The sequence below is a fragment of the Bufo bufo genome, chromosome 3 (genome assembly GCF_905171765.1).
Source record: "Bufo bufo chromosome 3, aBufBuf1.1, whole genome shotgun sequence".
In the NCBI taxonomy this organism is placed as follows: domain Eukaryota; kingdom Metazoa; phylum Chordata; class Amphibia; order Anura; family Bufonidae; genus Bufo; species Bufo bufo.
This window is the reverse complement of record NC_053391.1, coordinates 371,493,181-371,565,269: the sequence shown is the minus strand read 5'-3', so window position 1 is coordinate 371,565,269 and position 72,089 is coordinate 371,493,181. Positions and strand designations below refer to the sequence as shown.

At 45.3% G+C, this 72,089-nt stretch overlaps 1 protein-coding gene across 1 annotated transcript; it reads left to right on the top strand.

Moving 5' to 3' along the window:
• Positions 1-39,371: 39,371 nt before the first annotated feature.
• On the top strand, positions 39,372-71,472 carry MFSD2A (major facilitator superfamily domain containing 2A). Its single transcript, XM_040424644.1, has 14 exons — positions 39,372-39,596; positions 42,427-42,555; positions 42,640-42,764; positions 52,648-52,771; positions 53,097-53,175; positions 53,257-53,411; positions 56,240-56,330; positions 56,426-56,547; positions 59,386-59,469; positions 59,801-59,884; positions 60,085-60,197; positions 61,677-61,820; positions 66,353-66,529; positions 68,753-71,472. Exons 1-14 carry the CDS (start codon positions 39,525-39,527, stop codon positions 68,805-68,807), a joined length of 1,554 nt encoding a protein of 517 aa, XP_040280578.1. The 5' UTR covers positions 39,372-39,524; the 3' UTR covers positions 68,808-71,472.
• Positions 71,473-72,089: the final 617 nt, after the last annotated feature.

The window sequence follows — 72,089 nt, the reverse complement described above, 5'->3', positions numbered from 1 at the left end:
GAAAGCGCATCAATGCCTTCTGATTCTCAGGAAGCTCCCACTCAAGTACAGCACGGACCTTCTCCGGATCCATGCGAAAACCATAAGCAGAGAGGAGAAAACCCAGAAATTGAATCTCCGATACCATAAAAAGACATTTCTCCAGCTTGGCGTACAATTTATTTTCCCGCAGAATCTGCAGAACCTGAAAAAGATGATCCTGATGGGTCTGAACATCAGGGGAAAAAATCAAAATATCATCAAGATACACCAATACAAATTTCCCCATTAAATGGTAGAAAATACTATTAACAAAATGCCGAAAGACGGCCGGAGCATTCATCAGGCCGAAAGGCATAACGAGATTCTCGAAATGCCCGTTAGGGGTATTAAAGTTAAAGGCCGTTTTCCATTCATCCCCCTCTCTGACCCTGACCAGGTTGTACGCGCCTCTCAAATCCAATTTGGAAAAAACCTTGGCCCCAACAATTTGGTTGAAGAGGTCCGGGATAAGAGGAAGGGGATAGGGATCGCGAATCGTGATACGGTTCAGCTCCCTAAAATCTAGGCAAGGTCTCAGAGCCATCTTTTTTTTTAACAAAAAAAAAACCTGCGGCAACAGGTGATTTTGAGGGACGAATATGCCCCTTATCGAGACTCTCGGAGATATAGGTTCGCATTGCGATTCTTTCCGGTTGTGAGAGATTGTAGAGGCGTGCTTTTGGCAGCTTGGCGCCGGGAATGAGGTTAATGGGACAGTCAAACTCCCGGTGAGGAGGTAGCTCCTGAACACCGATCTCGGAAAACACGTCCGAGAAATCAGAGAGAAATGATGGCACAGTTTTAGTAGACACCTCTGCAAAAGTCACTGTGAGACAATTCTCTCTACAAAAGTCACTCCACTCATTTATTTGCCTTCCTTGCCAATCAATAGTGGGGTTATGTCTAGTGAGCCAGGGTAACCCCAAAACTAGAGGAGAAGGCAATCCGTTAAGGACAAAACAAGATATATCCTCCACATGAGTGTCACCTACAGCTAGCCGGATATTGTGAACAATGCCCTTCAGGGATCTCTGTGAGAGTGGAGCAGAGTCAATAGCAAAAACAGGTATATCCTTTTCTAATGTGCAAACCTGAAAACCATGCATGGCTACAAATTGAGTGTCAATAAGATTGACGGCCGCTCCACTATCGACAAAAATCTCACAAAAAATGACTTTGCTCTCTAGCGCCACCCTGGCAGACAGGAGAAAACGGGAACTGCAGGTCAGAGGAAAAGCATCAATTCCTACATCAACTTTGCCCAAAGTAGCAGATGAAGCAGAATTTGATGATTTACCTTTTGAGGTATTTCTCTTATTATTGCTCTTAGTACAGTTCAAGAATCTCCTAGACGGACAAACATTTGCCAAATGAGCTATGCCCCCACAACAAAAACACACCATACTCTGAGGACTAAATCCTCTTTTATCAGGGGCAAGTCAACCTAGCTGCATGGGCTCCTCCTCAGAGGAGAGCGAGACAGGATGAGGCCCCTGCACACTGAATGAGTCCGCACCACTGCCCCTAGACTGACAATGGCTGGACAGAGAGGTCTCGTTTCTTTCTCTTAGACGCCTGTCAAGGCGTACCGCCAATGACATGGCAGACTCTAAGGACGTTGGTCTCTCATGGAAAGCAAACGCATCTTTCAATCTCTCTGAGAGACCATGACAGAACTGACTCCGGAGTGCAGCATCATTCCAACCTGAATCAGCTGCCCATCTCCGAAATTCAGAACAATAAAGCTCCGCAGACAGTTTGTTCTGGCATAAAATACGTAAGTTAGATTCGGCCAGAGCAACACGATCCGGGTCATCATATATCTGCCCCAGGGCCACAAAAAATCTTTCCACGGATCGAAGGGAGGGATCCCCTGATGGCAGCGAATAAGCCCAAGTCTGAGCATTACCCCTGAGCAGGGAGATGACAATCCTCACCCTCTGCTCCTCCTTAGTAGAGGAGTGGGGACACAAGCAAAAATGGAGTTTGCATGCCTCTCTGAAGCGAACAAAATTCTCACTGCCCCCGGAGAACGTTTCCGGAAGTGAGACCTTTGGCTCGCAACAGACTCCATGAGCCGGAGCAGAGCCCAATGCTTGAAGCTGAGACATAGATTGATGGAGATCCGCTACTTCCAAAGAAAGACCCTGCATGCGGTCAACCAGGCCAGAAAGCGGATCCATGTCAAAAAGGACGGTTTTGGTGGATTATAATGTCACGGCTGTATGTGAGCAACAAGAGCATACACAGTTAATAGAGCTACTGACCGGACCCAAACTAGGGAGGATAAAGGGTGACCCCTGTCAGACCCTCAAAGCTCTCCCTATGCTACTAAAGCACATGCCCGGATCCAAATGGTGGAACGGGGCATGCCCACGTACCTAAGACTGATGACCACTGTAACCCCTACAATAGTGGAAGGGGCACGGCCACCGGTGCCCTGCTCAGTATATGGAGGGAACCGTAGCCGCCTCAGATCCAGTCAGAAAATAAACAGGTACACAACAATGTCTGCACACTTAGCTGAAGGAGCTGCAGCAGCAGAGAAGACGGAGAAGACGGATCCAAAGACAGCTGGCAATATCCGGAGTACTTGCTGCAGCAGAACACAGGTCCAGTGAAATGATAGCTAACAAGTGAAGATACTCAAGCAAGAGCTACAACTCAAATGAGAAATATAATCCACACCCTAGAAAGGAGGAGGGGTGATTTAAAGGCAGGGAAATCAAACGCAGGAGGAACAGCTGGGAGGACTCCTCCAAGCTCTAGTAGTGACATCATCACAGGGGTGGAGAAACAGAGCTGTGAGAACGTCTCAAAGCTCTGGTAGTGACACCTCCCAAAAGAACCTCCCTGTAGAGTTCTGGTAGCCTCATAGCGCGCCACCAGGTCGACCATCTCAAGGGCATTACCAGGAGACACCTGGCCGATCCAGTGCTGGAGAGCGTACGGCAAAGCCCTCCAGAATACAATTGCCAACAGACGGTCCAGCATAGCAGTGGAATCAGCACCTCAGGCTGCAGCCATTTTTGCAACCGGTGTAGCAGATCATAATACTGAGGTCTTGCGGAACACCGACCTCAGCCCACTGATCTCAGGGTAGTTTCTCACTCACGGCCACCTTTTCGAACACCGCCAGATAGGTCTCGACGTCGTCCGAGGGGGTCATCTTAGGGATCACCGCACGGACCGCTTTTCGGGCATCGTGGACGCTCTGGGATGCTCCTGCCGCTTGTAAAGCCATCACATGTTGCAGTAGCAGCTGGTTGGTTTCCTGCTGCTTATTAGCCTCCCGCTGTTGCAAGTTAGCCTCCACGAGAGCTTTCACGACAGCTTCCATCTTGTCGAGAGACACGGGTTGTAATCTCCCTGGTTTGATGTAAGACATACAACCATGTCCAGAAAAACAAAAATATTTCGGCCTTCACGCTAGCCTCACTGCACTTGCACACATCCTCCACCAATTGTGGGGACTCGCTCTGGTAGGCAGGATTAGCAGATGCAGTATAGAGGCAACAACAAGTTCTTTGGATCAAACAGTTCAGTGTGTTATTCACACGTTAGGCAAGTGACAAAACAAACAGTCATATTCAAACAAAAAGTCACCTTGCGGGGTTGGTGGTAATTCACACCATGCGGCAATTCTGCCTCAAAGAGTCCTAGCTGATAGCAACACCAACCTGTTTTCACGCCAAACAGGTAGCAAGCCTTCATCCAGACACAAAGCTCCCAGATCCTAACACAGAGACTCAGCTGCTGAGCCCAGCTGCCTATTTAAGGACAGCCAGGTGCTGCCAAAATCCGGACCAGAATTTAAAATCCGATCCGGTATTTGACCTCACCTCGCGGTAAATCAGCCCAGCAGCACGTGTTTTTAGGGCTGGTGTCATACTGTCACCCCTGGATTAGACATGCCTCCATGTTAATGCAGCCCCCGTATGATTGTCTGTCATCTGACCTATTTCACCTGACACAAGAGGCAGTGAATAATTTCCATACATTGAAGCTGTGCAAAACCTCGGCCCCAGCCCTGGGTATCCCAAAATATGACGAGGAATTCCAGTTCTTTTCAGAAATGCAGGGTCACAGCACGGCTGTACTGACTCAAAAACATGGTGACTGCCAGCTGCCAGTGGCGTACTTTTCAGCCAGATTAGATCCTGTCGCCAGAGGCGGCAGTGCAGGCAATGATAGGAAAAGCCTCTGAAATTGTGTTAGACTACCCGGTGATTGTACAAACACCCCATGACATACAGGACATATTAACACAGGTTCAGAATTGTGTTGGATGGCACTCCTCTTTCTTTGGTACGGTGCTCAATGGTACTAGAAGTAATATGATAAAGATAGACCACGGCACTCGTTTTTATAAGTTTGAATCAATTGTATTTTTTATATATTTTCATCAGACCATCCAGGAGTAAATAATGTGCAAACTGGCCAACGTTTCGGTCCTAACACAGGACCTTGTTCACGGCCTTAGTTTATTGTGGCATGCTTCCTGTGGCATGCTTCCGTCCAACAGGAAGCATGCCACAAGAAACTAAGGCCGTGAACAAGGTCCTGTGTTAGGACCTAAACGTTGGCCAGTTTGCACATTATTTACTCCTGGATGGCATGATGAAAACATATAAAAAATACAATTGATTCAAACTTATAAAAACGAGTGCCGTGGTCTATCTTTATCATGTTAACACAGGTTCAACCTAAACATATTTCTATGGCCAGGCAACTTAGACTCCAGTGTGCACTCCTCATGACTGCTAACATTTCTTTCAAAAGATGTACTACTCTGAATCCTGCTACTTTGTTACCAATCACAGATTCAGAAATGGAGGAAGGGGGCATAGAAGGTTCACACAGCCTCCAAAATGACATGATGGAACATGACACTCATGACAGTGTACAATTAATGCAACAAGAAACGTCAGGATTAAATTATGTGCATGAAAACCCCCTTGATAACCCTGATTCTGTGTTTTATTAGATGGAAGCAGGTTCATGGGAGAGGACGGCATGTTCCACACTAGATATGCAGTGGTCACATAGCATGAGGTAAGGATAGCTGAACCACTCCCACCCCACATGTCAGCGCAAGAGGAGGAGCTGAAGGCACTCACTGAGGCGTGGAAATTGGCCAAGGGGAAGTAGGTGAACATCTACACGGACTCAAGGTATGCTTTTGGTATTGCACATGACTAAGGACTTATATGGAGGGCTAGAGACTTTCTAACATCAGCAGGCCAGCCAATAAAAATAAAGACTCTGTACTTGAACTTATAAACTCTCTGTTATTACCAGAGGAGGTTGCTATTATTAAGGTAAAGGCTCATACAAGATGTACCATGGTGGAAGCAAAAGGCAATGATCGAGCAGACAACTCCAGCCACTAAATGCTGAAGCCACACCGGTGAGAGCCTTGAGACCTGAGGACATTTCTGTAAGTACAGTCGTGGCCAAAAGTTTTGAGAATTACATAAATATTGGAAATTGGAAAAGTTGCTGCTTAAGTTTTTATAATAGCAATTTGCATATACTCCAGAATGTTATGAAGAGTGATCAGATGAATTGCATAGTCCTTCTTTGCCATGAAAATTAACTTAATCCCAAAAAAAACTTTCCAAGAATGTTTTCCCAGTCAGGGAGGAAGGGTGGTGGGAGGGTAGGGGAATTGTATTGTTTATGAATATCTTGCTTACACTTTGATTGAACGATTTGTATTTGTATTATACAATTGTCTTGACCGCCAAAGTATTGGTATTTATGTACAAACTGTATGCTATTGAAAATAATTTGGAAACTTGATAAAAATTATATTAAAAAAAAAACTAAAAACTTTCCACTGCATTTCATTGCTGTCATTAAAGGACCTGCTGAGATCATTTCAGTAATCGTCTTGTTAACTCAGGTGAGAATGTTGACGAGCACAAGGCTGGAGATCATTATGTCAGGCTGATTGGGTTAAAATGGCAGACTTGACATGTTAAAAGGAGGGTGATGCTTGAAATCATTGTTCTTCCATTGTTAACCATGGTGACCTGCAAAGAAACGCGTGCAGCCATCATTGCGTTGCATAAAAATGGCTTCACAGGCAAGGATATTGTGGCTACTAACATTGCACCTCAATCAACAATTTATAGGATCATCAAGAACTTCAAGGAAAGAGGTTCAATTCTTGTTAAGAAGGCTTCAGGGCGTCCAAGAAAGTCCAGCAAGCTCCAGGATTGTCTCCTAAAGAGGATTCAGCTGCGGGATTGGAGTGCCACCAGTGCAGAGCTTGCTCAGGAATGGCAGCAGGCAGGTGTGAGCGCATCTGCACGCACAGTGAGGCGAAGACTTTTGGAAGATGGCCTGGTGTCAAGAAGGGCAGCAAAGAAGCCACTTCTCTCCAAAAAAAACATCAGGGACAGATTGATCTTCTGCAGAAAGTATGGTGATTGGACTGCTGAGGACTGGGGCAAAGTCATATTCTCCGATGAAGCCTCTTTCCGATTGTTTGGGGCATCTGGAAAAAGGCTTGTCCGGAGAAGAAAAGGTGAGCGCTACCATCAGTCCTGTGTCATGCAAACAGTAAAGCATCCTGAGACCATTCATGTGTGGGGTTGCTTCTCATCCAAGGGAGTGGGCTCACTCACAATTTTGCCCAAAAACACAGCCATGAATAAAGAATGGTACCAAAACACCCTCCAACAGCAACTTCTTCCAACAATCCAACAACAGTTTGGTGAAGAACAATGCATTTTCCAGCACGATGGAGCACCATGCCATAAGCAAAAGTGATAACTAAGTGGCTCGGGGACCAAAACGTTGACATTTTGGGTCCATGGCCTGGAAACTCCCCAGATCTTTTTTGATCAAATAATTTTTATTTTGTTTTTACAAGTAAGTGCATTAAACAAATACACAACTATAACCCCTCCCCCCCTGCCCTCCTCCCCCCCTCCCCTCCTCCCCCCCTCCCTCCCACCCCCCTTTCCCAAAGCACAGTCACTTAGAAGAAGAATTCAGGTATGGTCCATAGTTGTAAGTTCGTGGTATTCTTTTTGAAGGCATCACCGTCCAATCTTCTAGGGCAGAGCATACAACTTCATGGATTTCCATATTCCTCACGTAACTCTATGGCGTAAGCATTCAGACATCAACCATCATCCAACATTTCACCATTCACCCACATCAATATCCTTCAAGTCCTTCATTCCAGTCAAAGTGTTCAGTCACATCTAAGACAGCTCATAATACGAGATCCATGAAGACCAAATTGCTTCAAATTTCTTCTTCGAATCCCTTTTCAGGTAAACATATTCCTCCAATTTAACCAATGCATGCACCCTACTCACTACTTCTTGGCTAGTGGGGGCCACCTCATCTATCCAATGAAATGCTATGCACTTTCTTGCCTGGTATAATACTCTCTTAATAGCTATTTTCCTTTTCCACATGGTCCTAGGCACTTCCACAAGGCCCAGTAAACAAACTAGCGGATTAACCTCCAAGCTCACCTTAAAGACTCTATTGATGCATTCCAACACCTCCACCCAATACCTCCTTAAACGTGGGCAGTTCCACACTAAATGAATCAAGTTTGCACCTGATACATTACAACGTGGACAATTATCATCCTTCCTATAGCCCATTCTTAACAGCAATGTAGGTGTTCTATAGACCCTATGTAAGAGATACAATTGAGAAATCCTAGAAGATTCACTCAACGACAGTGTTGGCAAATCAGTGAGAGTCTTCTCCCAATTCTCCTTCGTCAGGCCCTCAATGTCTACCTTCCATTTGTCATACAACTGTAATGGATTGGATTTATCAATTTCCTCCCTGAGCGTGTTGTAGTAAAGGGAAATCACCCCACCAGTGGTCCCTGCCCTTGCAGTATACTCAATGATAACGCATCTAGCTGCCTGCCGTATCTTCCCCCTCCTCTCCTGAGTCTGAATAGCATGTCGTATCTGTAGATACACATAAAAGTACCTATGAGGGATATTGAATTCCTGCCTTAACACTTCAAAAGTTTTCAGTGCCCCACTCAGAAACAATTGAGCCATCTTATCCAGCCCATATTGATTCCACTGCTGCACTCCACTAACCTTATCCAATTCAGGGTACAAATGGTTTGGCCATATAGGTGTGTGGGCAGTATACCCCATAATACTCAATTTCTCTTTAGCTTTCCACCAGATTTTGTGTATCATGGATAGCACAGGATATTGAGCGCCATGAGAACGAAAAGATCCATCCTCCAAAGCAGACAATAAGCAAGTGCGTAGTATTAAATGTTGAATAATACGACCTGAATTATTCAGTCTGGACTCATCTCCCCATCCCCTAAGATGTTGCAACTGGGCAGCAATATAGTAAGACCATGGATCTGGCACCGCCAAACCTCCCTGTGTTTTAGGTCTCTGCAGGGTTGAAAGTTTAATCCTCGGCACACCTCCCCTCCAAATCAAATCTCTGAAAATTGCATTTACAGTGTGAAAGAACCTTAGTGGGATCCAAACCGGCGCATTATGGAGGAGATATAGAAGTTTTGGCATTAGTATCATTTTCAAGAGATTGGCTCGACCAATGACTGACAAAAGCAATTTGCTCCAGGCCCGTATCTTCATTCGGAACTCACCTAGCATGGTGTCACGAGGGTGTCGAGGACCACGCCTGACTCCGTTATACCCGGGGTCAGGAAGTCGCAGCGGTTGGCTGCACGCTCTATTTAAGATAGGGCTGTTTTCCTTATGGTAGCTTTCTGGGTTTGCTTAGCAAACCCTTTTGGCTCACTCAGGGATCCGTAGCTCCTTCTCCTCAGCTGTTCCTTGTCCAGCACTCCCAGACCTCCTTATATTTCTCTCTCACACTTCTCTGGTTGCCAGAGATAGAGCTTCCTGCCTGGACATCTATTCTGACCTTCTGGAGCTGTGTTGCTGCGTTCGCTGGTAGTTGGTCCAGTACGCTACCCTCCAGATCCCTGTTGGACCTTTTTGGTTTATTGTGGTCGCCCACCTGGGTGTATGTGTTTGTATGTTTTGTCTGTCCTCTCCCTGGTGTTTCCCTCTTAGTGATAGTGGTGTGGACTAGCGATCCCACCGGCCTGTTCACTATCCAGGGCTCATATTAGGGAAAGCCAGGGTTTAGGCACGCGATCGCCGCACGGGTGAGGAACCCGTCTAGGGACGTCAGGGCAGTCAGGTGCCAGCCGCAAGGTGAGTTAGGGGTCACCACCTTTCCCTCTCCCTTGGGCAGGGCTTTCCCTGTTTTCCTCCCTGTGCGTGTCGTCGGTCATTACATTATCTCTGGCCATTATTTTGTGTAGGTAAAAAAAAAAAAAAAAAAAAATATTTTTTTTACCTACTTAGAATCCAGTATGGATCAAATTGCTGCTCTGTCCAAACAATTTCATGGCCTGTCTTTGGAGGTGGTAGGATTGAAGGCGTCGGTCCTCCAGCAACAGCAGCAATTACAACTGACTGCAAGCCCAGCGGTTGCTACTGGTAACCAGGTTGTTGCGGAACCCAAGGTCCCTCTCCCTGACAGATTTTCTGGGGGAAGGGACAAGTTTTTGACATTCCGTGAGGCCTGTAAGTTATATTTTAAACTGCGCCCTTACTCCTCTGGTAATGAAGATCAGCGGGTGGGGGTTGTTATTTCCCTGCTGCAGGGGGATCCGCAGTCCTGGGCGTTCTCTTTACCTACTGATTCCCAGGCTCTTCGGTCAGTGGATGAGTTTTTTGGGGCCTTGGGTCTCATATATGATGACCCTGACCGAGTCGCCCTGGCTGAATCAAGATTACGGAGACTCTTACAAGGAGAGCGGCCGGTAGAGGAGTATTGCTCTGAATTCCGTAGGTGGGCTACGGATACCCAATGGAACGACCCGGCTCTCAGGAGTCAGTTCTGCTCTGGGTTATCCGAAAGGGTTAAGGATGCGCTTGCATTATATGAGACCCCCTTTTCCCTTGATGCGGTTATGTCCCTTTCTATCCGAATAGATAGACGCCTTAGGGTCAGGTTGAAAAAACCGGAGCAATTGGTAACCCCTCCCAAGCAGCAGTTAGTCTGTACGGACTTAGACGAGCCTATGCAGCTAGGAGGAACTACTCGTCAGGTCCGTCCTCCTGAGGCTCGCCGTAGGCGTGGGGTTTGTTTTTTTTGTGGGGAGAGGGGTCATTTCATTAATGTCTGTCCTTCTTTCCTCAGAAACAAAAGACCGTTGGAAAAACTACTAACCCCAGGCTGTGTGGAGGATGTCAGCCGGGGGGTATACGTTTCCTCCATACGTACATCGCAATTTGTGTTGCCAGCGGTTATTATTTTTGGTGATAAGACGGAGACTATTTCTTTCTTTCTAGACAGTGGAGCAGGGGTAAATTTGATAGATGCCCATTTTGCCCGCACTTTGGGTTTGTCTCTCTGTACTTTACAGAGACCCATTCCCATATTCGCTATTGATTCTGCTCCCCTGTCTCAGAGAAACCTCACGCACATGGTTCATAATTTACACCTTCGGGTAGGGGACCACCATAACGAGATGCTTTCAGGTTATGTTCTGGAGGGGCTTCCCACTCCGGTAGTACTGGGTCTTCCCTGGTTGGTAGCGCACAATCCAGTGGTGGATTGGCAGGCCAGGGAGATATTGGAGTGGAGTGAGCAGTGCAGAGAAAATTGCTTAAATAGCAATTGCTTAGTCGCCTCCATAACTACCCTACCTACATTTATTTCGGACTTTGAGGATGTTTTTTCTGAAAAGGGTTGTCAGAAGTTACCACCTCATCGTCCTTATGATTGCCCGGTTAACCTTATTCCCGGCGCAAAATTACCCAAGACCAGGTTATATAATCTTTCGGGTCCAGAGAGACAAGCCATGAAAGATTATATCTCCGAGAGCTTGGCTAAGGGACACATCAGACCCTCTTCTTCACCCGTGGCTGCAGGGTTTTTCTTCGTTAAAAAGAAAGATGGGGGCCTGCGTCCTTGCTTAGATTTTCGCGAATTAAATCAGATAACCATCCGAGACCCATACCCTCTTCCTCTCATTCCTGACCTGTTTAATCAGATTGCGGGTGCTAGGTGGTTCTCCAAACTTGATCTTAGGGGTGCCTACAATCTGATTCGTATTAAGGAGGGGGATGAGTGGAAGACAGCGTTTAACACCCCTGAGGGGCATTATGAAAATCTAGTTATGCCTTTCGGTCTGACCAATGCTCCTGCCGTCTTTCAACATTTCGTTAATGACATTTTTAGTCATCTAATCGGCAGGTTTGTGGTAATATACCTAGATGCAGGGCTGGGACAAGGCCATTTGGTGCCCAGGGCGAAGATGGCAAACTGCGCCCCCCCCCCCCCCCCCCCCGTTTTTAAGAAAGAATCAATGTTATTTCAAAACAAGAATATACTTAAAGCAATAGAACAAAGGACTGTGGGACTTTGAAAGTCACAGACACTATAAAGTTCCCCCCCATCATCATGTGCCAGTATAAAGTCCCCCCCATCATCATGTGCCAGTTTTGTAATAAGCCCCCCCAATGTGCCAGTAACACTATTGTAAAAAAAAACAAAAAAAAAAACACTTATACTTACCTAAGTGTCAGCGATGCGATGCAGCCTCTTCCTGTGTCCCACGCTGTAATGTAAGGCTCAGGCGGCACGATGACGTCATTGCGCCGGCCTCTGATAGGCTGCCGGCCTAGTGCCTGCAGCCAGGGGCGTACATAAAAATCACTGGGCCCCATAGCAGGAATCTAAATTGGGCCCCCATTCCCCTTTTATAGCCCCTCCCTTTGTTCCATGAACTATTCTTGCTGCTGCGTTTTATAATTTATGCCATCAGGGCCGGAATGGGATTACAAAACAGCCCTGGCACACAAAAGAGGTATAATAGATGCAGATGTATATTATATACAGCAGTGTACAGTTATGTGAGGTACGCGGTATAATAGATGCAGTGTGTACAGGTATATAGTATATTCCCTAGTGTTCTGATATGTGAGGTACAGGGTATAATAGATGCAGTGTGTACAGGTATATAGTATATACAGCAGTGTACTGATATGTGAGGTACGGGGTATAATATATGCAGTGTATACAGTATATACAGTAGTGTAATATGTGAGGTACGAGGTATAATAGATGCAGTGTGTACAGGTATATAGTATATACAGCAGTGTACTGATATGTGAGGTACGGGGTATAATATATGCAGTGTATACAGTATATACAGTAGTGTAATATGTGAGGTACGAGGTATAATAGATGCAGTGTGTACAGGTATATAGTAAATACAGCAGTGTATTGACACCTCGTACCTCACATATCAGTACACTGCTGTATATACTATATATCTGTACACACTGCATCTATTATACCTCGTACCTCACATATATAGTATATACAGAAGTGTACTGATATCTGTACACACAGCATCTATTATACCTCATACCTCACATATCAGTGCACTGCGGTATATACTATATATCTGTACATATTGCATGTATAATACTGTGTAATATATGCAGTGTGTGTGCATGTATGTGTGTGTATATATATATATATATATATATACAGAGCAGTGTATTGATGTGACACATAGAAGGTATAATACTGTAGATGCAGTGTTTATAGAAATATGTGGTCAGTTATGCATTATAGTCACTGTGAGGTACATGAGGTAGTGGTAACTGTCTGAAGTAGTATACATGAGTGAGCAATGAGTAAAAACAGGGCATGGAGGGGGGGGGGGGTAAATGATGAAAAGTGGAGGACCTCCTCTTACCTCTCCATTCCAGTCTGTATGGATCAATACAGAGCTGCTTGTGAACTTTTAATACTTGCTGTTAGGGGTTGAAGGACCTGTGATGATGTCATCACAGGTCCTGGCAGATGTACCTTTGAAACCTAGGAACTACACCATTTTTGGTGCAGTTCCTTTGCTAGATTCTGCAGGACCTGTGATGTTGAAGATGATGTCATCACAGGTCCTGGCAGATGCACTGTTCTAACCTGGGAACTACACTTTACACTGTGCAGTTCCCTTACAGGACCTGTGATGACATCATCAAAGGTCCTTTAGCTTTAGAAAGGTAAACAGGAGTAATTAGGGGGCGGGGCCTCTCCTCCACTTCGGTGCCTGCCTGCAGCCTATCAGAGGAAAGGGAAGGGACACGCCTCTCCCTCCCCTGCACCTCCGCTGGCACAGACAGTTTACAATGGAGATGAGCGCAATGGAAGCGCTCATCTCCCTGTGCCCGGCGGCGGCTGCTCACTTGGGGGGGGGGGGTCATTTTAGTTGGGGGGGCACATGGGGGGGCACAGCATGATGTAGGGGGGGCCGTGGCTGGCACTTCACCTGCGCCCCCCTCCTGTCCGCAAATGGTAGCGCCCAGGGCACCCGCTCCTTCGGCCCCTGCCTTGTACCGGCCCTGCCTAGATGATATTTTAATTTATTCGTCCGATCTGAAAACACATGAGGTGCATGTCAGACAAGTACTGCAGGTCCTACGGACGAATTAATTATATGTTAAAATTGAAAAATGTGTCTTCGCCGTTCAGGAGATACAATTCCTGGGTTATTTTTTATCTGTGTCAGGTTTCCGTATGGATCCTAGGAAGGTCCAGGCAATTTTGGATTGGGATCTTCCTGAGAACCTCAAAGCACTACAACGGTTCTTGGGCTTCGCGAATTTCTATAGGAAATTCATTAAAAATTATTCACTTATTGTAAAACCGCTTACTGACATGACTAGGAAGGGGACTGATTTTTCTAAATGATCTGACGCCGCTAAAGTTGCTTTTTCCTCTCTAAAAGAGAGGTTTACCTCAGCACTTGTACTGGTCCAACCTGATGTCTCTCAGCCTTTTATTGTTGAAGTCGATGCGTCAGAGGTGGGAGTGGGGGCGGTGCTGTCTCAGGGTCCGTCTCCTGGCAAATGGCGTCCTTGTGCTTTCTTTTCTAAAAAACTATCTGCAGCAGAAAAGAACTACGATTTTGGCAATAGGGAACTATTAGCTATTAAACTTGCGTTTGAGGAGTGGCGTCATTTCTTAGAGGGGGCAGTCCACCCCGTCACTGTAATTACGGACCACAAAAATCTTCTGTACCTCGAATCAGCTAAGCGTCTCACCCCTAGACAGGCTAGGTGGTCGCTATTTTTTACCAGGTTTAACTTTGTGATTACCTATCGTCCTGGGGCAAAGAACACCAAGGCTGATGCACTATCTCGTTGTTTCCCTGGAGGGGGTAATGTGAGTGATCCAGTACCCATTCTTCAAAGAGGAGTGGTTGTTTCTGCGGTACACTCTGTTTTGGAGGGGAAGGTGTTAGAGGCCCAGGGGGACGCCCCGGTCTCTTGCCCCTCAGAGAAATTGTTTGTACCGTTGAACTTACGTTTCGAATTATTAAAGGAACATCATAATTCGGCACTTGCTGGGCACCCGGGTAGTAAAGCAACCTTGGAACTATTGTCTCGTCGTTTTTGGTGGCCAAGGTTGCGTCAGGATGTATTGGATTTTGTGTCTTCTTGTTCTACCTGTGCGCGCGCAAAAGTTTCACATACACGTCCTGCAGGGTCTCTATTACCACTCGTCATTCCCAATAGACCGTGGACACATCTGTCAATGGATTTTATCACTGACTTACCTTTGTCTGCGGGTAAAACAGTTATTTTGGTAGTAGTGGACAGGTTTTAGCAAAATGGTACACTTCATTGCGTTACCCGCACTACCTAATGCTAAGACTCTTGCTCAGGTATTCGTCAGTAAAATCGTGAAGCTTCACGGGGTCCCCTCCGATGTTGTTTCGGATCGGGGTACCCAGTTTATTTCTAAATTTTGGAAAGCTTTTTGTTCTCGTTTGGGGGTACACTTGTCCTTTTCCTCTGCTTTCCATCCTCAGTCGAATGGACAGACTGAGCGTACCAACCAAAACCTTGAGACATATCTAAGATGTTTTGTGTCTGAAAACCAAGAGTTGTGGTCATCATATTTACCGTTAGCTGAGTTTGCCATAAATAATCGTCGTCAGGAATCCACTGGCAAGTCACCATTTCTTGGTGCATATGGTTTTCATCCCCAATTCTGTACTTTCAAAGAGGGGGGGTCTTCTGGGGTTCCCGAAGAGGAACGGTTTTCGTCATCTCTTTCATCGGTATGGCAGAAGGTGCAAGCTAACTTGAAAAATATGGGAGGTAAATACAAATGCATGGCTGATAAGAGACGGTCGCCAGGTCCGGACCTACGAGTGAATGACTATGTGTGGTTGTCTACTAGGAATATTAAATTGAAGGTTCCCTCTTGGAAACTGGGTCCTAGGTTTATTGGCCCTTACAAAATTGTAGCCATCATCAACCCCGTGGCTTTTCGCCTGGAGTTACCTCAGACTTTTAAAATTCATAATGTTACTCAAAAAATATGTTCCACCTCTAGAACCATCACCGCTGCCACCCCCTCCTGTTGTCGTGGATGGTAACCTAGAATTTCAGATATCCAAAATTGTTAATTCTCGTCGGGTCCGCCGCTCTCTTCAATATCTGGTGCATTGGAGAGGTTACGGTCCCGAGGAAAGAATGTGGGTTCCTGCGTCTGAGGTAAACGCCGACAGGTTAGTTCGGGTTTTTCATGCCTCTCATCCTGGGAGACCTGGTCCTGAGTGTCCGGAGGCCCCTCGTAGAGAGGGGGGTACTGTCACGAGGGTGTCGAGGACCACGCCTGACTCCGTTATACCCGGGGTCAGGAAGTCGCAGCGGTTGGCTGCACGCTCTATTTAAGATAGGGCTGTTTTCCTTATGGTAGCTTTCTGGGTTTGCTTAGCAAACCCTTTTGGCTCACTCAGGGATCCGTAGCTCCTTCTCCTCAGCTGTTCCTTGTCCAGCACTCCCAGACCTCCTTATATTTCTCTCTCACACTTCTCTGGTTGCCAGAGATAGAGCTTCCTGCCTGGACATCTATTCTGACCTTCTGGAGCTGTGTTGCTGCGTTCGCTGGTAGTTGGTCCAGTACGCTACCCTCCAGATCCCTGTTGGACCTTTTTGGTTTATTGTGGTCGCCCACCTGGGTGTATGTGTTTGTATGTTTTGTCTGTCCTCTCCCTGGTGTTTCCCTCTTAGTGATAGTGGTGTGGACTAGCGATCCCACCGGCCTGTTCACTATCCAGGGCTCATATTAGGGAAAGCCAGGGTTTAGGCACGCGATCGCCGCACGGGTGAGGAACCCGTCTAGGGACGTCAGGGCAGTCAGGTGCCAGCCGCAAGGTGAGTTAGGGGTCACCACCTTTCCCTCTCCCTTGGGCAGGGCTTTCCCTGTTTTCCTCCCTGTGCGTGTCGTCGGTCATTACACATGGGTATTAAGTTCAAACGTTCTTAGTCACTTAGATTCGTAGTAACCCACACTCCTAAATACTTTAGGGATGACACTACTTGCAACCCTCCTGTATCAGGTAAGGGCCTAATACTCTCGCTATCTAAGGGTAATAGGGCGGATTTTGACCAATTGATGACTAATCCCGACATAGTCCCAAATCGATTAATGATTTCCATTGCGGCAGGAAGGGAACTTTCCCAATCATCCATGAATAGAAGCAAATCATCAGCGTATAGCGCCACTTTTTCTGTTCTATAAACTCCCCAGATCTTAATCCCATTGAGAACTTGTAGTCAATCCTCAAGAGGCGGGTGGACAAACAAAAACCCACTAATTCTGACAAACTCCAAGAAGTGATTATGAAAGAATGGGTTGCTATCAGTCAGGAATTGGCCCAGAAGTTGATTGAGAGCATGCCCAGTCGAATTGCAGAGGTCCTGAAAAAGAAGGGCCAACACTGCAAATACTGACTCTTTGCATAAATGTCATGTAATTGTCGATAAAAGCCTTTGAAACGTATGAAGTGCGTGTAATTATATTTCAATACATCACAGAAACAACTGAAACAAAGATCTAAAAGCAGTTTAGCAGCAAACTTTGTGAAAACTAATATTTGTGTCATTCTCAAAACTTTTGACCACGACTGTACATTTCAAAGAATGCTCGAACAAGCCCCTCCTGAGGAAGAAGATCTTTAGGCAAAACAAGGGGACAAACCTGCTAAACATGGAATTTGGAGAAACAAGGACAAAATTTGTCTACCACGCCCTCTATACCCAGCTATGGCTCAGGAGGCCCACGGGCCCACTCACCTATCAAAAGGGGCCATGGTAAGTGTGGTTAATGCAGGGTGGATTGCTCCAGTATTTTCTACAGTAGCTGCTCGGTTTGTACATGGATGTATGGTCTGTGCATTGAACAATCCCAGTCAAGTGGTGAAGACTCCAAGCAAGCACACCCCAGGCCACTTTACCCGTTCCAGAGACTGCAGATAGACTATATACAACTGCCTAAGGTAGGAGTATATGAATTTGTCCTTGTGTGTGTTGATTTCTTTTCAGGGTGGCTGGAAGCCTTCCCAGTAGCAAAGGCAAATGCAAAGAACACAGCAAAGAAGCTGGTCAGTGAACTGGTGTGAAATTATTGAATCAGACAGGATTATCCCCATTTAAGATTCTGTTTGGAAGTGCCCCCAGATTAGGATTGTATTTTCCACAACAGTTGCAAATGAACAATGATAGCCTAACAAGCTACATGCGGCCCTCACAAATAGGTTTGAGCACATCCATAAACAAGTGTCTGCTTCCCTTCCAGATTCAGTAGAAGGAACACACAGTCTGCAACCAGGAGACTGGGTGGTGATAAAAAGACATGTGCGGAAAGGCCTGGATCCTAGATTTGAAGGCCCCTTCCAAGTCCTGTTGACTACTCATACAGCAGTAAAGGTTGAAGGAAAGTCTAACTGGATACACACTTCACACTGCAAGAAAGTTCCGACACCCAATGATGAGGATCCTCCTGCTGATGGCCGCCGTAATCCTGGGAACAACAGTACTGTATCAACAACTGAAGGACGCTTGGACAATGCACTTATTCCGACACCACCAGGTGCTGTTTAGAGAACTCAATGACACTGACAGTAAAATTAAAAACTGCTGGATCTGTACTCACAGTCCCGTGAGTTCAAGAACTATGCCTTATCTGGCAATCCCTTTGACTTTTAAAGAACTTATTCATATGTCTTGTTGGCATTTTTTCTCACAAAGAAGACCAGGGCCTGATGCTCAAAAGTATACAGTAATTCCACTGCAGTCCCTCTCCCCATAGCAGTGTGGGTGGAGGCTCCCAGGTGGCAAGACAAACAATAATGCAAGTAATAGGGATCGACCGATTATCGGATTTACCAATATTATTGGCCAATATTCATGATTTTCAAAGTTATCGATATCTGCATCTAACCTTGCCGATAATGCATCCAGCGCTGCTCGCCTATAAGAAAACATGGAGCTTGGCGCGTGCCACCATGTTCATAGGCCAGAGTCAGTGTAGAAGGAGGTAGGGATGGACAGACGAAGGGAATACCTCCCTCCTATGACGCGGCCGCCGCAGAGCCCAATAAAATGAGCAGGCTCTGAAGCTGCCCGCACCACTGCCTCCAATGAATGTCTGGCTAATATTAAAGCAGGAGGAGGGACAGTGAAGGGTTTACCGCTGTGCCGTCTCAGCTAGTGTGTTTGGCGAATGGCAGAAGCGGCAGCAGCCTCCTCCTCCTGAGTGTCCTTCCCAGAGTCAAGCAGCCAGCATAGCAGGTGCCTGGCTACTGTTCCACCAATGATAATTTTAATACAATACAGGAGGTGGGTGCCGGCTGTACCCGCCTCCTGTATCTGTATTAATGGTAATTATCATTAGTGGTGCAGTGCACCCCCCCCCCCCCCCCCCCAGTACTGAAGCCCTGGCTGCCAAGGTGAGCTCCCTACTGCTGTGTGTACTATGCAGAGGGCAGCAGAGACAGTGTAAGATCCTATTCACCATAACAGAGCTCTATTAGGGTGAATAGGGAATATCATTATAAGCTATCGGCCTGAAAGTTCACAGGTTATCGGTATCGGCTCTAAAAAATCAATATCAGTCGATCCCTGGCAAGCAGTGCTGATTATAATAGTAGTATATGCTGTGATTAAGCAACAGGTTCTGTACCAAAAGGAGAAACTACCAAGATTACTGAGAGGTCTTGGGAACTGCATCAATACCTGAGAGGGAATCTGGCCTCCAGCTGGCAGTCGGACCTATCCCAACTTAAGTACCTCTGGGTTAAGATGTCAGTTCCAAGATATCTCAAAATAGGAGAATTGTGATGGATGAGAATCCATTTTGTATAAACATGTCCTCCATCTTGTGCATATGTGGAAAATTAATGAACCAGCTGGCAGGATGTAGGGAGCCTCTGTGTATATAGTTAAAATGTGTTCTAGCTACAAGGCCAAGGTAAGCAGCTCCCTCATTCCCCTTATGACATACAAGAGAGAGTTATGTTCCTTCTGAGTTTCGGGATGTACTGCTGAAGAATGTCAACTTTGAGATAAGATGCTGCAGAAACTTTTTAATTATTAGAATTCTATTAATATGGTGTGGAAGTATTGCCTTTTATGAATAACCAATCAAAATATTAGTTTCGCTTTCCACCCCTTTGGTGGTATGCCAGATTTGTCTATGCTTATCTGTAGTGTTATAAAAATGTATGCTTGTGTGGAATAAAGGAGGGAGAGAATTTGATTCAGCAAGTGTGTCTGTGTCAGATCTCTGAGTGCTCATAAAGAAGACTTCAATTAGGACCCCGACAATCATAGAGGTGGGGGGTTGTCCCCAACAGTTGCCAGGGGCAATGTCCTGTAATGCAACCTGTGTGTATGTTCTGTGGTTCTGGTACTCCTGTTCTGATGGGGTTACATTCCCTGGTTTGGTCCTGGGTGTGACTTATCAGGTGCCTGCGTTATTCAGCTATATCTTCCTATGAGCTGTGGGGCTTGGGATCAGTCTATCTTCTGTCCTGTGGCTTACTGGGTGTAGCCCCTTGCTGATGACCCAGTTTTTTTTTTTTCCTATCTGCCCTTGTTTGTGGTGTCACCTGGTAATGCATTGTTGCTGCATTGTCTGATGTTGTTACCTGTTCTATGTTGTTGTTATTGCCTTGTCTGATCTGCACCTGTCCTGTATGATGTTTATGTTATCCTTGTCTGTTCCTTGTTAGCCTAGCAGTGCTAAACTGCTTCTGATTGTATCCTGTCCTATGTCCTGCCTGGCAGTGCCTACTGCTTCTGATTGCCTGGCAGTGCTAAACTGCTTCTGATTGTATCCTGTCCTATGTCCTGCCTGGCAGTGCCTACTGCTTCTGATTGCCTGGCAGTGCTAAACTGCTTCTGATTGTATCCTGTCCTATGTCCTGCCTGGCAGTGCCTACTGCTTCTGATTGCCTGGCAGTGCTAAACTGCTTCTGATTGTATCCTGTCCTATGTCCTGCCTGGCAGTGCCTACTGCTTCTGATTGCCTGGCAGTGCTAAACTGCTTCTGATTGTATCCTGTCCTATGTCCTGCCTGGCAGTGCCTACTGCTTCTGATTGCCTGGCAGTGCTGAACTGCTTCTGATTGTATCCTGTCCTATGTCCTACCTGGCAGTGCCTACTGCTTCTGATCCTTTTCTGTTCCTGTCTGCCTGTAGTTCCTTTTAGTGTTGAGCGCAAATATTCGATAAGCAAATTTTTATTGCGAATATCGGCACTTTGAGAATTCACGAATATTTAGAATATAGTACTATATATTCGTAATGACGACTATTTTTTTTCCCTTCTTCTAGCTTGTGTGCCAATGAGAAGGCTTTGTCACAGCCTAGCAACATCCCTAGCAACCAATAAAAAAGTTGCCTGCCCCTTACTATATAAGAACCTCCCCCGCAGCTATTTTCTAAAGTTTATTGCAGTTATGAAAGATACAGCAGTGTCATTGCTGTGCTCTGTGCTTTGTGTTATTACATTAGACAGTTAACTTATATATATAACTCAGTTAGGGGGAGATAGTCAGTGTAGGTTAGATTGATCTATAGTGTAGCAGATATTGCCGAAAATTCGCAAGCACGAACATATTGGAGCACTCTATCTGCATATAAAGCTATTCTAAAGTTCTGCCGTGCCAACCATTTTCTCCAGTCTCAGAGAACTTATACCAGCTTGAAAAATGTAGCATAAGTGACCCACGCCTGTATTTTGCGCACATTACGCCAATATTACATTGCCGATTTTCGCAAACAAGAATATATTCTCGAATTCGCGAATATATGACGAATATACTACAGAATATTAGTGAAATCTCGAGAATTTGAATATTGCCCCTGCCGCTTATCACTAGTTCCTTTATGCTTCTGTTCCTATCCCGTGTTTGTCCTGCCTTCGTGAGAGGGTCCCTGGGTTCTCCAGAGGGAGGATCTCTAGTCTGCGTGGATCCCTAGTCTGTGTGAATCTCTAGTCTGCTCTGCCTAAGACCGCCATGCTTCCATTCCGCTTGGGGTTCAGGCATCTGCTTCTGTGCTGGTTCCCGCTCGTCCCATTCGTCTTGTTTGTTCCATGTCCTGTGTTTGCTTGGGTTCCAGTTTTGTTGTTTTTCCGCTTTTTACTGTAAGGGGGCACCAAAAAGGGCATTCTACTGTAAGGGTCTCTAAAGGGGGCATTCTACTGTAAAGGGACACTAAAAGGGACTTCAACTTAAGGGGGCATTCTATTGTGTGGGGGTACTAAAAGTGGCATTCTGTTGTGTGGTAGTACTAAAAGGGTCATTCTACAGTGTGGGGACACCAAGGGGTCATTCTACTGTGTGGGGGCTCTAAAAGAGGCATTCTACTGTAAGGGGGCACTAAAGGGGGAATTCTACTGTAAGGAACACTAAATGGGGCATTCTACTATAAGGAGGCAATAAAAGGGGCATTCTACTGTGTGGGAGAACTAAAGGAGGTATTCTACCATGATGAGGCACTAAGGGAGTATATCTACTATGTGGGGTACTAAAGTAGGCATTCTATTGTGGGGGGGCACTAAGGGGTGTCAAGATAGACATTGGGCGGGGTTATAAGCGTGTCTTAGCATTTAAAAGATTTGCTGTGGTGCGCTACACGTCCGCTGCCAATGTTGTCCCGCCTTTGAGTTGAGAGGTACGTTGTTGCGAGAGCTGCATTCTCTTTTGTGTTTACCTGCACGCCATCTACATTGTAGTGTTGGTGCATTGTAATTACAACTGTTCATCCTATACAAGTGAATGGGAGAGGAAGCTGTAATTACCCTGCACAGCCACTACAATGTAGATGGTGTGCAGGAAGACACTGAAGAGGACGCAGCTATTGCACTAGCACTGCAGCCCCTTCAAACATCTGATCAGCGGAGGTGCTGAGAGTTGGACCTCCACCACTTTGAAATTTATGACCTATCCTGAGTATAGGTCATCAATTTTATGAAACCACTCCTGGTTTTGGGTTTGAAAAGAGCATTAAAAAAGACTTGATCGTGTGGGCGTATCCTAAGGGGGCCTTCACATGGAGCAGATTTTGTTGCAGAAAATTTCCACTTAAAATCAGTTTTAGGCTACTTTCACACCTGCGTTTAGGTGCGGATCCGTCTGGTATCTGCACAGACGGATCCGCACCTATAATGCAAATGCTTGTATCCGTTCAGAACGGATCCGTTTGCATTACGATGAACAAAAAAAAAACGGATCCGTTTTGACTTACATTGAAAGTCAATGGGGGATGGATCCGTTTTCAATTGCACCATATTGTGTCAGTAAAAATGGATCTGTCCCCATTGACTTACATTGTAAGTCAGGACGGATCCATTTGGCTCAGTTTCGTCAGACGGACATCAAAACGCTGCAAGCAGCGTTTTGGTGTCCGCCTCCAGAGCAGAATGGAGGCTGAACAGATGCAAACTGATGCATTCTGAACGGATCCTTATCCATTCAGAATGCATTGGGGCTGAACTGATCCGTTTTGGGCCGCTTGTGAGAGCCCTGAAATGGATCTCACAGGCGGACCCAGAAACGCCAGTGTGAAAGTAGCCTTATTCATTTGAATGATTGTTTTGATGGCAAGCACATGGATTTCTGTACCATTGAATGAATGGAACAGATTTCCACTCAACAACAAAATCTACCGTATGTGAAGGCACCCTGGTGCACATTTATCAAACTCGCCTGTTTTTAACTATAAAATTAGACAGGCATCTTTCATTTATCTGTCTTTCCTTTGCTGAGTATTAAAAGTTGCACAGCCGTTGATGAATTAAGGGTGTATTAAGCCTCATGCACACGTCCGTGGAACACGGACCGATGATACCGGCCTGGATTTCTTCTGAGTGCAGGAGCGCACGGCGTCATTGGTTGCTATGACGCCGTGCGCTTCCTGCTGCCGCCGTTCAGTAGTACACTCGTATGATGTATACCAGTGTATTACTGTACTGTGGCGGCAGCAGGAAGCGCACGGCGTCATAGCAACCAATGACGCCGTGCGCTCCTGCACTCAAAAGAAATCCAGGCCGGTATCACACGGTCCATGTTTCACGGAGGTGTGCATGAGGTTTTAGACTGACCAATTCACAACCAGTTCATCGTTAACGAGCGTATGCAGGAATGCTTGTTAACGATGATCCGGCAGTCTAATCACTATCGGGGGAATTTATCATGAGAAGAAAATTTGAAGTCAGTTTTGCTTGAGTCTGTGTTGGAATACGGTTGTTTGATAAATTTGGCTTGTCCTTAAACCTAACACTTCTGTCTAGAGAAGCTCCTCCACTTTTCATACTCCACCCTCCTCCTGGAGTGAGATTGCGACTTTAAAAAAAGGTCGCAATGATCAGGCATCTTTCACACGGGCGAGCTTTCCGCGCGGGTGCAATGCGTGAGGTGAACGCATGACGGTGGTATTGGTTATCCGCCGTCAGACCCCTAACCAGAACCCCGCTCTATTCACTCCAACTCCATGTCCACACCTCCCCCATACCTCTTTCAACATGCCCCAAAAGACACACGGACACCAGGCTTGGAATAAATCGGCCACAGCAGCCGTCTTTTATTAACATATAAACATAACAGATAATAAATAACAATTCCCCCCCCCCCGAGGGGAAGTCCTTGAAGCCCCCAAACAACCGCAAATACTCCAGTGGATGAGCCATCTTGCTTCCAGCCGTTGTCCTCCAGCTCAGAAGCACCACTGAATGGCCCCTTATAAATCCGTCACCACTGGGAGTCCAGCCCCAACCATGGAGCCCTCCCAGCATCCTCCTCTGTGAATATGACCAACTTCAAGGACCTCCCCCCGCCACAGCCACCGTGACACCACAAACTACCATAACCTGCCCCACTCCCCTTTGAACAACCACCCCAACCCCATAAATAAAGGGCGGGTGGGCGGGAGCTCTTTTCTAGATCCTAACAAAATGGCCCCCGGTCTCCCCTCAGCTACTCTATTTAACCCCTTGGCCACACCCCCACACTTAAACCAACCAATCCCCCCACTTTCCACGATTCCTCCTCCCATCCCCTCTAACTCCACCTAACCTACACACTGGGGTCTCCCTAAACCAAACCCCCGTCATGATGCCCTCCCCTAAGGCTGCGCCCCCAGTCCGGCCATGACTTGACGGTGGTATTGGTTATCCGCCGTCCGACCCCTAACCAGAACCCCGCTCTATTCACTCCAACTCCATGTCCACACCTCCCCCATACCTCTTTCAACATGCCCCAAAAGACACACGGACACCAGGCTTGGAATAAATCGGCCACAGCAGCCGTCTTTTATTAACATATAAACATAACAGATAATAAATAACAATTCCCCCCCCCCCCCCCCGAGGGGAAGTCCTTGAAGCCCCCAAACAACCGCAAATACTCCAGTGGATGAGCCATCTTGCTTCCAGCCGTTGTCCTCCAGCTCAGAAGCACCACTGAATGGCCCCTTATAAATCCGTCACCACTGGGAGTCCAGCCCCAACCATGGAGCCCTCCCAGCATCCTCCTCTGTGAATATGACCAACTTCAAGGACCTCCCCCCGCCACCAACGCACAGACTTGACCACCTTAAGTCTGCGCGTTCCTCCACAAACGCAAGGCTATTTCAACCCCTTCCTGGATTGCAAGGCTCCACATGTCCAAGCCGACCGCATTCAAATGCATACCGTCTGCCCGCCAGAACCCCCCTACCCCCTTTTCAAGCTCCAAATGCCTCACCGCCACCGCACCATTCCTGGCCATGAACCTACCCATTGCCCGGTTCACCTTAACCCGTGCCCTATTGACACCTACCACTGAACGAGCGTCCCTCCACACCTTCCTAGGAACAATATCGGACCAAACCGTCACCATCTGCGGGAACAAGGCCCACAACCGCAGCAAGTCAAACTTCATCCCTTGCAACAACTCGCGGAACGGCCGCGCCACCAGGTCATTACCTCCCACGTGCAGAACTAAGACCTCGGGTGCCCTGTCTTGCCTTACAAACCTATGCACCTCCGGCAACACCCCAGCCCAAACCATACCTCTTCGCCCTAGCCATCTCACCACCGCCACGGACCTCGAGAACCCCAGTTGCTGACCGTCCGGCCGAACCGCTGCCCGGACGGCCCCCCAAAAGACATAAGAATGTCCGAGGATCCAAACCAGGGCCGGCACTGCATCTGTAACGAAAACAAACCCAAAGACAAACAATAATGACATTGCATAACACCAACCATCTATCCTACCCCATCCCCCGCCGGCCGTTCCTTTACAGACTATGCAACCGAATGTACGATCTAAACCGCACGGACTCCCAACGCCCAATCCTTTTTATAATCTCGTCGCTCAACCCCCACCTAGCCGCCTCCGTCGCCGCTCCAATTCTAAAAGAATGACTCGAGTACCCCTCAGGCACCAAGCCTAACCGAACCAGACATTTTGAAAAAACCGCAGCAAACTGAAAACGCGACAAAAAAGAATCATCCTCGTGCACCAGCAACGGCAACATCCCACTCCTCCTATCCCCCCAGTAATCCCTTAAACTCCCCACCGGGCACATGGCGCAATCCGGGACCTCAAACAATACTACTCTCCGCCCTCGACCTTCCGCATCCGTTTTGGACCGGCGAATAACGAACTCCAGCCTGTCTTGGAACAGCTCCACATCCGCCTTCTGCAACCCCCCAGCCTTACGCACTGACGGACTCACCAACTCCCCCACCCTTAACGCCCCAAAAAACGCCAAGGAAAACGCCAACCGGAACAACCGAACCTCTGAGGCGGAAAAACACACCACCCCCAGCTGCTCCCCCAATTTCAACAGCAATCCGAAGGACACCGGTCTCCTATTATCCCCCCCCGTACACTCCCTTCGCCACCCCTTCAATGCCCGCATTACCAAAAATGATTTAGTCACATCCGGCCGCTGCCTACACTTAAAACCGAATGCCAATCCGGCCATGCAACTATTCATTTTCGCCACCGACCACCCCTCTTCTCTACAGTGCCCCACAAACAACAACATCGGGACCTCTAGCTCCCCTTCCCCCACCCCCAACTTACTGCACCAATCCTCCCAGTACTGCCACGATCTCTGGTACAACTCCCACGTCCTAGGTGCCAGCGACGCCTGAATAAGACTTGCTACCGTTCTTCCAGTACCTCCCATAGACAACTCGGGCATTCCCTCCCAAACTCCTCCGCGTCTGGAGCCAACTGCCGGAAACGATCCCACTGTGATCGAGAAAGAGCGTCAGCTATGCCGTTATCCACTCCCGGCACATGCACCGCCACCACCCATGCATTGATCAACAGACACTCCAACACCAACCGTTGTAACAACCTCACCACCAACTCCGACGAAGCAGACAACCCATTTATCGCTTGCACAACCCCTAGGTTATCACAGTGGAACCGAACCTTCCTATCTCGGAACGTGTCACCCCACAACACTACGGCCACTACAATTGGGAACAGCTCCAACAAAGCCACGTTCTTCACCCAGCCTCGCTCCACCCAACTGTCAGGCCACCGACCCGCACACCACTGCCCCCGGCAATAGACCCCAAAGCCCATACTGCCCGCTGCATCCGAAAACAACTCGAAATCGAAAGAATGCACCACATCACCCATAAACAACGAGCGACCGTTATAACGTTCCAGAAAAGAACTCCACACCCTCAAGTCCGCTCTCAACTCCTTACCTAAACGCACATAATGATGTGGTGAAACCACCCCCCCCCGTCGCCATAGCCAATCTCCTACAGAACACCCTCCCCATAGGCATGATCCGGCAAGCAAAATTGAGCTTTCCGAGCAGCGACTGAAGCTCCCGCAACTGTAATTTTTTCAAACGAGACGCCCTCGCCACCTCCCCCTTCAAATCCTCTAACTTATCCAAGGGCAACCTACACTCCATCCTAACCGAGTCAATCACTATCCCTAAAAAACTCAATTCCGTAACCGGCCCTACCGTCTTGTCCTTAGCCAACGGGACCCCAAAAACCCCAAACAACGACTCCAAGGTATGCAACAATAAGGCGCACACCCTTGAACCCGACGGACCAATACACAGGAAATCGTCCAGGTAATGAATGATAGATTCACACCCAGACGAGTCCACCACCGCCCATTCTAAAAATGAGCTAAACGCCTCAAAATACGCACAGGACAGGGAGCAGCCCATAGGCAGGCACCTGTCCACAAAAAACTCCCCCCCCCCAATAACATCCCAACAAATGTAAACAGTCTGGGTGTACCGGCAGCAACCGAAACGCCGCCTCAATATCAGTTTTTGCTAACAGCGCCCCCCTCCCAAACTTCTTAACCCACTGCACTGCCGCATCAAATGAGGTATAAACCACCGAACACAAGGCGGGGTCTATACCGTCATTGACCGACGAACCTTTCGGAAAAGACAGATGATGAATAAGCCGAAACTTATTCATCTCCTTCTTCGGAACCACCCCTAATGGTGACACCCGTAAATTCGGCAATGGTGGAGCCGAAAAGGGGCCCGCCATTCTGCCTAAACTGACCTCCTTGCCCAGTTTCTCAGCCACCACCTCCGGATGCTCCAACGCTGACCTCAAATTTTTGACCAAAACCCCTTCACACTGAACAAACGGGATCCGAAAACCAACTGAAAACCCTTCCCACAACAAAGCCGCCGCCTCCCTATCCGGATACCTGTCTAGAAACGGGCCCATCCTTCCCAGACGAACCGGCGTCTCCCCCTTTGCTATTATAATCCCCCCCTCTCTGTCTGTTCCCCCTAAAGCACCTCGCTGCACCGTGAGCCCCCCCACACACTGAGCACTCGTGCTTGAATTTGCACTTTGCTCCGAATTTACATGTTCCATCATTGAATGCGAAACATAGCCCCTTTGCTGACGCTGATGCAACATTAGACTGCCCACTACCTCCTGCCTCCCCCCGAAAGGACTGACCCTGTCTCACCGGAGCAATAACCTTCAACCACAAAGCTATATCTTTGTGATCCCACCTAATCTCAGGCCGCACCGCCTTCCGCTGCCGGAACTGTTTATCGTACCGCAGCCACGCTATACCCCCATACACCCTATATGCCTCCCCAACTGCATCCAAATAACAGAACAACGCCGAACAGCACTCAGGCGCCTTCTCCCCAATTACGCTCGCTAATATCGCGAACGCCTGCAACCAGTTTGCAAACGTCCGCGGTATCAGGCGATACCTCCGCTTCTCTTCCTCCTCCTTCTTACCCTCATCCCGTCTCACCCTATCCAAGTTAAATTTGTCTAGGGGAAGCAAAGAAAAAATCTCTACATACTCCCCCCTCCAAATCTTCTCCCTCACCTCCTGCTTCAAATGAGCCCCCAATGGGCCCTCAAAGCACACATAAACCTCTCCCCTTGCCCTATCGTCTAACCGCACCGTCTCCGCCTCCACCGCACCCCCCGCCTGCGTCTGCACCGACGACATTGCAGACCCTCCACTCACACTAGCCCCCCCAACCGCGCTCGTGCCCCCAGAGGGCCCAGACACCCCCCACGCTGGTAACGGAGACGCCCCCCCCATACCCCATCCCGCAAGCAAACCTGCCAGCCCCCCCAACAACTGGCCTAAACCCCTGCTAACATCTACTGGGGACCCCCCAACAACCCCAGCCCCCCCAACAAACTGTGCTAACGTTCCCCAAGAGGCCTCACCTGGCTGCCTGGGTGCTGTGTCCCCACCAGCCGACAATCCGGACTCCAGCTGATCTCTCCTCTGCGTTGCCGCCTCATCTTCAAGTCCCCTAGCCAAGCTCAGGCTAGAGACGTTAGACCCTCCATCTTCTTGAGCTGCGATGGAGTGGGCGGGGCTTCCTCTTCCTTGCGCAGGCCTCACCGCTGACAGGGGCCTGCTGCCGGACACCGGAACAACTGCAGCAGCCCCGCTCCTCCCGCTGACCTGACCACGCCGAGGGGTCTCAACCTCCGCTCCAGGGGTGACAACCCCCGCTCCTGGTCCTGCACCCACGATGTCCACTGCCGCAGAACGAGGTGACCGGGCCCGGCCACCTCGCAGGCTCCGCCTACTATTCGGATTCCTCCCACGCCGGGGAGTGCTGGAGGAAGCGTTCCCCGCCGACCCCCGGCGTGAAGGGTCCCTGGAGGGGCTCCGCTTGCGGCGCTGAGCCTTGGGAGGGGGCTGGGCAGACTGAGAAGCCTGCGGGCTATAGCGCGCCGGCGGCCTGGCCCGCCGCGGCCGGATTAACACTGGCTGAGGCCCGGCTGGAGCCTCAGCCGCCCCCTGGAGCATCTGCTGTACCTGCGCCTGGATCCAGTCGGCGCCGCAGACCTCCGCTGCTGCCCTCAGACGAGCAATGGTTTCCTCTAGCTGTTCCATCTCGGTTACCAGCCACACTGTAAGGTACCAGCTCTTTTCTAGATCCTAACAAAATGGCCCCCGGTCTCCCCTCAGCTACTCTATTTAACCCCTTGGCCACACCCCCACACTTAAACCAACCAATCCCCCCACTTTCCACGATTCCTCCTCCCATCCCCTCTAACTCCACCTAACCTACACACTGGGGTCTCCCTAAACCAAACCCCCGTCATGATGCCCTCCCCTAAGGCTGCGCCCCCAGTCCGGCCATGACTTTGCACCCGCACTGAATCCGGACCTATTAATTTCTATTGGGCTGTGCACATGAGTGGTGATTTTCACGCATCACTTGTGCGTTGCGTGAAAATCGCAGCATGCTCTATATTGTGCGTTTTTCACGCAGGCCCCATAGAAGTGAAAATGAAAATCACATAGCATCCACAAGCAAGTGTGGATGTGGTGCGATTTTCACGCATGGTTGCTAAGAAGACAATCAGGATGGGGACCCAATCTTTATTATTTTCCCTTATAACATGGTTATAAGGGAAAATAATAGCATGCTTAATACAGAATGCATAGTAAATTAGGGATAGAGGGGTTAAAAAATAATAAACAAATTTAACTCACCCCATCCACTTGGTCGCGTAGCGGATCTCCTCTTCTTTCTTCAGGACCTGGGTAAAGGATCTTTGATGACGTCACTGCGCTCATCACACGGTCCATCACATGATCCATCACATGGTCCATCACCATGGTGATGGACCATGTGATGAATGCAGTGACATCATCAAAGGTCCTTTACCCAGGTCCTGAAGAAAGAAGAAAGAAATGGAGATCCGCTACGCGACCAAGTGGATGAGGTGAGTTAAATTAGTTTATTATTTTTAACCTCTTAATTAAGATTTTACTAAGCATTCTGTATTAAGAATGCTTTTATTTTCCCTTATAACCATGTTATAAGGGAAAATAATAAAATCTGCAGAACACCTAACCCAAACCCGAACTTCTGTGAAGAAGTCCGGGTTCGGGTCTGGGTACCAAAGATGCCGATTTTTCTCACGCGCGTGCAAAACGCATTAAAACGCTTTGCACTCGCAGGGAAAAATCACGCATTTTCCCGCAACACACCCGCATCTGTTCCCGCACGTCACCCGCAACGCCCGTGTGAACCCAGCCTAAATCTAGAGTGAAACTCCTTAACATAGCTAACCACACCCACTTTTCCACCCATATTACAAAACTGGAGTGAGTGGTGCAAAAATGTAAAAAGTCGCAAATTTTTGCGCAAGCGCCAAAATTTTACGCAAGAGAGTGCAGAAAAGTAGCAAAAGCCCTATTTTGCGACTTTTGACTCCAGAATTCTGAAGTGAAGGTATGATAAATCAGGGCCTATGTCTCTATGAGGCCTCTTGCACACGGCCGTTGTGCTCCCGTGGTCGTATTGCGGGCCACATAGGGCGGTTCCGCAATACACGGGGCACTGGCCGTGTGCATTCCGCATCACGGATTCGGACCCATTCACTTGAATGGGTCCGCAAATCCGGAGATGCGGTGCGGAACAGAACCCCACGGAAGCACTACAAAGTGCATCCGTGGGGTTCCGATCCGTGCTTCTGTTCGCAAAAAATAGAACTTGTTCTATCTTTTTGTGGAACGGACGGATCACAGACCCATTCAAGTTGAATGGGTCTGGATCTGTCCCGGCTGCCACACAGACGTTGCCCGTGCATTGGGGACAGCAAATTGCGGTCCCCAATGCACGGAACGGAACCACAATGGCCATGTGCAAGAGGCCTGATTCTGTAGAAGTTAGGTCATGCAAAGGCACACAGCATTATAAGTCAGTATAATGCCATGCGCTCCTGCAAGTCCAGAAGGGAGGATCACACACAGAGCGTGATTCTCTCAATGGACTCGCTCGTGTGAAACAGCCCTTAGTCTGACATTTGGTGGTTGTTTTTCAGTTAGACAGGTCCATATTCGTTTAGACTGGCCTAATGTATTTGCGCATGAAAAAAGTTGCATCTTTGCGGAGAAATTGCATGTCTACCAGAAAGTGCAACTTTTAATGCAAAAAAAGTCGCCATTCACAACTGAAAACAGACTAAGAAAAGTATGCCAGCCGTGTGGGGTGGAGTACAAATTATTCTGTTTTTGCAACAAAAAAAGGCGCACCTAGATAAATAAATCCGAAAAAAGTAGCAAAAGTTAGAAAACTTCGGAATAAGGCCTATTGCACACGACCGTATGGCTTTTTCAGTGTTTTGCGGTCCGTTTTTCACGGATCCGTTGTTCCGTTTTTTGTTTCCGTTGTGTTTCCGTTTCTGTTCCGTTTTTCCGTTCCGTTTTTCCGTATGGCATATACAGTATACAGTAATTACATAGATAAAATTGGGCTGGGCATAACATTTTCAATAGATGGTTCAGCAAAAAACGGAACGGAAACGGAAGACATACGGATGCATTTCCGTATGTGTTCCGTTTTTTTGGCGGACCCATTGACTTGAATGGAGCCACGGACCGTGATTTGCGGGCAATAATAGGACATGTTCTATGTTAAAACGGAACGGAAAAACGGAAATACGGAAACGGAATGCATACGGAGTACAATCCGTTTTTTTTTGCGGGACCATTGAAATGAATGGTTCCGTTTACGGACCGTATACGGAACGCAAAAAACTGCCAGTAAACGGGGAAAAAAAACGGCCGTGTGCAATAGGCCTAAGGCTACTTTCACACTTGCGGCAGTGTGATCCGGCGGGCAGTTCCGTCGTCGGAACTGCCCCCCGGATCCGCCGATCTGCCGCTGACTGAAAGCATTTGTGAGAAGGATCCGGGTGCGGATCCGTCTCACAAATGCATTGCAAGGACGGATCCGTCTCTCCGTCATGCGGACTGACGGATCCGTCTTGTACATTTTTTCACATTTTTACCGATCTGCGCATGCGCATGCCGGAACGACAGATCCGGCATTCCAGTATTCTGAATGCCAGATCCGGCGCTAATTTATTCCTATGGGAAAAAATGCCGCATCCGGCGTTCAGGCAAGTCTTCAGTTTTTTTCGCCGGAGAGAAAACCGTAGCATGCTGCGGTTTTCTCTTTTGCCTGATCAGTCAAAACGACTGAACTGAAGACATCCTGATGCATCCTGAACGGATTGCTCTCCATTCAGAATGCATGGGGATAAAACTGATCAGTTCTTTTCCGGTATAGAGCCCCTGTGACGGAACTCTATGCCGGAAAAGAACAACGCAAGTGTGAAAGTAGCCTATAGTCTAAAAAGTCAAAATAGGAGAACGAGGTGCAAAAACCTCCAAAACAGGTGCAACTTAAGTAGTAAATGCGATTAAAAAATAAGATTGTCTAAAGCAGCATTTTTTTGACTAAAAACACAACACTATAGTAAATGTGCCCCGTTAAGTCAGCAGAACGTTGGCAACTTTCATGCACTCAAGGACCCTGTAACTTTGTGGTCTTCCACTTCATGGCTGAGTTGCTGTGGTTCCTAAACACTTCCATTTTCCAATAATCCCACTCACAGTTGAAATTTCACAAACTGACTTGTTACAGCAGTGACATCCTATCACAGTACTGCGCTGGAATTCTGTGAACTCTTTAGGCTGAGTTCACATCATTGTTATTTTTCCATTCTTCGGATCCGTCAGAAGAACAGAAAAATAAAGAAAAAAACTATCCTGTAAAAAAGAGTTCACATCAGCATTCAGCCTTTCCGTTCTCCTGCTCCGTTATAGGTGCAGGAGAACGGAAAGGACAGATTCGGTACATAACTGAGCCGAACAGAGCCTACGGACCCCATAGACTATAAAGGAGTCTGTTAGATTTCCGCTCAGAAGATGATTTTGGAGCGGAGACAAAAGTTGTGCAAGCAGGACTTTTGTCTCCGCTCCAAAATCATCTTCTGAGCGGAAACCTAACAGACCCCATTATAGTGTATGGGGTCCGTAGGCTCCGTTCGGCTCAGTTATGTGCCAAATCCGTCCTTTCCGTTCTCCTGCTCCAATAACGGAGCAGGAGAACGGAAAGGCTGAACGCTGATGTGAACTCAGCCTTAGGGCTCGTTCACACGACCGTTGGTGTCCCATGCCCGTGTTGTGAACCGCAAATTGCGGTCCGCAATGCACGGGCACCTTCCGTGGGGCAGGCGCATGGGGATCGCAGACCCATTCACTTAATTAGGTCCGCGATCCCTCTGTTCCGCAAAAATATAGAGCATGTTCTATCTTTTTGCGGTGCGGAGGCACGGAACGGAACCCCAGGAAGCACTCCGTAGTGTTCCGTTCCGTGCTTCCATTCCGCACCGTTCTGCTTCTCCGGATTTGCGGATCCATTGAAATGAATGGGTCCGCATCTGTGATGTGGAATGACAACGGAACGATGCCCGTGTATTGTTGATCCGCAAATGCGGTCCGCAATACGGGAACGGGACGCCAACGGTCGTGTGAATGAGCCCTTATGCATATTTGGAATCTATTTCATGCATGCAGTACTGTTTTTTTCCGTCTCTCAGACAGAAATGTCTCAAACAGATGCCAAATGTGCATAAGGCCTCATGCACACGACCGTTTTCTTTTGCGGTCCGCAAAAACGGTTTCCGTTGTTTCGTGATCCGTGTCCGTTTTTTCTTCCGTGGGTCTTCCTTTATTTTTGGAGGATCCACGGACATTAAAAATGAAAAAAAAAAATCGAAGTCAAGTTTGCCATTGAAATCATAGGAAAAAACGGACACGGATCACGGACGCGGATGACAATCTTGTGTGTATCCGTGATTTTTCACGGACCCATTGACTTGAATGGGTCCGCAAACCGTTGACCGTGAATAAAATAGGACAGGTCATATTTTTTTCACGGCCAGGAAACACGGATCACGGATGAGGCAGCCAAACGGTGCATTTTCCGTTTTTTCCACGGACCCATTGAAAGTCAATGGGTCCGTGAAAAAAAACGGAAAACGGAACCATGGACGCGGATGCACACAACGGTCGTGTGCATGAGGCCTAACTGATGCACAGGATCCGTTTTTTTTTTCCACTTTATTTTTCTGTTCGTCTGACGGATCAGAAGAACGGAAAAATGACAGTGATGTGAACTCAGCCTTAGGGCTCATGCACACGACCGTATGGCTTTTTCAGTGTTTTGCAGTCCGTTTTTTTACGGATCCGTTGTTCAGTTTTTTGTTTCCGTTGTGTTTCCGTTTCCTTTCCGTTTTTCCGTTCCGTTTTTCCGTATGCCATATACAGTATACAGTAATTACATAGAAAAAATTGGGCTGGGCATAACATTTTCAATAGATGGTTCAGAAAAAACGGAACTGATACAGAAGACATACGGATGCATTTCTGTATGTGTTCCGTTTTTTTTGCGGACCCATTGACTTGAATGGAGCCAAGCACCGTGATTTGCGAACAAGAATAGGACATGTTCTATCTTTTCACGGTACGGAAATACTGAAACGGAATGCAGACGGAGACACTTCAGTTTTTTTTGCGGAACCATTGAAATGAATGGTTCAGTTTATGTACCGCATACTGAACTCAAAAAACGGCCAGTATACTGAACGCAAAATACTGTCGTGTGCATGAGCCCTTATAGCTCATTCAGACGGCCGTATGCTGTCTGCAAAAATGCGGATGTTTTTTTGCTGAATAGATGCGAACCAATTCACTTGTGGGGATCTTTTCTTCAGTTCTATGGCTCTGCAAAACAAATAAAACATGTCCTATACTTGTCAGTGAAAATCAGGACGTGGCCCTATTAAAGTCATAATAGGGCCAGATTTCTCATTCCTCTGACAGCTCACTCCACTTTCACATATGGCTAAAGTCAGATTTATGATCGGCCCTTTAAGACTGTAATAAATGTGGTCTGACGGTAGAAGTTTATCCATCAGTAAGCAGCTTTACAAAAGTCGCACATCTTTACCAAAAAGTCGCATGTTCTATTAAAAAGTCTCATAAGATAAGCATGGTCCTCAATGGAGTAAAATTGCGACTTTTTTGCGACTTTTTGCGACTCTTTTGCGACTCTCTGTCTAGAGATTCATTTACATAAGAAAACACGCCCACTTTCAGAAAACTGGCGAGCATAGTGCAGAGCAGAAAAAAGTCGCAAATTTGTGAGCAGTTTTAGCGTTTGCGCATTTTTTTGCGACTTTTTCACTTCATTATTCTGACTTGAGATAATGATAAATCTGGCCCCATGGGTCCACAAAAATGCAGAATGCAATCCATTTTTTGCAAACATGCTGAACTGTCTGCAAAAAAAGGGATCCGCATTTTTGCAGACAATATACGGCCATCTGAATGAGCTCTTAGAATTACCCATTCTTTCCAAATGTTTATGAAGGCAGACTACTTGGCTAGGTGCTGGATTTTATACACCTGTGGTAATAGGGCTGAGTGAAACATCTAGATTCAAGGATTAAAGGGGGTGTCTCACTTCAGCAAATGGTATTTATCATGTAGAGGAAGTTAATATGAGGCACTTAAAGCTTTACACGGTCCTTCCCGACAGTCGGCTGCTTGTTCACTGTAGGAGACCATTACAGAATCATGGTTTCTGAGCAGAAGATCGCTGTTTAGACCACACAATCTGCTGCCCAGAAGCCATGATCGGTGGTACCTGTATGATCAACAGGATCACCCAATGAATGAGCGGTCGCTTGTTCATGGGGCGATCGGCGGCACATTTACATGGCTAGATTGTCGGGAATAACTGTGCCCGTGCTGTGGACCGCAAATTGTGGTCCGCAATGCACGGGCACTGTCCGTGGGCCAGGTGCATGGGGATCGCAGACCCATTTGCTTGAATGGGTCAGCTGTACTTCCGTTCCACAAAAAGATAGAGTAAGTTCTATCTTTTTGCGGTGCGGAAGCACGGAACGGAACCCCAGAAAGCACTCTGTAGTGCTTCCATAGTGTTCAGTTCCGTTCCGCATCTCCGGATTTGCGGACCCATTGAAATGAATGGGTCCGCATTCGTGAATCGTAATGCGGAATGGCCACGGAACAGTGCCCGTGTATTGCGGATCCACAAATGCGCTCCGCAATACGGCAACGCACATCACACGTTCGTGTGAATTAGCCCTAAGCCTGTATTAGTCAGCCAGATCAGGCAAGCGATTGTCAGGAGGGAAGCGTTCCTTCTGGAAATCGCCTGCTCGCTAGAGGAGGAGATCGCAGCAATTACATGCAGCAATCTCCTCTACAACATTGGTAGGAGCGATCATTACTTGTCCCCATGCTGTCCAGTTGTTTGCCGTCAGCAGATTGTGATTACACAGCCGGCAAATGATGATTTTTATGCAAGCTTAAAGGGAACCTGTCATCACCTTTATGCTGCCCATACTAACGGCAGTATAAAGTACAGACAGGTGAGTTGATTTCAGCGGTCTGTCATTTATAAGTTAAAGAGGACCTTTCACTACAATAAAAAAAATCTAAACTAACTATACAGACATGGAGAGCGGCGCCCAGGGATCTGCCTGCACTTACTATTATCCCTGGGCGCCGCTCCGTTCTCCCGGTATAACCTACGGTATCTTCATATGTTCGGCTCAACTGGGTGAAGCCTGCCGGCGTCTCCTTCTCCCAGGCTGTAGCGCTGGCCAATCACAGCGCTCAGCTCATAGCCTGAGAGGTTTTTTTTTTCTCTCAGGCTATGAGCTGAGCGCTGCGATTGGCCAGCACTCCAGCCTGGGAGAAGGAGACGCCGGCAGGCTCCTCCCAGTTGAGCCGAACATATGAAGATACCGGAGCCTATACCGGGAGAACGGATCGGCGCCCAGGGATAATAGTAAGTGCAGGGAGATTCCTGGGCGCCGCTCTACATGTCTGTATGCTTAGTTTAGATTTTCTATTCTAGTGAAAGGTCCTCTTTAAATGTAAGTGGTTATAGAACCAACATCACAATTATTGCAGACTGGGCCTGGAAAAGAGTCCCGGAGACCTGATAAGAGTCACGGTTAGGCCTCTTTCCCACGACCGTATGGCTTTTTCAGTGTTTTGTGGTCCGTTTTTCATGGATCTGTTGTTCCATTTTTTGTTTCCGTTGTGTTTCCGTTTCTGTTCCATTTTTCCGTTCCGTTTTTCCGTATGGCATATACAGTATACAGTAATTACATGGAAAAAATTGGGCTGAGCATAAAATTTTCAATAGATGGTTCCGCAAAAACGGAACGGATACGGAAGACATGCGGACTCATTGACTTTAATGGAGCCACGTGATTTGCGGGCAATAATAGGTCATGTTCTATCTTTCAACGGAACGGAAAAACGGAAACTGAATGCATATGGAGTACATTCCGTTTTTTTTGCGGAACCAAAAGAATGGTTCCGTATATGGACCGTATACGGAACACAAAAAACGGCCCGTAAACAGGGAAAAAAAAAACGGTTGTGTGAAAGAGGTGTTAGGCTACGTCTACACGACGACATTTGTCGCGCGACAGATAGGGCACAACTACACTGCAACATTTGTAGCGCAACATTTTGTTGCACTAATGTTGCGTGACAATTTTTATAATGGCAGTCTATGGTGTCGCACTGCAACATGCTGCAACTGCGATGCAACAGTCGCAGAAAAATCCATCTCAAATGGATTTTCTGCAACTGTTGCGTCGCAGTCGCAGTATGTTGCAGTGCGACACCATAGACTGCCATTATAAAAATTGTCACGCAACAAATGTCGTCATGTAGACCTAGCCTTACACATGACTTCCTGCTCTCCCGCCCACCTTCTGATGACTGATCTTCTACCTAGTTTTCTCCCCTTCTATCTAGGATAGAACTGCCAATCATCAGCAGATCGGTGAGAGAGCAGGAGACTATGAATAACCAGGACTCTTCTCAGGTAGATTTGACTCTTTTCAAGGCCTGGGCTGCAATGATTATGATGCTGGTTCTCAGCAACCTCTTACTTTTAGCTCATGAGTGACACACCGCTGAAATCAGCATTTCTGTCACTAATTTATAGTTGATGACGGGTTCCCTTTAAAAATGTGGATTATCCTGCGAATGCTCGTTAACGATGAACCATTGGCCAGTGTAATACAGGCTTTACTAATGTATTGTGTTTGTCCATATTGCTTCCTGTGCTGTCTGGATTCATGTTTCCATCACATTACACACTGCTCGTTTCCATGGTTATGACCACCCTGCAATCCAGCAGCGGTGGTCGTGCTTGCACACTATAGGAAAAGGCACACTGCCGTGGTCCTGGCCACTAGAGACGTTGGTATTTTTTTCCTATAGTGTGCAAGCACAACCACCTCTGCTCGATTGCAGGGTGGTCTGTAACCATGGAAACGAGCAGTGTATAATGTGATGGAAAAATGAATTCAGCCAGCAAAGGAGGCAATATGGACAATCACAATACATTAGGAAGTGGCTTGTAGTAACTTTCTCTACATTACTGAAGTGAGACGACCCCTATGAGTGATATGGCCTATGTATACATCTCTGTTCCTTTCTCTTCTCTATAAATCAGTGTAATGTCTCGCGATAGAAGCATCGCCGGCTTGGCACTGTGCGCTGTGGCTGACATATACAGTAGGGGTGTGGTACCAGCGGAGGGCTGGTAGGGGGCGTGCCTCCTCAGCTGCCGGCTTGCAGTTCACTTCATTCATCTGCCAGAATCAGTTAGTGAGGACTGCGGGGCGGGAGCGTGCACCGAGCCGAGGAGCCGCAGACACCGTACATCTGCACCGGAGTATCATCCTCTGCCTACATCGCCGGTGCTCGCCTCTCTGGGGATGGACAAGCAGTCCGAAAATGCCTCATGTGCCGGATTATTGGGGCAGGAGGATTCCAAATCCCTGGACAAGGTGCTTTCTATGTGATTATTATTATTATTACTATTAATGGCTATGTGCATTGGGGGGAGGGGGGTCAGCCGTCATGCTGCATAGCCCGCACTACATGTGACCGGTCCCCTCTTGTCATTGAGGCAGGTCACGTTCTTTCCTATGACTCCCTGCCTGAGTCCTGGACACTGTGTACTTTCCAAGGATGCCCTAAGTTTCCTCAGTGTCTGACGTGGACAGCAGGGCATGGAATGGGCACAGCATTCCTGTCTATTGTCCACCATAACAGCCTGGCAGAACAATAATGCCCTATTATTCAGAGCGTAGCCTGGCGCTATTCCTGGGCAGTCCCTATAGGAACCCGCTCAGGAATTGTTCACAGGAGGCTATTCCACTACCCTGGAAAATCCTATATATAGATATAACGTGGACATATATCGCTAGCGTCTAGTAAAATGTGGTTGCTATGGGCAACTGCTGCACTCGTATATGAGACTGATGTATAAAGCTAGCCAGATATGTCCTAACCTCAGACCGCATTTTCGAAATACTCTGTAATTTCCATTATTGGACGCAACCCAGACACAGAATCCGGAATTAGTCCATATTCCCGTCCCCTCATTTTCTCCCATAGCCCAGCTACGCATCTAGATGAAATCCAGAAGCGGATGATGGACAGAATAGAGAACTAATGTAGATGTGAATGAGGCCTATTCCTATATACTGTATTACGGGTGAATTTCCTAGTAAATGATCCCTCCCTTAAAGGTTACTACAGTGCACGGCCATCCTTCTGTATACTGTACAGTGTGGTATAAGGATGACTCATGTGTAGTCTTGACACTGACTGGGAAATGCACCTCAAGGGCCGCCCCGCCAAATCTTTCAATGAAAACGCCTGAAATTGTGTTCTCAGATTGTAGGCCTCTTTCACGCGTCCATATGTGACAAGATGATCAGAGGTTCATCCGTGATGCGTCCGTTGGCCCATGTGTCCGTTTCTAACCCTGCTTGTCATCCGTATTCCACGTACACTGGTAGGCTGAAAACTAACTTCTACCAATTGTCCGTGAAAGCCACTGACCAAATACGGACACCATGGTTTTCACGGACCCATGGGCGTGTTTGGGCTGCATGTCTCTGTGGTTTTCCTCCTGATCCATGGTCAGTGGAAAATCACTGATGTGTGATTGAACACATTAAAATCAGTGGGTACATGGCAAACACAGACAGCATGCGTCCACGATTTACTGTCGTGTGAACGAGGCCTGAGAGTAACGATCATTCCTGGGGTGTCCGCTTTGACTGCTGCTGGGATGTCTGCATTTTTGTTTCCTTGTAGAGTTGCACTAAAGTGAAATGAATTGGTAAATGCCACACAATACTTACACTTATGTGCACCTGTGGAAAAGGTATCGCCCTTCGTCTTTACGTGACCTGGGGTAGTAACCGCATAGGGGTTTATACATCATGTGACTCCTACATGCATTGCGAGAACGGATCCATCTCTCCGCTTGTCATGCGGACAGACGGATCCGTCTTGTATCTTTTTTCACATTTTTGCTGGTCTGCGCATGCGCAGACCGGAAGGACGGATCCGGCATTCCGGTATTTTGAATGCCGGATCTGACCCTAATACATTCCTATGGGGAAAAAGGCTGGATCCAGCATTCAGGCAAGTGTTCATTTTTTTTCGCCAGAGATAAAACCGTAGCATGCTACGGTTTTCTCTTTTGCCTGATCCGTCAAAAAGACTGAACTGAAGACATCCTGATCCACCCTGAACGGATTACTCTCCATCCAGAATGCATGGGGATAAAACTGATCAGTTATTTTCCGGTATAGAGCCCCTAGGACAGAACTCCGTGCTAGAAAAGAAAAACGCTAGTGTGAAAGTACCCTAAATTGGGGGTCCTGAGCAGAAAAACGGTCTGTATTAGGCTATGTCCACACGTGACTGAAATGTCACCGATTTTTGGGGTCACATCTGCCGTGTTGTACAGTACCGGAAAAGTGGATGAGAATTTTAAGAAATCTCATCTACATGAAGTGTACAAAAAAAGCGCAGTGTATATTGACCTGCTTTGCGATTTGATTTCACCCTTTCCAATGGACTGTTAGTACGGCGGCAGGCAGCCTGGAATTCACAGCGCTATAAATCATGATGATGCCGTGAGTTCATGCTCAGCCTGGATAATACATCTCCCACACAGATCGTGTTTCCCAGACTGAATAAACTGCTCTCACAGATCCAATTCTGGTTCTCCCTGTAGAACCACGGAGGTCCGGATGTTGTGTCCGTAATTTGGATGCTCCATTGCGGCCTGCCCTTGTGAGGTATTTGAAATGCACCTAGGTGGTCGTTTCTGGAGGAAATATAACAAGAAATGATTTGGGTTGGACTTTCCGGATTTTGTTGTCCGCACAGCGGGGGACTTCTATAGTCTGCAGGTTCCTCTATGACTGTGACATCAGTAAGATGTGTAGACCTTCATTGTCTGCCGTGGTACATCTGCTACCTGCACCGTAAGGGAAGTTTTCACCACAGGCTATGTACATGTCTGCACGCCAGGCACTACCTATGCCAAGCCTGCCTTTACGAAAATGTAAATTTGTATCTAGTAATACAGTGGATCCATCGGTTTTCTCTGCATACAGTATATTCTGTCCCATGCAGGCTGGTATGTGACTTTTCTAATCTGTTCTTGGCATGTGCTGTTGGCGTCGCCGGAGAGGAGAGTATTAACATTCCTGCGAGCTGAGGGCTCATTCTTCCCTCTTTGATTTGTATGTTCTGTATTTTACAGTAGGTTGTGCGCAGAAAATCCATGACTCCCTTTCTGTATTACAGGGTCGAAAAGGGAAGCACAAGCTGTCCGTCTGCAATAAAATATGTTATGCCATTGGTGGGGCGCCATACCAAATCACTGGTTGTGCCCTGGGATTCTTCCTGCAAATCTACCTCTTGGATGTAGTACAGGTAACTATGATGTGGCATAAAAGTGAAGTCCTACATTTAGGACCCCTGCAGTCATTTCAAGCCCACTTTTTCCTTTAATTCTAGATGAGCCCTTTCCATGCCTCCATCATTCTTTTTACTGGAAGGATTTGGGATGCCATCACAGATCCTCTGGTTGGATTCTTTGTCAGTAAAAGCTCTTGGACACGGTTTGGCCGACTGATGCCTTGGTAAGTGAAATGACCTGTACGGACGGAGTTACAGTGGTATCTACAGCAGATGGAATTAGGTTGTGGACCTCAGCTCCTGCAATGTTCTCCGCATTCTGAATATAGCATGGGAGGTGACTACAGATTAACCTCACAATCAAGATGAGGGAAGAAAACTGTTTGCAATCTACTCCTATGTATGTAGATTTCAAGTGTCCACTGAAGTTTTTTCCACCGGGTAGGCTCACATATGCACTGAGAACTGTGGTAGTATGCTCCGGCAGAGGAAGAGACTACCAGAGTTCACCGTCTCCGGCATAACTGGACGGTACCGCGCACCACCACTGACTATCCGCCAGGGATGTGGCTGGTTTGATGTCTTTCAGACAGAGAAAAGATACAGAATTCAGCTTTTATTTGTCTGGCCGAAAACTGGCATTTATAGTAGAAGGCAGCTGGATCCCCATAGGATACCATTATAGTCCATGTGGATCTGGCGGTCTGGCTAAGCTGGATACAGCAAAATCTATTAGTCTGGTCTTCTGTCGGAGTTCACAACGCTAGCTCATCAAGGGTAAAACAATTAAGGGCCCTATTACGCTGCCCGATTTTCAGATAGGATGAGCGGCAATGGATGATAGACACGTGCCTTGGCGCCTGTTTGTACCCGCCTATAAAAAAAAAAAGTGAATGTGGGGGGAGTTAACGCTACCATGGTCGTTCCTCCCCCATTCAGTTGTAATGACTGCCAGCAGCACATCCCCGATTACATAGGGACAGCTGACTAACAAGCATTTGCTAATCCTTTACAACAGCTGGAGGGCCGCAGTTTGAGGATACCTGAGCTAAATGATTATATGAGCCAATTATTGGGAGCAAGGTACCTTCTGAGACCGTCTCTTATTATGGGGGTCTCCCGACTGTACTCTGGCAGCAGATCAAATAAAAAGCTTCTATCTACACTTTATTATGTATAGGATATTTTTGCGAGTGTGGCATGTGTCCTTCAAAATAACAGATTTGTACTGGAGACATTGATAGGTGACCTGCCAACTGCTCGACCTACAAATATCCATGTATTTATTTGAGCCATAGCTGCTAGTAGTGTACTGATAACAGGAAGGTATTCAGGAGGTGTAGTAGTAAAGGCACAGGAGCCGACTGCTCGTTATTGGTTAACTTAAGGCTCTTTATCTACAGAAGGATATTATGGAAGGGGGATCATTCACTATATTTACACCGCCACTATACCATTACACTACAGTTCATTCACCGCTTTGTAGTATAGGGGTTCTCTGAGTGCACACATCAGCAGTGACGCTCTGTGTTCTCCTCTCAAATACTAAATGAATGTATAGATTAAATTATGTATAAATGTGAAGAACCCCCCCCCCCCCCCCTTCCGCCTCATGAACTTGTATAACTTATTATACAGATACACAGGAGCGGAGCATTGAATGAGCTCCGTACGGGTTCTGGAATGTCAGGCACTCGCCAGCACACCACGCAGATGTCTATGGATCTCTATATACCCATCCAAACCAAATCTCCATTGACTTGTATGGGGAAAAAACTCTTGCTTGCTTACAGTATCCAACATTGCGATATATCTTTTATTTCACATGTACTGACCCATAAGAGTTAGCTGATCATTAGGCAGACATACAGATCTTTTCACTTTTTTGTTTTCTGGCACGGACCAATATGTGCCGTTCTTACATGTTTTCCATCTGAAAAGAACTCATTCAAATGAATGAATCTGGAGAAAGGAAAAATAAAAAAAGGACACACCCGGATGCTATTGCACACAACCGTTGTTTTGGTCCGCATCCGAGCCGCAGTTTTGGCGGCTTGGATGCGGACCCATTCACTTAGATGGGGCTGCAAAAGATGCAGACAGCATCCGTTGTTCCTTTTACTGTGGCCCTGCAAAAAAAATATAACCTGTCCTATTTGTGTCCGTTTTGCGGACAAGAATAGGCAGTTATATTAATGGCTGTCCATGCCGTTCCCGCAAATTGCAGAAACGCCCATGGACGCCATCCATGTTTTGCGGACCGCAAAACACACAGCGGTGGTGTGCATGAGGCCAAAGAGCAAACGCTAGTAGTAAGACACACTGGGGGTCACTTATCTTTGATGGAGTCTACACTGCCGGAAGATGCAACTAATTTATGCCAAGCTGCACGCCGGCGGTGCCTTGATTGAAAACCTCTCCAGTCGTCATTTACACCTGCTTACGGGCATAAATGTCAGTGAATTTGATGGGGCTGACGACTCGTCCCCTGTCACTCGGCAGTGGTGAGGATGGCGTAAAAACACAATGTTCATCAAAATTTGTCGCATGGACATTAAAGTCGCTAAATGGGGTCTTGTAACTTTTTTTATGCCAAAAACGGGCATAAAGACTTAGGCTAGTTTCACATCTCTGGCATTGTCGTCTGGCAGAGAATGCCGGGAATCGGCTGGACACAAACCGCAGTATGCAGCAGTTTCTGTCTGGCCGATTCTTGGCATATTTACCAGATTATTGCGTTATAGTTAACGGGGCCGGCGGCCATTCAATTTGCATTCAGCAGTTCCGGATCCAGAGAATTGCTGCCGGAGAGGTGAAACTAGCCTTAGTAAATGACCCCCACTGTGTGCCAAAAATGTGGCAATAGACACAGGTGGCCAAAAAAAAGCATGCATTTTATCTGGCGGTTTTTAGCAGTAGAAAAAAAGGACCCTAAAGGAAGTATTTTATATCCATTTCAAAATGCTAAAATCTACCGATTGTGTCTTTCTTGGTTTACGCAGTTAAAAAAATGCTAAAGTCAAAAGAATTTGCTCATTTCCCGGCTGAGGAGAAGGGAGAGCGGGCAGACAAAGGGTTAACCTTAGTACAGACGTGGTGCTGTGTGACACCTCCAGCAGAACAGGCGGTTTTTGCCTGTGACGTGGCCCTCGCCTGATCAGAGGATACAGAGGCATGGCTGAGGAATGAGTTAACGCATAAAAATGGAAGGGGCGGTAACTTTATTAAAAGCACAACACACCACCTGTTTTGGCCAATGGAAAACTTGGGTGTGTGCAGCCGGGGCTCAGGCCACCCAATCAGAGGCCGGGAAGTGTTTAGCCATTCACTGACAGCTGAGGTTACTACAGGACACAGGATATAGTAACTGCTCCATACAGCAGATGTACGCTGATCACATTTACTGCTGGAGCTCATGTGCTGTACCAGGGGTACATTCGTTTTACAGTATATAACCTTCAATAAGCTTGATTCATGCCTTCAGACATGGTAGATTTGTTGCAAATTTTCAGTTTGAACTTCACACCAAAAATCTGCACTTCATGTTACAATACAGCAGGGTGGATTTGCTTTAAATCAAACCGATTTAAATCACTAGTCAGTAAGGCTTGATTTAAATCATAGTTTTTTACATAAAGATTCATATTTGGACAATTTTTCTGTTGTACTTAGGAAGGAGAAAAATAATCATTACCTTAATAATAACAATTTAAATAGGATTTATTCAACTGAAACAATAACATTACAGCATGTTATTTGCTTAAACATCCATGTTTGTTAACTAATTTGGCTAAAGAAAATATATATATATTTTAAGAAACTTAGACTGTCAGCCCAGCCTACACAAGAAAAGTTTAGGCTACTTTCACACTAGCATCGGGGCTCCGCTTGTGAGCTCTGTTTGAAGGCTCTCACAAGCGGCCCCGAACGCATCCGTCCAGCTACCAATGCAATCTCAGTGGACGCGGATCCGCTCAGAATGCATCAGTCTGGCAGCGTTCAGCCTCCGCTGCGCTCAGCAAGTGGACACCCGAACGCAGCTTGCAGCGTTCGGGTGTCCGCCTGGCCGTGCGGAGGCAAACGGATCCGTCCAGACTTACAATGTAAGTCAATGGGGACGCATCCGTTTGAAGATGACACTATATGGCTCAATTTTTAAACGGATCCGTCCCCATTGACTTTCAATGTAAAGTCTGGACGGATCCGTCTGAACAACTTTCAGACTTAGAATTTTTTCTAAACTATAATGCAGACGGATCCGTTCTGAACGGATCCAAACGTCTGCATTATAGGAGAGGATCAGTCTGTGCAGACAGCAGACGGATCCTCTCTGAACGCTAGTCTGAAAGTAGCCTTAATAATGTCCTCTGTAGCTCACTCGTCATCTTCATCTTCTTCTTTGTTCATAATCTGGAAAAGAAAAACAAGCTTTCCTGCTTTATCGGGACCCAAACGATTTCTCAATTTAGAATGAACGAGTCCAAAGGAAGGGAATATTCTTTCAACGCCCGCAGAAGAAGCTACTGCTGTTAAAAGTGAAATCATTACTTGAACAGTCTCTAAATCCAAGTGCTTAAGTGACTTCCACCAGTTCACTGGTGTGACTTTCTTTAAAATATCTTCAGCAAACATATATTTCTTGAATGGTTCCCCCTTGGCTTTGAAGTTCATTATAGTTGGCATTACAGATGGATGATTGCTGGATACCCATGTCATAGCTAACTCCTCTTCCTCAGCACTTAAGTTTTGACCCTGATACTGGATATTGACAATATTATATATATATAATATTCTCAACTCTTTTCATGTTATAAATTCAGTTTTGAGAACTCCAAAAGTAAACCAAGCATCTGTGATAATATCTTGTAGGCAGAGAAACTACCCAGTAATCTTACAAAAACTTCTGGAAGAGCATGACATTGTGAATGGATTAATGGAATTTAACAAAAAATTAAACATCTACAGCCTTATTCTACATAATTAAAAAAGTAATCTTTATTTCATAATGAAATAACCTTTGGATGGTAATATATTTCCTCAAAAAGCATTTTATATTAAAAAATCTGATTTAAATAAAAAAAAAATCCGTGTTTTTTTTTTTTAAATCATTGATTTTTATCCTCCCTGCAATACAGGTTGGTGAGGTTTTCAAAACCTCATACATGAGGAGGCTAAAATATGTGCGGAATTGCACTGCAAAGGGTGAATGCCACACCAAATCTACACGCGTTAGAGAATATTTACACATAGCAGATGAGGCGGGGTTAAAACTGCATTCCAGAAAAAAAATCCATGTGTTCTCCTCAGTTTTCAATGCAGTTGCATTTTTACAGGGGTAAAATATATAAATATATATAATATAAATATATTTAAAAACTAAAGGTGTTTAGGGTACGTCCACGTGTGTCTGAAAACTCAGCGAAAAAGTTTGCTTTGATACCACGGCAACAACCGCACATATTAGTGATCATGCACACTAACGGATTTTCTTTCAGTGTCCGTTCTGTCTTTGTTTTTTTGCGGACTGTATGCAGAACCATTTATTTCACTGGGTCTGCAAAAAAAAAACGGAAGTTACTCTGTGTGCATTCTGTTTCCATATATCTGTATCTCCGTTCTCCTCCCCCCCCCCCCCCCAAAAAAAAAATAGAACATGTCCTATTATTGTCCGGACAATGATAGTGCTGTTCTATAAGGGGCCAGCTCTTCCATTCGGCAAAATACGGAATGCACATGGACGTCATCCGTATTATTTGCGGACCGCAAAATACATACGGTCGTGTGCATGAGCCCTAACTTGCAGTTTTTTTTTCGCGGAAACAGCAGAGGATTGGACAGACTCCATTCCAAAGGCTGAAATATGCAGCATAAATTTACATGCTGCAGATTTTGAATCCGCACCGCGTGGATGCGATTTTATTTTTATTTATTTTTATGTTATCCACTTTGCAGGTACTGTACAACGCTGTGGATTAGCCGCATCAAAATGACGCATGGCCTTAGGGTGCGTTCACACAACTGTAATTTGCAGTCAGCAAATCACGGAGCCGCAAAATATGGATGCGGTCTGTGTGCATCCTGCACTTTTGCTAGCCCTATTGAAAAAATACCTATTGTCCACACGGATGTAGATTGCGGGTGACATCCGTGTGCCGTCAACATTTTTAGTGGCCCATAGAAATGAATGGGTCCACGTGCGATCCACAATAATACATGTGAATGCCCCCTTAACCTGTAAAAACCTCAACCACATGCATCCACTCTGTATGATTATATTGTTACAGATATGTGGAGAATTAAAAATTTCCATTATGTGTGAACTCATCCTTATATCATGTTGTGTACATTGCTGGAAAACAAACTATATATAGCTGTAAATGTATATTGGGGAAGAAAATGAACCATGTGAGCCATTGAAAAGTGAAAAGCCATACATTAATATGACAAGGCGTGTGCGCAGAGCCTTACAGCAGAGCACAAGGCCGTGACGTTCTTAGGGCTTCCTTTCAATGTATACATTTGACTCTCTTTTTGTTCTATTTAAAAACAAAGTCTAGACTATTAGGGTATGTTCACACAGTGCAGCACAAAATATGATTTCTTCGCATCGTGTGAATGCTGTCTTGAAGCTACCCCTCCCAAGTAAAACTGTATTTATTAGGTGTGCTTGATAGTATAGGGATTTTCATGGCTTTGTACTGAAAGGCCTCCTGCACACGACCGTATGGCTTTTTCAGTGTTTTGCGGTCCGTTTTTCACGGATCCGTTGGGTGAGCACACAGCTTGCTTCATTGGTGTCAATCACTTGTTTCCGTTTCGTTTTTCCCTATGGCATATACAGTAATTACATAGATAAAATTGGGCTGGGCATAACATTTTCAATAGATGGTTCCGCAAAAAACGAAACAGAAGACATACAGATGCATTTCCGTATGTGTTCCGTTTTTTTGCGGACCCATTGACTTGAATGGAGCCACGGAACGTGATTTGCGGGCAATAATAGGACATGTTCTATCTTTGAACGGAAATACGGAATGCATACGGAGTACATTCCGTTTTTTTTTTTTTTGCGGAACCATTAAAATGAATGGTTCCGTATACGGAACGCAAAGAACGGCCAGCAAACGGGGGGGAAAAATTGGTCGTGTGCAGGAGGCCTAAGACAAACAATTATGTATTGGCCCTTCCTTACGTACTTGAGGCCAAATGAAAAAGTTTTATGAAAGCTGTTTGTGTTTTCTCAGGAACTGTCTTTGTTGGCCTGCTGCCATCATGGAAATCCTGTATGATCTCACTGTGTGACTGTGACATAACAGGATTTCCTGTCTATAACGGGAACAGCACAACAGCGGGTAATGCCAAGAGCCGGACGGTCCCAGCACACTGTCCAAAGCCTCAACTGTCACTCTGTTGGGTCTAATCATATCTGAACTTTAAGAGTACGAGAGTGTCTAGTGCGGAAGACGAGCTCGTTGTGGGAGCGTGATTTCCCGTTAAGGAAACGTTTCCTTTCATAGTATTGCATGGCGTTATAATGATTTATAATGCTGTCTCTCTGCATGACCTTGCATCTACTGAATTATAGTAACAGCATTATGTCAGTATGATTCTGTAGAAGCAAGGTCAGGCAGAGACACACTGCATTATAAATCATTATAATGCCATGCAGTCCTGTGAAAGGAGCAGTGTCCAAAACGGTAAGTCACCCTCCCACATGGAGCATGTATTCTGCACTGGATATGCTCATCTGAAATTACTCTATTGGGGTTTTCCAGGCTCCTGGTATTGTTGAATTATCCTCAGGATAGGTCATCAATATCCGGTCAGTGAGGGTCCAACACCCCACAGTCCCACCAATCAGCTGTTCCCTGCAGCCTCTGATGCTGGAACTAGCACTCTCAATGGAACAGAAAGCAGACGGCTCCATTCAAAGTGTAGTGGCCATGCAGAGTTGCTGCAGATTAGCGCTCATTCACTTCAATTGGAGCTGTGCGGCAGTAATCCAGCATCGCCACTACACTTTGAATGGAGATGTGCTTCCTGCTCCATTCACAATGCTAGATCCAGCACCAAAGGCTGCAAGGAACACCTGATTGGTGGAGGGTGCAGGGTATTGGGCCCTCATCAATGGGGTATTAAAGGGGTTGTCTCACTTCAGCAAATAGAATTTATCATGGTAGAGAAAGTTAATACAAGGCATTTACTAATGTATTGTGATTGTCCCTATTGCCTCCTTTGCTGACTTGATTCATTTTTTGCATTACATTATACATTGTTTGCAATCCAGCAGTGGTAGCCGTGCTTGAATACAGTAGTAAAAAGCCTATGTGCACTCCCAAGGTCCTGGCCACCAGAAAGCCGATGCTTTTTTTCTGTAGTGTGAGTGTGCAAGCACGACCACTGCTGCTGGATAGCAGACTGGAATAATGGGATGGAAAAATGAATCCAGCCAGCAAAGGAGGCAATATGGATAATAACAATACATTAGTAAGTGCCTTGTATTAACTTTCTCTACATGATAAATGCCATTTGCTGAAATGAGACAACCCCTTTTAATGACCTATCCTGAGCATAACATCAGGAGCCTGGAAAACCCCTTTTAAGGACATTTGCAACAATGTTTTAAGGCATTTCAGAAGTTATTAGGGTCAGTGCATTGTGTGTGTGTGTGTGTGTGTGTGTGTGTGTGGTCTTAAATGGGTACAGACACATTAAGGCTACTTCACACTGGCGTTTCTGGGTCCGCTTGTGAGATCCGTTTCAGGGCCAAAACGGATCAGTTCAGCCCCAATGCATTCTGAATGGATAAGGATCCGTTCAGAATGCATCAGTTTGGCTGCGTTTGGTCTCCGTTGCGCTTTTCAGGCGGACATAAAACGCAGTTTGCAGCGTTTTGGTGTCCGCCTGATGATGCGGAGCCAAACGGATCCGTCCTGACTTACAATGTAAGTCAATGGGGACGGATCTGTTTTCACTGACACAATATGGTGCAATTGAAAACGGATCCGTCCCCCAAACGGATCAGTTTTAACTTAGACTTTTTAATGAATAATGCAAACGGATCCGTTATGAACGGATACAAGTGTTTGCATTATCTGTGCGGATCCGTCTGTGCAGACACAAGACGGATCCGCACCAAACGCGAGTGTGAAAGTAGCCTAAGATTGATCAACTAAGCTTCTAACATATCCAGGGTCCTGTTTACACTTTGGATTTTATGTTCTGTCACAGTAAAAAAAAAAAAACACGTTCCACCTGTAGAAAACTCCTGTCACCACCCCTGACATGCCTGTTTTAATAGCTTCATGCATTCCCCATGTAATAACAATTCAGGAACATCTATTCTTATGGCTCCATGTTGTGCTATTCCTTTATTATTTGTACTACAAGTTATGAATGAATTGCTAGCAGTCTGCAGTAAGGGTACAGAGGGGTGGTAACCAGTTGGGGGGGTGTCCCTGCACAGACTCACTCTATCCAATCACTGCTGCCATTGTCAGTCTGTGCAGGTACATCCCCCCCAACTGGTTACCACCCCTCTGTACCATTACTGCAGACTGCTAGAAATTCATTCATAACTTCTAGTAGAAATAATAAAGGAATGACACAACATAGAGCCATAAGAATAGATGCTCCTGAATTGTTATTACATGGGGAATGCATGTAGCTATTGAAACAGGCATGTCTGGAGTGGTGACAGGTCCTCTTTAATTCGTGTTTGTTTGTTTTTTTTTGTTTTTTTTAGCGCATCAAAAATGCATTGTGTAAAACCAGCCTCAGGACTGTTGGGTGAGCACACAGCTTGCTTCATTGGTGTCAATCACTTGTATCTGGTGCTACAAGATTCTGTGGCTCCAATTCTGCTAGAGTGATTACTGCTTGTTCAGTATCTAGAAAAATAATACAAGTAAATATAATAGCCAGAGATTGTTATGTGCAGTGATTCCAGAGGCAGAAGGACATGCCAACCTCCTCCAGTTAGTGTATTGTAGTTTGTGGAGACACACATGGGTGGTGGTTCAGTCTACTACACTGTGTAATCATGTGAATATTATTGTAGGTATAAAATATCATCCCTTTCTCATGTTCCTCTTTCTCCACAAACAGGATTATATTGTCCACACCTTTTGCGGTGACCTTTTACTTCCTCATCTGGTTTGTGCCTGGATTCACCAATGGTCAGCTCCTGTGGTACCTAACCTTCTACTGCCTCTTCCAGACGCTTGTAACGGTGAGGATCATGGTGGAATTCAAAATGTCCGTTCTCTGAATATCTGTGCCAAAGAATATTGGAAAAGTGGCAGAGTGGTGCTTATGGCCCCAATGCATTCACGTGGTAGTATGCTTCTACTCTGGTACAAACACCCCAGAAACAAAACTAGACCCCAGTCCTCTAGCGGAAAGTGCGAAAAGGTTCCCTCTTACGGGATGCTATGCATTTAACAGAAAATCTGCCAATAGTACATGGTTTTTACTCTTCTACAAGGAACCTCAGCTGATTATCACTGTCACAGAGCATGGTTTTTGTCTCTTCACACATGATTTTTGTTTTTCAGTGTTTCCATGTGCCTTATTCAGCTCTTACAATGTTTATCAGTAAAGAACAGAGTGACCGGGACTCCGCTACCGGATACCGTACGTAAAACTGATGTTCTTACAAATCTGCTCCTGGAAAGGCCTGCATTCTCTTTAATATTACTATTCCGTTTCTTTCAGGTATGACAGTTGAGGTATTGGGTACTGTCCTTGGTACAGCAATTCAAGGACAGATTGTGGGTAAGGTGGAGGAATCATGTGTGCCGAACTCCTTCCAAAACCAGTCACTGGAAAGTGTTAATGGTTCTCAGGATCCAGAACCTCTTACCAACATGGTGAGTCTCATCAATCTCCATGAATCCAAAGCACTCATTGCTCCTCAAGCTTCTGCAAATATGTTTCTTGTGCTCCTTTATGTGTAAAGATTATTTTCTCGTGGCACTTTGCATTGTGTTTAGATTTTACTATTAGGTTCCTTGTAACTGGTTGTATGTATCAATATCACTTGCATTATTTATATGGTAAAAAAACATATTTGAAGAGAAGACATATGCCAGTAAGATGCACTTGTCACAACCCCCATTCATCAAGATGATATACTTGAAAAGACTACTAAGGCTACTTTCACACTAGCGTTCGGGTGTCCGCTCGTGCGCACCGTTTGAAGGGGCTCACGAGCGGCCCCGAACGCATCCGTCTGGCCCCGAAGCATTCTCAGTGGAGGCGGATCCACTGAGAATGCATCCGCCTGCCAGCGTTCAGCCTCCGCTCAGCGAGCGGACACCTGAACGCTGCTTGCAGCGTTCGGGTGTCCGCCTGGCCGTGCGGAGACGAGCGGATCCGTCCACACTTACAATGTAAGTCAATGGGGACGGATCCGCTTGAAGATGACACAATATGGCTCAATCTTCAAGCGGATCCGTTCCCCATTGACTTTCAATGTAAAGTCTGAACGGATCCGCTCAGACAACTTTCACACTTAGAAAATTTTCTAAGTTTTAATGCAGACGCATCCGTTCTGAACGGATGCGAACGTCTGCATTATCGGAGCGGATCCGTCTGATGAAACATCAGACGGATCCGCTCCGAACGCTAGTGTGAAAGTAGCCTAACCATTGCATATATACAGTGATCACAATCTTTTTAAAACTAGAAATCTAGGGGTAAATTTATCAATATTGTCATAAAATACACAATTCGGTAATGATTCCACTTGCTAGACATGCTGGACACCTCTTTACACTATTTCATGGCTGCTGTAATTTACACCAGCAATTAATGCATTTAGGACTCCTAATAGCTATTGTGCATCCCATATATATTAGAGAATGGAGTACCGCACACTGTTTTACTCTTCCCGGTGCCAGCAAAGACTCGACGATCATCCAACAGTAGTATAAATATGTGGCACACAGAATATTCTTTGCAATTTAAAGGTAATTTTATTTAGTTATTTTTACAATAAGAGGTTACAGAAAATTAAAGAGAACCTTTCATGGTCTTGTATTAATTGTGATAAATACCTTTTACTTGTGGGGTACCAGCCAGGGAGGGGAAAAAAAGCTCACCTTCTCCCTGGCTGTGACGCTCTCCACTGTGATTGGATCGCGGCACAGCTAGGGAGGAGACGACTCCCATTGAGAAACCATGGCGTCTCCTCCTCCCTGTACCGATCTATACTAAGCGGGAAAACTGCAGGGGGGCACAGTGGGGCGTAAGAGCGATATTTTAAAAAATCTGGCAGGGTGGCAGCATCAGCGGGGGAAGGGGGGGGGGGGGGGTACAAGGTATTTATCACAATTAATACAAAACCATGAACAGTTCTCTTTAAATGCTGTTTAACCACTATCCATATACTGTATGAGCCAGACGTTTCGGTCCATAGAGACCTTCTTCAGCGGCTTGGAGTTTCTGTGGTCAGAGAGAAAGGGATATCTGGATTGGCGATCCAGATATCCCTTTATCTCTGATCACAGAAACTCCAAGCCGCTGAAGAAGGTCCCAATAGACCAAAACGTCTGGCTCATACAGTATATGGATAGTGGTTAGCAGCATTTAATTTCCTATAAACTGGATCATGAACTTCTTATTGTGAAAATCGCTAAATAAAATTAGTCACAGAAAATAATGCACTATAATAATAGATGCAAGTATAACATATGGACTAAGCCCTCACTCTATTGATAAAATCTGACACTTGGTCAATACATTTTAATCAAAACACATCTAAGCCCACCTACCAAGCGACAAGGTGGTCTCAGTTCAGGCGGGTCCTATGCTAAACCTGCCTATGCCGTTATGCATCTATGTTCAGGAGCGCAGACCCCACACATACAGTGTGTTGCTCCTAGTTCCCTCCATGTGCAGCAGCAACCGGTGGGAGGAGGAGCACACGCACCTATATGTACCACCTTAATCAATGGACTAAGCCCTCACTCTATTGATAAAATCTGACACTTGGTCAATACATTTTGATCAAAACACATAGCGTAGGACCCGCCTGAACTGAGACCACCTTGTTGCTTGGTAGGTGGGCTTAGATGTGTTTTGATCAAAATGTATTTACCAAGTGTCAGATTTTATCAATAGAGTGAGGGCTTAGTCCATATGTTATGCTTGCATCTATTATTATAGTGCATTATTTTCTGTGACTGTATAAATGTAGCCATGTACATCCGCAACATTCATTATCGTATCGTGCAGGATTGTTTGCGTGTATATGTGTATGTGTATATATATATATATATATATATATATATATATTTTTTTTTTTTTTCGTGATTTGTTTCACAAAATAAAATTACCTTATAATTGCAAAGAATATTCTGTGTGCCACATATTTTATACTATTACAGCATCCCATTTGACATGCGTATAAGTGGGCAAGGATAAAATATTCAGTATTCGGTCAAATAACCACCGATCTTAGCATCAGGAGAACAAAACAATGTGTAGATCTTGATGGGGGCACTGACAGTTCTTTTGTGGGTCTGCATGTGACCGGAGCAGTGTCATGATGTAGGGTTGAAGATTAAGAAAACATTCACAGACTGGGTGTTGGATTTTGAAAACCTCATGATTGCCAAATATTAGTTTGACTAAAGCTTCTAAACTATATTACCGTGTATGAGATTGCCAATGAACCATGTGTCTGTATTTGCAGAGACAAGCCTACATGATTGCTGCAGGGGTCATCTGTGCCATTTACGTCTTATGTGCTATAGTCCTTTCATTGGGAGTGCATGAGAAGAGAGGTGAGTACACGTTAGTCACATATCCTACATGAGTGTATATATATGTATCTATTTCCACTTCTTGTATCACATTGGCCTCTTTGCTTCTCCTGCAGATTCCTGTGAGCTCTTGTCTGACCAACCCATATCCTTCTGGCAGGGCCTGAAACTAGTAATGAGTCATGGGCCCTACATTAAACTCATCACCGGCTTTCTTTTCACTTCATTGGCCTTTATGGTAAGTCTATTCATAGTCATGTTCTTGTATACATTACATTGTATTTCCATGCTTGTTTCATCTTGATGTCTGCCATTCTGTCTCGCTCCTTTCCCAGTAAAAAACAAACAAACCTTGGTTTATTAGATCACAAATTAAAATGGTTTCCCGGGAGTATAATATTGATGACCTGTCTGCAGGATAGGTCTTCAGTATCTGATCGGTTGGGGTCCGTCTCCTGGCACCCCCGCCGATCAGCTGTTTGAAACGACCCCAGCGATGTGCTTGATAAACTGTGAAGAGGCAACAGCGCATGGCGGCCTCTCTAAACGGCTGACTGGCAGTTTGTCGGACCCCCAGCGATCAGATATTGATGATCTATCCTGAGGAAAATCCATAAAATAGAACCCATGCAGATAGTGGTTTCAGGCTGGTATCCTTATAGCTGTAGTTACTCATGTATGCTTTTTAAACGCGTTTTACAGGAAACGTGGTTTTAAAAAGTTTTGGGTGGCTTCCCTCTGCCCGTCTTGGCTTGAATGACAGGTCTCTCCCTATAGGAATAGGGAGAGACCTGGAAACCATAATGTCATGCCAGGAGATAAGTGGTGTCTGGCAGTTGCTTATCTCCAGTTGGGGCAGAAAGCTGATGGCAGAACTAGATAAAAGACCACCTGGAAGACCGAAGTGGTGGTGCTGGAATGGAGTAGGATTGAGCAGGCGAGTACCGGTAATTGCTTTAGTATATTAAATTGCATTATGGCTTTCTATACTATACTTCTTTTCCCTTCACTTTCAAATGACCTAAGAGGAGCCCCAGTTACAAGGGAAATAGCTCTGTTCTAGCATTGTGTCCAGTCTAGAACATTTTTTTTATTTTTATTTTTCATGCTGTGTGGGTAAAATGTATCCGCCTCGAGTCCTTGCTGTATCACTTACAGAAAATTGCCTAGACTGGATACAATTTCTGCAACAGATCAGTCACATGTGAACAATACCCATCTGTCTGTCAAGGCTTTCACTGTGCAAAGAAGGTTAACAATAATTCACAGCAAGTTGAGATAAGCAATTGAAAGACAAAGTATATTAAAAAGTTACATAGGGTACTTTCACACTTGCGGCAGAGGATTCAGGCAGGCAGTTCCGTCGCCGGAACTGCCTGCTGGATCCGTCAAAAAGTATACAAACTGATGGCATTTCAGACAGATCAGGATCCTGATCCGTATGACAAATGCATTGAAATGCTGGATAATACATCAAATGGGCTGTCCAGGATTGGGGGAAAAAAAGGTTTTCCTTTTTAATAAAACCAGAAACTGCAGCGCTCTTGTCTATGGGCAGTGTCTGGTAATTCAGTTGAATGTGGCAGTAATATGTGCTCTTTTAAGATTTCCTGCATAGCCAAGGACACTGTTCATTATTCACGACCTTAGTAGACTAAAAACCATTAAAGGTTCAGACCTATCTAGATATTTATGACCTATCCACAGGATACGCAATAAATTTCCGATAGGCGCGGGTCCAGCGCTCCTATCTCGTGGGTCCCCATCACACTGCAGTGAATGGAGAGGTGGCCACACATGCGATGCCTTCTCCAGTCACTGCTATGGGACTTCAGAAAATAGCCGATCACTTCTAGAAGTGAATAGACAGAGCCAGGCACGTGACAATCCCACATCTTTCGTTGTCAGTCCACATATATTTCTCAAAATGTTCATTTTACAGTGGTGTGACCCTATATCAAATATACCCGTAACCCTTACATTTATAGTTATTATCTGCATATTGAAGATGAAGATGACATTTTTTTTTTTTTTTCCATGTTAAAAAATTGATCAATTATGAAATATGTTTTATATGGTACCGAGAATAATTTGTAATTTTACTAAAAATGGCTTTTCCTGGCGTTCTATATGATGACATAAAGGGTTCATTCTGGGTTGCTGATGTTTGTATAATATAAACCTTGTTCAAACTCTGTCCCCAATGCTGATCTCAGGACCTTGGCTGCAGCAGACCAGTGTCCGTTTTACATAGCACCTGCCACTGCAGATAACTGTGTACATACTGCCAGCACTGACTGTAAAAATGTGTCCTCCGCTATGTCCTAGCACCACCTTAAGTTATTGCAGAGAACTACGTTAGGGTGGGTCCACATCACGTTTTATGCCACCGTTTTACGTATACGTTACAAAAAAATATAAAATCGCAGCACACCGTGTTCTTGTATCCTGCACAGTGCAGTAAAAAAAAAAAAAAAATATTTTTTTTACAATGGTAAAAAGAAGCTTTGTTTTCTTTATTTATTTGTTCTGTTTTTTACAATGGAACTCTTTGGTGAAATGATGCCACTGTATACCATCACTATTTTTGTATACGTTAAACGGATGAGAAAAAGTTGATGTGAACTCAGCCTTAGGGCTCGTTCACATGACCGCTGCCCCTCCGTGCCTGTGCTGTGGGCAGCAAATTGCGGTCCGCAATGCACGGGCACCGACCGTGGGCCACCCGCATGCGGATCGCGGACCCATTCACTCGAATGGGTCCGCGATACGTCCGTTCCGCAAAAAGATAGAGCAAGTTCTATCTTTTTGTGGTGCGGAGGCACGGAATGGAACCCCAGGAAGCACTCCGTAGTGCTTCCGTGGGGTTCCGTTCCGCACCGCATCTCTGGATTGACGGACCCATTTACCGTAAGTGAACTGGTGGCCCGTGTATTGCGGACCCACCGTATGCGGGCTGCAATACGGCAACGGAAGGGCAGCGGTCGTGTGAACGAACCCTTACATGTATAGTGCTTGTGAAGAGTGTGTGACGTGCAACCAAGGTAACCCTTCCATTTTACCTTCTCTTTTCAAGCTTCTAGAAGGAAACTTTGCCCTATTTCTAAAGTATACCCTGCAACACCGCAAGCACTTTCAGAATATCCTGCTTGTTATAATGGTGAGTATATGTAAGGGTCCCTGCAGAATCCAGACTTGGGTTAATGTCTACTCTAGACACATAAATACCCTTTTTGCATGTTACATTTTAGCAATAGTTTTTAATGCTGATTGACATTCAAAGCCAGGCACACAGCTTCTTTTATTCTACCAAGGCCAGGACAGAAAGGCATTGTAAGCTGGCGAGCATAATATTTATGCCCGTGCCCCTCCTCCATTCTCTCTCTCTGACAGATGGGTGGCACTGTCACTTTGTGAAACGGATATTACTTTTTAATCTGTCCCTCTCAAACACTATTTCATTCATTATTTAATTCTTTCTTTGCCCCTAGATTTCTGCTACACTGACGGTGCCATTCTGGCAGTGGTTCCTGACTCGGTTTGGAAAGAAAACTGCTGTCTATTTTGGGATATCGGTGAGCAAAAGTAAAGTAATATAATCTACCCGGCAGAAGTCTGGAAGGAATGAGAGCATGCTTGGCAGAGACTTGTATGATGGGAAGTCTTTTTGATGCTGCCATCTGCTGGTCATTTAGAGAAAAAGCAAACCTGGCTGCTTGTTTTCTGTGTATCTTTAATGTTAAATTCAGTTTTGTTATGTTTTTTTCAATTACAGTCTGTTGTCCCCTTCCTCATTGTTGCTGCTGTGGTGCAGATCAATCTGATACTAACCTACGTTGTCGCCGTAGCTGCTGGCCTCAGTGTAGCTGCCGCATTTCTTCTGCCATGGTGAGGACCGTTTTACAGTTACCTTGTTTTTACATAACCTAAATGTGTCCTTGCTCAAAGTTCACACAATTGTAATGAAATCTAGTATAGAAACGTAAGGAGTGCTTTAAGTGGCTTAGACGTGCTCCCCAAGTGGAGTCCCTGGAATCGCTAGGTTCCATCATATTCACAGCCTGCCGTACTGTTCGTCTAATGTGCTAGATCCTAGTGGAAATGAAGAGGGCCTGTCCAGTTCTGCATATTTGCAATCTGTAGCAGAACTTATGCATGAATGTAAAAACGCTTGACTCGCTTGTCAGGTGCAATACCAGTGCTCAGAACGAACTTCACCGCTCTCAGTAACCATCAAAGTAAAGGAAAAATATATCCAGCACTTGTGTAGGCCCTAAAAAACGTAGCCCTTATCCCAGAAGCATCTAAGACTTTAGCTTGCTTACGTGTTTCTAACTTATGTTTGCTGTGTATTTCAGCAACTCTATGCATTTCGACATCTACATTGTCATGTAACCATTAGTAAGGACTTAGTAACTTGCATATCTCTGAAAATGGGATGAACATGACAATGTGTTACTGATACAAGGGCAGGGTAAAGCCTCACTTTAGGCACAATGCTAAATGCATACAGCATTTTTTGTCTGGCTGAATCCTGGCATATTTGCCTTTTGAAGCAGCTGGATCTCCGCCAGATCCCATTATAGTCAATGAGGATCCGGTGGTACAGGGTGATACTTCCTCACAGCACTGTAGGGTTCCCCATTTCAGGTGTATTGTACACTATGGCTCACCTGATATGGCGAATCCTACAGTGCTGTGACGAGGTATCACCTGCGGTTCTTCAGCGTGTTCACCAAGACTGGATTAAACGTTTAACCATGTGCATCCGGCAGAATGGTGGACGCATAGAACATGTCATGTAAAGCACTTTAGGAAACTTTGACCTCACTTAACTGCTAAACAAGTAAAGATGGGTATAACTGACACATCTAGCCAAGACTGATATATAACCTGATCCCTTTCTATTGGAAAAATTAAAAGCTAAATTCAGTATGGCTGATTTCAAAATGGTGCTCAAAAACATTTCCTCCACAAAATAATGCAGCCCCCCAATTAATAGTTAAATTTTCTACAAATCACACTAGTTAATATGGCGCGTCCAGTCTTTTGCCTCCCCTTGCATAATGTATCATTCGGCTGACAACTATTGAAGGTGTATAGGCACATTTATGGAAGGTTCTGCGGCATACTGCAGTCACTAGATAAAGCGATTCTTAGAATCCGAACACATGGGGAGAGATTTATCAAACTGTAAAGAAGCTCTGAAAAATGAAAGGTGGAATCTGATTGGTTGCTGTGGGCAGCAAAGCCAGTTGTACTTTCCACCAGTTTTGCTAAATCTGCCCCATAATGTAAAGTGAAGATAGTGCTGAAGCTCATCTGTTTACTGGATACCTAAGAGAATTTGTGTCCTCTGTCTATCAGGTCCATGCTTCCAGATGTAATTGATGATTTTGTTTTGAAGAACCCGGATTCTCCTGGACATGAAGCCATTTTCTTCTCTTTTTATGTTTTTTTTACCAAATTTGCCTCTGGAGTATCACTGGGGATTTCCACACTAAGCTTGGAGTAAGTATACGCAGTCAATGGTGTGACACAATGAAGGGTTGTTGGAATAGGTATATGGTAAACTAGGCACTCGGCAAAGGAGAAACTTGTTGGTGCAGCAACCAACCAACATTGATTTACTCTGTGCCAGTTACCAGTACCTTACTTGGTTCGTAGCAAAGAACTGGTTAAAATTTGCTTTAATTATATAAAGGAGTTCTCCGGGAAAGATAAGAATGAAAATACTGAAAAAAACATGTTATTACAAAAAAAAAAAACTCTTAAATGCCTTTAATTATTTAGAATGGCTCTTTTAGTCAAGAGGACAATCTAGTGGAGGAGCTAAAATGGCGGCTCTTATATTTCTGATCATAAAATCCGTCCTTCACGCGACACTGCAGGACGGCCTGTGTGAGAAAGCACAGCACAGAGCCCTATATAAGGTCTGCCGGTCTCAGCACTGGGAAGCTGTATATTATGTGCAGAATCAGATGACGGCTTATCCCATACTCGCAGGCTGAAGTGTTTTCTAATAACACTCCTCCCCCCACAGCAGCATGTCTGGTCCTCCTTCTTACCCTTCAGTCTCCGAATATGGGATAAGGAAACTCCCTTCTGAAGCACAGGGATACAGCGGAGCAGTTATCTCAGCTGTCATCTGCACATAATATACGTATAGTGCTGAGACCGGCAGACTTTACATAGGGCTCTGTGCTTTGCTTTCTCACACCAGCCATCCTGCAGTGTCACGTGAAGGACGGATTTTATGATCATAAATATAAGGCCTCATGCACACGACCGTATGTATTTTGCGGTTCGCAAAAAATCCAGATGACATCCGTGTGCATTCCGTATTTTGCAGAACAGAGCAGCTGGCCCCTAATAGAACAGTCCTATTCTTGTCCGTAATGCGGACAATAATAGGACATGTTATATTTTTTTGCAGATCTGACACACTGAAACGGAATGCACATGAAGTACCTTCCGTTTTATTTTTTATATTTTTTTGCGGACCCATTGAAATAAATGGTTCCGCATACTGTCCGCCCCAAAAAAACTGAACTGACACTGAAAGAAAATACGTTCGTGTGCATGAGGCCTAAGAGCCGTCATTTAAGCTCCTTCACTGATTGCCCCCTAGACTAAAGGAGGCATTTAAGAGTTTTTTTTGTAATAACATGTTTTTCAGTATTTTCATTCTTATCTTTCCTGGAGAACCCCTTTAACGTTCCTAATTTGGCTTTTGAAGGGAATCTGTCACCAGGAAATTCACTGTCACCAGGAACAATACTTTGTAGGACTAGCTTAGCTGATAGCTTTCACTTTTCAGTGTGGCCTTTTTAATCCATTAAGTGTGCCAAGGGTGGGCCCAAGCCCCTAGCTCCTTCTGCTTCCTCTGCCAGCCCCTCCCTCCCCTTCTATATTGGGCGGAACAGTCAATCAAGTACCTTTCATTTTCCTCTACATCAGGGATGCCCAACCCGCGGCCCTCCAGCTGTTGCAAAACTACAACTCCCAGCATGCCCGGACAGCCTACAGCAAGGCATGATGGGAGTTGTAGTTTTACAACAGCTGGAGGGCCGCAGGTTGAGCATGCCTGCTCTACATGTTCAAGGTCTTTCTAAAGCCATTAAAGCTTGAATTTGTTCTTGTAGAAGTACACATGGGAAGCTAATATTTGAGTGATTCAATTGGCATGGGTAATTAAAATGGTCATCCAAGATTTCAATGCTGATTGATATTAGATCTCTGGAGTATCACAGCCCACTAGACTCTTGTGTAGAATAATCAGAGATGTGGATATGTAAAAGTTATACAAAATAGTTTTCCACAAAAATATATTAATCTGCTCAGCTCATTTACACTATAGCACAATACCTGCAGCTTGAACTGCATTTTAAATATGACGGGTTCCCTTTTAAGCCTGGATGATCAAGGAGGAGAGAGAATGCCTTAAATGGTACCTGTCACTATAAAAAATGCAATGTAATATGCAGGCAGCATGTTACAGAGCAGGAGGAGCTGAGCAGATTAATATATAATTTTAAAGAAATAGATTCAGTATAAGTTGTATTTCATGCATTTAAATTCCTGCTTATCTGGGCTTTGAAGTCAAGGAGGCGGTCCTATCAGTAATTGACAGGTATCTCTGTATAAACAGTCAGAGGGAAGGCTGTCAGTCATTGATCCTCCTCTACTTCAAAGCTCAGAATGAGCAGAGATTTAAATTAACAAGATACACAGAATCTCTTTCCACAAAACTATACCTCAATCTGCTCCGCTCCTGCTGCTCTATAATATGCTGTCTGCAGCTCAGACATCATGTTGTGTGACAGGTTCCTTTTAAAGCATTTTTCCATAAAACGTACATAGAAAAAGCAAGACATATATAAAAAAAGCAAGACCATATATAGAAAGTTGCGCCTCCATGTATATACAAAAATCACATTAATTTGAAAAATCCTTGCAGAACATGTCACACACAGCAGAAAAAAAATATATCTATATCTGAAAAATAAATTGATTTAACATCTTAACACTATTAAAGGGGAAGTATGGCGCAGGCTCATGTGCTGAGTTCGCTTCATGCAGGGCGTGTGCTGGGTGCAAAATCAGCTGATACCCATTGGCAGTGACCAGGAATGGAGATGACTCAGATCCTGGTCGTTTAATCCCTCAGATGCCACTGTCAATAGCGACCGCAGCATATGTAGCATTGGAGTTTGGGGGCTCCATCTTTCCTCTGATCGGAGCCCCTGCAGTGAAATCGCAGAACTCTGATTAGTTGGTATGACAGCCTGGGGCATCTGGGGCCTTGTGAAAGCTCCCAAGTCTGTCCGAGCAATCTGCCTGCGAAGCTGAGCCTGAGGCATGGCTTCACAGGCAGCCAGTGAAAATCCCATAGACTGCAATAGTATTCTATTGCAGTCTAAGGGACAAGTGATCAGACGATCACATGTTCAAGTCTCCTAAGGGAACAAAAAATTGCAGTAAAATGTAAATGGGGAAAAAAAATTACAATTTTATAATTTCAATTCTCCCCTCACCTCCCCTAGGTATACACATACAAATAAACAATAAACATCATTGGTATCACCATGTCTGGAAACTTGCTGTTTTTTGGCCATGCCCCCGGAAAAAAAAAAATGTATTAAAAAATTGTATGTACCCCAATATGGTACCAATAAAAAAAATATATATATATTTTATTCACATTATGGCTGTCAGAATATGGTAATGAAAAGAAAAAAAATATAGTACACAGTGAATACTGTAAACGGTGAATACTGTGAAAGTTTTAGATTTTTGTGCGCTGCCTATTTACTGTCTTTTGGTTAAAAGGTTTTTCTGGGACTTCTTATTGTTGACTTTTAGAATAGTTAATCAATATCTGACTCGCAATACTCCCACCATTCAGCTGTTTTTTCGGAAGCTCCAGAACTACACAGCACTATTCTCTGTGTAGTGGCTGGGCCTGGTTACTGCAGCTCTAGTTCCATTCAATTGAATATGCATTACAAGGGGAACAATCTTTCCAGATATACTTTTGCTTCAGTTCCTTGGGCAGACTAAGGCTGGGTTCACAGGGGCGAGATTTCCACGCGGGTACAATGCGTGAGGTGAACGCATTGCACCCGCACTGAATCCGGACCCATTCATTTCTATGGAGCTGTGCACATGAGCAGTGATTTTCACGCATCGCTTGTGCGTTGCGTGAAAATCGCAGCATGCTATATATAGTGTGCGTTTTTCACGCAATGCAGGCCCCATAGAAGTGAATGGGGCTGCGTGAAAATCGCAAGCATCCGCAAGCAAGTGTGGATGCGGTGCGATTTTCGTGCACGGTTGCTAAGATGAAAGTCTATTCACTGTATTATTTTCCCTTATAACATGGTTATAAGGGAAAATAATAGCATTCTTAAATACAGAATGCTTAATATCAGGTCAATTGAGGGTTAAAAAATAAATAAAAAATTAACTCACCTCCTCCAATTGATCGCGTAGCTGCCGGTCTCCTGTTCTTTCTTCAGGACCTGTCAAAGGACCTGTGGTGACATCACTGTGCTAATCACATGATCCACCACCATGATGATGGACCATGTGATGAGGTCAGTGACGTCACCACAGGTCCTTTGACAGGTTCTGAAGAAAGAACAGGAGACCGGCAGCTACGCGATCAATTGGAGGAGGTGAGTTAATTTATTTATTTTTTAACCCTCAATTGACCTGATATTAAGCATTCTGTATTAAAGAATGTTATTATTTTCCCTTATAACCATGTTATAAGGGAAAATAATAGCATCTACACCACACCGAACCCAAACCTGAACTTCAGTGAAGAAGTCCGGGTACCACATTCAGTTTTTTATCACGCGCATCCTGAGCCAAAACGTGACGCCCGTGTGAACCCAGCCTAATAGATTCACAGCTCTTGCAGTAAAGAAGCCTTTTTCCTCCAGGGATAAGATAAGGTACTGGAGTGAGCTGTGAGTCAACCTGTTCTACGTTTAGCTTTAATGAAGTATTTTTACTCAATCCATTCTTTACTCCAGTTTTGCAGGTTATCAGACTGGTAGTTGTGTTCAGCCAGAATCGGTGAATTTAACCCTGAAGTTGCTGGTGTGTGCTGCCCCCATATTAATGATATTAATTGGGCTCTTGCTGTTTAAACTATATCCAATTGATGAAGAAAAGAGAAAAGAAAACAAGAAGGCTCTACAGCTACAACGGTAAGATCTTATATGTGTACCTAGAATTCTACGTGTGTATATATGTATAATAGAGCAGTGTAAATCAGAACTATAAGTATGTGAACCTCATCCACCCAGAGGGTATGCTACATCTACACATAGATGCAAGCCACTCGTATTAAAGGCCCTCAAATAACATTTATAGCTTATCCACAGTATGGGTGATAAATGTATGATCACTGGTGTCCTACTTTTGGGTCTCCCACCACTCACAATAATGCCCCCCCTCCCACAAGTCCCCTGTGTTAATGGAACAGTAGTGTGCAAGCATGGCCACCGCAGTTGCTGTCTTTGGGATTGACGATGATGGCTGACTACACTGTCCTATAGATGGCGAATAGAGTGCGCATTCATGACCACCGCTGCTTTCACACAGGAATTTTAGACCCCCATTCTTGTGATTTGTGGGGGTCACAAAGGTCAGAACCCCCAGCGGTCATACATTTATCTCCTACACTGTAGATAAGTGGTAAAGGATGTGGGCCATCCCCTTTAAAATTTTGAGGGCTACATTGGAGCTACTAAAAATAAATAGCAGTATCATTGAAGGGGTTGTCCGGGTTTGGTGATTATTTGTTAATAGGATACATTTCCCTAATAGCATACTTCCACGTGGGTACCTTCATTGCTTTGCCTTTGATGCCACATTCCTCATGCTGCAATCAAGGACCGGAAGTGAGTTTTTTCGCCTGGCAAGTGACGTACTGGGCTCCTTACTGGTGTGTTAAGCCTCTTCTTCCACTTAGCAAGGAGCACGGTGATGTCACCAGCACACAGGGGCATGTTGGAGCTAGCAAGGAGGCTCTCAGTAGGAGGGAAATGTCAGAGCTAAACCACGCCCCTCTGTGACATCACTGGGCACAGAGGGCGTTAGAGCTCGTTCACACGAACGTGTGAAGCTCGTGCTGTGGACCATCCATGGGGCAGGCGCATGGGGATCGCAGACCCATTCACTTGAAACTGGTCCGCCATCCTTCCGTTCCGCAAAAAAATAGAACTTGCTCTATCTTTTTGCGGAACGGAAGCACGGAACGGAACCCCAGAAAGCACTCCGTAGTGTTCCGTTCTGCATCTCCGGATTTGCGGACCTATTTAAATTAATGTGTCCGCATCCGTGATGCGGAATGGCCACGGAACGGTTTCCGGGTATTGCGGATACGCAAATGTGGTCTGCAATTCGGCAACGGGCATCACACGTTCGTGTGAACGAGCCCTTAGTCTGAGAAGGAGGCAGTATTTGGAGGAGGGAACTCGCCTCACTAAGGAACGCCCCTCTCTGCTGCTTACGTCATCGGCCATAGAGGAGCGTTATTTGGAGTAAAAGGAGGTTGTATTGGAGGCAGCAAACTATGCTATTTAGCATAATGCACTCCTCCCATGGTCATTTACAATGAATGGGATGTGCTACAGTATGGGTGCTAACCACGCCTCTCATGTCCCTACATGCCACTCCAATCGCTCACTGCCACTATTGTCTTTATGCAATTCTAGCAGAGAGCAGATACATGGAAGCAGGGAGGGATTCAGCTTGTAGGCTTAGGAAAAGGCGTTTTTAGGGGAGGAATACTGATGAGGAGTATGAGTGGCAGAAGGCGGGATACTGATTAGGGGGAGTGGTAAGGCTTGTGAGGTCCAGCTGCAGAGTCACGCAGCGCAGACGGAAATTAGATGTAAACTATACCGACAGCAGGGTCAGGGACTCGTAGGAGCAACGGAGATGAAAAAAATAAAATACACACAGGATCAGGATGACTTTACTGCAGCATGTCAAGGTGATTATTAAAGTTTTTTTTAAATTACTTTGATCCTGGACAACCCCTTTTAAAATGTTATTTTTGGAATTGCTGAAGAAAGGCAATTTAAAATTCCACATTCCAGCTTTTCACCAAAAAAAAACATCATTGTGTTTCAAACCACCGTATCGGTCAAGTATGAGATGTCCATGTAATAAACTGCTGTAAAATGGCATCTGTGACTGTAGATCTAGAGACTGGATGGGGGGGGGGGTCCTAGACATTATACAATGTTGTGATGCTTGGAAAAGAACAGGTTTGCTGGGAAGGGATGATGTGAATTAAAAAAATATAAATGTTCTGGCGCACAGGTATCAGTTGTTGTGTTTTTTTTTTTTTTGTATGGTTCGTTTTTCAGATGTGCTTTTTTGTTCACAACCACTGACACATCTTTCTTCATGGCCTACAGAGATGCTGACCGGGACTCTGATTCGGACTCCATAGAGCTTGCAAGCAACGTATGACCCTGGTAAAGTGCCTTGATGAAGTTTATGCACAGGAGCTTGAGACATTCAGTTTACCCCTATGGAGGGTAGCTACCAGCCTGTGAATGACTTTTGTGCACAGTGGAGATGAGAACCATGTCATCCTTTGGGGGCACGTCCCTGCTTTCCTGGTGCTATTTGTGCTTGGCACACACTGAATGCTGCAATCCTACTGAAATTTGCACTAACATAGGGTAAATTTATTAACTGTAAATTTGCAAATGTTTTTTGTATATAAGGGCTTACGTGTGGGGAACAGATGAAGTAATTATTTGTTATATTATATTGTACATGTGACCCCCTCCCCCCTAAATTATAATAGCTTAGTGGCTAGTGGATGCCTACTAAACGCCAGACCTTGAGATTCAGTAATGTATGTACAGAAATCTGGCGTTTTTTTTGTTCCTAATAAATGTATATAATGCAGTGTATGTTCTATGTTTCTGTTGCTATGTACAAAGATATGACTAATGTATATGCAACCAAAATGTGCTGTCTACTTTTTATAAATACTTGCATTTATTTAAATGTGTAAGAAAAAAATGCCAAAATTATCGTTTGGCCACAAAACTCGCAGAGTTACCCCATGAATGGCCAAATAGTCACAAGTGTGAGAACGTGTATATGTGTTGCAAAAGGTTTACTTTACTTTGGTACTTGAGTAACATAAAAGGCTGTGTGGCCTTAAGGCAACTTTCAGATTTATGTCAGTCTGTTCCAACACTGAATGCCAGCAATCGGCTGGACAAAAACTGTTGCGTTTGTCTGGCCGAATACCGCCATATTTGTCTGGTAGCAGCTGGATCTCTGCTTTACCCCATTATCGTCAATGGGGCCGGCGGACATTCTAGTGACATTCAGCCACGGCGGAGCCAGAGAACTCCAGCAGGCAGTTCTCTACCAGAGAGCTGTGCTGCAAATGTGAGAGTAGTCTAACTTGGTTATGGAGAGAATGGTTATTGCAATATATAATCCCATCCGCAGCATTGAATGTGCATACCATACCTCCTGCTGCTCGTCTGCCTTATTAATAGGGAGTGCTGCCAAGAGTATGTATGAGAGCACAACTGAGAAACTTCCCCATTTAAATAGGGAACTTTTACATACAGTATTCACAGCACTGGTGTTTGATCAAGTAGGAGATTTTTACCTATGAGCATGGCCATCCGTCTTCCCACCATCCTTATTGTAGTACATTGTATAGAACCATTCTCAGCTGAAAGTGGTTGATAACAGAGAAGTAGTAGCTTGTTGGGTCAAATCGCATTCTCCTTTGTAGTCAAACCATGTTCCTAACATTGTATTCCAGGTCAAAGAGTAAGCTGGATCTGTATTATGTACAATGTTCTTAACCGCCTCTAGTACAAGAAGCAAAGGGCACAAGGAAGAAGCTGTTATCATTTTGTAATTTTTGGAAAATTAAAGCACTACATCAGAAAGCTAAACCTACCTTTTTTGTAAAAAAAAAATGAATAAATTGGAAATGTTCCATTAAATCTATGTTGGTACAGATGTGCATTGTGTGTTTGTATTACTGCAGTCTCATTGTAAAACGTGTAGTGATTTTTATATTCCAGTATTTCAGAAGCCACAACCACGTGCTTCGCATTGAAGTGTCCATAGCTGCTTGCAGATTGTGACCATGACATTCACCTCTAATGTGAAAATCATGCAGGAGGAGAGTTAGAGCACAAATCAGATTGTTTATGCACAATAGGCTAGTCCTGTTTAATAAAAACGTGCTTGGAAATTCAAAAGAACGAGGTTTATTTAACATTTGTGTGGCAGATGACCCAATAGCAGCTAGATATTATATCAGGAATGGGGAACCGCAGAATGCTCTGCCCCTTCTGCTGTTCAGTGGAAAAGACACATAAATCTCATGTGTATTTTACAATAAATTTATTTTCAATGGGGTTTTCCCTCAATACCATCTCACCATATCAATAGATCTCCAGTTTAAAATCCTACGTGTCCATTAGTGGCAGAGAAGAACAGGCTATGGACCTTTGAGGATGTTAATTTCTATTATGTCCAATGTTTTTTTATTTATTCTCTTACTGAACAGAAGCATTAAAATAATAGACGAGTTAAAGGTCTTGGGTATAACTTTGAGTGTCTCTCCAATGGTCTCCTGCACTTGATAATTTGGATGACCATTACTGTGACCTTGTATGAAATACTAAAGAACCAGTAGATGCTGTAGCATGCAGTTAAGTTTTGTATGCGTAGTAGTCATCTTGTAATATTTAACTAGTTCTCAGGTATGGAAGAGACCAAGGTTTTTAACTTTATAAGGGCTATTGGAACAACTTTTCTATGACCATCATCTGACAAGTGACCCTTTTTTATTGGGTGTATATTCTCCTACTTGTCCCTGAAACTGTAAATTTTATTTATAAGAGTGCCCATCTTGAATATTATTTTCTGCTCTTTTTTTATTGTTGTAAATTATGCTTTTTGTCTGTCAAAGTGAATGTGTTACGTGCATGAATACATTTTGTATTATACATTATGTCCCACCTCTGTAAAGAATGGATAAGAAACTGTGTCTCTGACAACAAGTCTCACAGGCCATGACACTGTTAAACTGAAATTGTTTAATTTTGAAATAAATCTTTACTGTATTTGAAAAAGAGAATGTTTCAGATATTTTTTCTATATCTACTGTATTAATACATAATGATAAATGGGGTGACTGAATCCAAACCTTTTAATGGTTACCTGTTACCATGAAAATGCAATGTAAGCTACAGCAACCATGTTATAGAGCAGGAGGAATTGAGCAGATTGATATAGTATTTTTTGCCCTATAAGACACACCTACCCATAAGACGCACCTAGGTTTTAGAGGAGGAGAATAAGAAAAAATAAATTTTTCATCTGACCTCAGCTCAGACCCCCAATGTTAATCAGACTTCAACTCACAGCCCCAGTCAGACCTCCAATGTTAAACAGACCCCCAATGTTAATAAGTCCCTCAGATCAGACCATGTGAATGACCCCCAGTCAGATCTCTATGTGAATCACGCCCATATGATCAGATCAGCTATAAAAGAAAAAAAAGTTGCCTCTCCAGACACCGCTGCCCCCATCATCCAGTTTTCTTCTTCTTCCTGCCGTGCGCTGTGCTGTGACCGATACGCACAGAGTGAGGTCACAGAGAGCTGATGTCCTCATACTATGCGCAGTCACCGTACAGCAAACGGCCGAGGAAGACCAGGAAGTGGTGAGTACAGAGCCCGGGAAGCACTGCATTCA

Excerpts from the sequence above, each read along its gene's own strand:
- MFSD2A (XM_040424644.1), top strand. The coding sequence starts at position 39,525 with ATGGACAAGCAGTCCGAAAATGCCTCATGTGCCGGATTATTGGGGCAG. Across the intron at positions 39,597-42,426 it reads ATTCCAAATCCCTGGACAAG|GGTCGAAAAGGGAAGCACAA; the intron begins GTGCTTTCTATG and ends TCTGTATTACAG. Across the intron at positions 56,331-56,425 it reads GGGAGTGCATGAGAAGAGAG|ATTCCTGTGAGCTCTTGTCT; the intron begins GTGAGTACACGT and ends CTTCTCCTGCAG.